General features: G+C 40.8%; 2 protein-coding genes across 5 annotated transcripts; one reads left to right on the plus strand and one right to left on the minus strand.

Annotated features, from left to right (window-relative positions):
- Nucleotides 1-13,106: 13,106 nt before the first annotated feature.
- On the minus strand, nt 13,107-19,872 carry LOC143298112 (ubiquitin-like FUBI-ribosomal protein eS30 fusion protein). Of its 4 annotated transcripts, none has more exons than XM_076610814.1 (5): nt 19,842-19,872; nt 18,639-18,724; nt 15,503-15,641; nt 14,658-14,713; nt 13,107-13,383 (listed from the first exon to the last, which is right to left on the minus strand). In XM_076610814.1, exons 2-5 carry the CDS (start codon nt 18,720-18,722, stop codon nt 13,258-13,260), a joined length of 405 nt encoding a protein of 134 aa, XP_076466929.1. In that variant the 5' UTR covers nt 18,723-18,724; nt 19,842-19,872; the 3' UTR covers nt 13,107-13,257. The 4 variants fall into 4 exon arrangements, with proteins under 4 accessions (XP_076466929.1, XP_076466926.1, XP_076466927.1 ...); XM_076610811.1 differs by lacking the exon at nt 19,842-19,872 and adding an exon at nt 19,583-19,654; XM_076610812.1 differs by lacking the exon at nt 19,842-19,872 and adding an exon at nt 19,587-19,653.
- Nucleotides 19,873-22,158: 2,286 nt separating this feature from the next.
- Nucleotides 22,159-54,773, plus strand: LOC143298111 (USP6 N-terminal-like protein). The gene is made up of 13 exons (XM_076610810.1): nt 22,159-22,218; nt 24,484-24,563; nt 28,347-28,432; nt 33,954-33,996; nt 38,291-38,371; nt 40,734-40,841; nt 41,193-41,302; nt 42,894-43,008; nt 44,713-44,767; nt 47,906-48,000; nt 50,258-50,323; nt 51,841-51,940; nt 53,845-54,773. Exons 1-13 carry the CDS (start codon nt 22,215-22,217, stop codon nt 54,642-54,644), a joined length of 1,743 nt encoding a protein of 580 aa, XP_076466925.1. The 5' UTR covers nt 22,159-22,214; the 3' UTR covers nt 54,645-54,773.
- Nucleotides 54,774-72,089: the final 17,316 nt, after the last annotated feature.

Consider the following 72,089-nt stretch of genomic DNA (forward strand, 5'->3'; position numbering starts at 1 on the left):
GTATGTACACATACACATGCATGTGTATAAATGTGTATTTGTGTGTGTGTTGATCGCATATGTGTGTGTGTTGTGTGTGAGCACGTACGTGTGGAGGGCAGCTGCTATGTACATATATGTTACTATTAAAATGTATGGATGAATTGTGCGTTTGTGCGTGTGTGTTTGCCAGTAGTTCGTTAGTAACATTTTGGTGTGTGTACGTAACATTGATGTAATGTGCTGTGTCGGATGTCATCAGTCATGAGAGCATTGCTGATGACACTCAACTTTATCAGTCGGCTTCCATGGCTGAATTTGATGCACTGGTGACTCAAACACGGGAGTGCATTGCTGGCCTAAAGGACTGGATGACTCTCAACAAGCTGCAACTAAATGATGATAAGACTGAATTTATGATAACCTGTCCAAAGAAGTTTCGTCAACATTCTTCCCTTCCTGATTCTGTTCTGATCAATAGCACACCTGTTTCACTTTCTCCTTCTGTTCGCAGTCTTGGTGTAATCCTAGACCAGTCTCTTTCCTTCCAACAGCACATTTCGAATATCTGTAAAGTTGTCTATTTGGAACTGCGTAGAATCAGATCTATCCGCCAATATCCCTCAACCGATGCAACCAAGACACTCTCTGGTTCTCTCAAGATTGGATTACTGCAACTCTATTTTGGCCGGCCTTCCCAAATATCTATTAGACAACGAATTCAGAATAACGCTGCCAGACTCATTTGCAGAGCTTCTAAATTTGACCATGTTTCTCCTCTCCTTCAGTCTCTCCACTGGTTGCCTGTTTCTGATCGAATAGACTATAAGCTGTCCACTCTGACCTTTTCTGCAGTCAACGGATCTGGCCCCAAGTATCTTTCTGAACTCCTCCATATCTATACCCCGTCTCGCCAGTTCCGTTATTCCTCTGATACTCAGTCGACTTCTCAAGATACCTCACGTCAGAAGTAAGACCTATGGACACAGATTGTTTTCTTTTCAATCGCCAAAGACGTGGAACAAGCTCCCTGATAACCTCCGCCATTCTGATTCCCTCGCATCGTCAGTTTAAATCTGGTCTCAAAACGACACCTTTTCCCTCAGCAATAAATTCAATTGTGGCAGGTTCACTTCCTTTGCGTTAGCTGTGCTTGACTATGTGTGTATACATATTTATATGTACATAACTACATGCATGTATATGAATGTGTATTGTGTGTGTGTGTGTTTATGTACGTTTGTGCCTGCCTATGTGCGTATGTGTTGAGAGTAGCTGTTATATACACATGTATGTTAAAATGTATGTATGCATTGTGTGTGTGTGTGTGTGTGCGTGCAGGTGTGTGTAGTCACATTTTGGTGTGTGTATGTAACATAGATGTAATGTTTTATGTTAACAAAAGCGTTTTTGTAAAGCACCTAGAGCAGATTTCTGGATAGTGTGCTATGTAAGTATCCATTATTATTATTATATGGTGTAATTAATGTTCAACAACCGGGAACTATCAATCAGTCAAACCAGTACATGTAACATTGATGTAATGTGTTAACAAAAGCGTTTTTGTAAAGCACCTAGAGCAGATTTCTGGATAGTGTGCTGATATAAGTATTCATTATTATTATTATGTTAAAAAAAAAGTGTTTTGTAATGGAAGCACCAAGAGCAGATTTGTGGATAGTGTGCTATATAAATACCCATGCATTAGTATTATTATCTTCATAACAAACTCTGTATCAGTCACTTCAGCCAGCTCAAACCACGAAACTGAAAATGTGACATGTAGCAAAATGCCTTTGAAGAGTGCTAAAGCCTACAGTATGTATGATAAAAGAGGTCTAAAACATTTACATGAAAAAACAACAACAAGAAGAAGAACACGTTTTTGTCTGTTTTAACACCAAGGGCTGCAACCCTCGGTGACAGCAACCAAAAGCACGTGACAGCCAAGACTGAGAACACACTCCGTCGGCACTGAGGAGATTTTATTCATTATTTTCTCTTCTGTCTAGTATTAGGACACGTCATTCTTGTTCCCCTTCCTACTTCTTTCAGGTCTTATGAAGAGCGTTCTCTGCTGCCTTTTTATGATGATCAGTCGTACAATCCGATCTTTGTGTTAAATCATGTACAAGATTTCCTCAAGTTTTTGTTGTTTTTTTGTTTTGTTTTTTGTTGTTGTTGTTGTTGTTTTGTTTTGTTTTTGTTGTTGTTTTTGTTTGTTTGGGGTTTGTTTTGTTTTGTTTTGTTTGTGGTTTTTTTTTGGGGGGGGGGGGGGGGAAGGGGGGGGGTAGTTCTTGTTTGTTTTTTCTTCTTTTTTTTCTTTTCTTTTTTTTTCTTTTTTTTTACGAGAGCATTGCAAATTTGAGAAATAAAGTTTCTTCAATAAGTGGATGGTAAAACTAAAAAGAGCACCCACAGTTTTAACCCCGTGACTCAGTGCTGAACCTTTATGAAATGAGATCAGTGTGGTATGAATTTCAAATGCAGTTACTATTTTTATTTTTCTCTACTTATGAATGATTTTGTGGAACAACAGCAAACTGATGCACTCGGGGGAAAAGTCCAGATACAGCAGAGTGGTGACTTCACATCCTGACCTGCAACTTAAGCTCCGGCATCTTGTCTCAGCGAGTCGACAGTCCTCAGTTCACTGTCGAGCATACTCGTCGATAGTCAACGGATTTAAAACAAGCCTTACAGTGAACACATTTACAATAATGTACTGAGTTGTGCTGCACTGTGAGGTGAGTATTAAAAGAAAAAAAAAAGGGGGGGAGGGAGGAGGCAACTTTGGGGGGCCTGAGGATGTGACACAAAATAAACTTTGCTGCGAGCACAGTGGTGGACTGATCTCCTCGTGCTCCATGACCCAAATACAGAGACTGAGGAAGGGGTGAAATGGCAACGTGAACACGTGGTATGTTTTAAGGTCACAGTAGTATATAGCTGCCAGGCTGAGGAAAGGCTGGGAGGGAAGGGTATGGGTGCAGGGAAAACGTGACAGCCAAGACTGAGAATGACTGAACACACTCCATCGGCACTGAGGAGATTTTATTCATTATTTTCTCTTCTGTCTAGTATCAGGACACGTCATTCTTGTTCCCCTTCCTAGTTCTTTCAGGTCTTGATTTATCACTTCTTATTAAGAATGTTCTCTGCTACCTTTTTATGATGATCACTGAGTCGTACAATCCGATCTTTGTGTTAAATCATGTACAAGATTTCCTCAAGTTTTTGTTGTTGTTTTGTTTTTGTTTTTGTTTTGTTGGGTTTTTTTTAGTTCTTGTTTGTTTTTTCTCTCTTTTTTTTTCTTTTTTTTTTACGAGAGCATTGCAAATTTGAGAAATAAAGTTTCTTCAATAAGTGAATGGTAAAACTAAAAAGAGCACCCACAGTTTTAACCCCGTGACTCAGTGCTGAACCTTTATGAAATGAGATCAGTGTGGTATGAATTTCAAATGCAGTTACTATTTTTCTTTTTCTCTACTTATGAATGATTTTGCGGAACAACAGCAAACTGATGCACTCGGGGGAAAAGTCCAGATACAGCAGAGTGGTGACTTCACATCCTGACCTGCAACTTAAGCTCCGGCATCTTGTCTCAGCGAGTCGACAGTCCTCAGTTCACTGTCGAGCATACTCGTCGACAATAGTCAACGGATTTAAAACAAGCCTTACAGTGAACACATTTACAATAATGTACTGAGTTGTGCTGCACTGTGAGGTGAGTATTAAAAGGAAAAAAAAAGGGGGGGGGAGGAGGCAACTTTGGGGGGCCAGGGGATGTGACACAAAATAAACTTTGCTGCGAGCACAGTGGTGGACTGATCTCCTCGTGCTCCATGACCCAAATACAGAGACTGAGGAAGGGGTGAAATGGCAACGTGAACACGTGGTATGTTTTAAGGTCACAGTAGTATATAGCTGCCAGGCTGAGGGAAAGGCTGGGAGGGAAGGGTATGGGTGCAGGGAAAACGTGACAGCCAAGACTGAGAATGACTGAACACACTCCGTCGGCACTGAGGAGATTTTATTAATTATTTTCTCTTCTGTCTAGTATCAGGACACGTCATTCTGGTTCCCCTTCCTAGTTCTTTCAGGTCTTGATTTATCACTTCTTATTAAGAACGTTCTCTGCTACCTTTTTATGATGATCACTGAGTCGTACAATCCGATCATTGTGTTAAATCATGTACAAGATTTCCTCATGTTTTTGTTGTTGTTGTTTTTTTGTTGTTGTGTGTTTTTTGTTTTGTTTTGTTTTGTTTTTGTTTTTTTTAGTTCTTGTTTGTTTTTTCTCCTTTTTCCCTTTTTTTCTTTTTTTTTACAAGAGCATTGCAAATTTGAGAAATAAAGTTTCTTCAATAAGTGGATGGTAAAACTAAAAAGAGCACCCACAGTTTTAACCCCGTGACTCAGTGCTGAACCTTTATGAAATGAGATCAGTGTGGTATGAATTTCAAATGCAGTTACTATTTTTCTTTTTCTCTACTTATGAATGATTTTGCGGAACAACAGTAAACTGATGCACTCGGGGGAAAAGTCCAGATACAGTAGAGTGGTGACTTCACATCCTGACCTGCAACTTAAGCTCCGGCATCTTGTCTCAGCGAGTTGACAGTCCTCAGTTCACTGTCGAGCATACTCGTTGATAGTCAACGGATTTAAAACAAGCCTTACAGTGAACACATTTACAATAATGTACTGAGTTGTGCTGCACTGTGAGGTGAGTATTAAAAGAAAAAAAAGGGGGGGGGAGGAGGCAACTTTGGGGGTCCGGGGGATGTGACACAAAATAAACTTTGCTGCGAGCACAGTGGTGGACTGATCTCCTCGTGCTCCATGACCCAAATACAGAGACTGAGGAAGGGGGGAAATGGCAACGTGAACACGTGGTATGTTTTAAGGTCACAGTAGTATATAGCTGCCAGGCTGAGGAAAGGCTGGGAGGGAAGGGTATGGGTGCAGGGAAAACGTGACAGCCAAGACTGAGAATGACTGAACACACTCCGTCGGCACTGAGGAGATTTTATTAATTATTTTCTCTTCTGTCTAGTATCAGGAATCGTCATTCTTGTTCCCCTTCCTAGTTCTTTCAGGTCTTGATTTATCACTTCTTATTAAGAACGTTCTCTGCTACCTTTTTATGATGATCACTGAGTCGTACAATCCGATCTTTGTGTTAAATCATGTACAAGATTTCCTCAAGTTTTTGTTGTTGTTTTTTTGTTTGTTTGTTGTTTTTTGTTTTGTTTTTGTTTTGTTTTTTAGTTCTTGTTTGTTTTTTCTCCTTTTTCCCTTTTTTTTCTTTTTTTTTACAAGAGCATTGCAAATTTGAGAAATAAAGTTTCTTCAATAAGTGGATGGTAAAACTAAAAAGAGCACCCACAGTTTTAACCCCGTGACTCAGTGCTGAACCTTTATGAAATGAGATCAGTGTGGTATGAATTTCAAATGCAGTTACTATTTTTCTTTTTCTCTACTTATGAATGATTTTGCGGAACAACAGTAAACTGATGCACTCGGGGGGAAAGTCCAGATACAGTAGAGTGGTGACTTCACATCCTGACCTGCAACTTAAGCTCCGGCATCTTGTCTCAGCGAGTGGACAGTCCTCAGTTCACTGTCGAGCATACTCGTCGACAATAGTCAACGGATTTAAAACAAGCCTTACAGTGAACACATTTACAATAATGTACTGAGTTGTGCTGCACTGTTAGGTGAGTATTAAAAGAAAAAAAAGGGGGGGGGGGGGGAGGAGGCAACTTTGGGGGTCCGGGGGATGTGACACAAAATAAACTTTGCTGCGAGCACAGTGGTGGACTGATCTCCTCGTGCTCCATGACCCAAATACAGAGACTGAGGAAGGGGTGAAATGGCAACGTGAACACGTGGTATGTTTTAAGGTCACAGTAGTATATAGCTGCCAGGCTGAGGGAAAGGCTGGGAGGGAAGGGTATGGGTGCAGGGAAAACGTGACAGCCAAGACTGAGAATGACTGAACACACTCCGTCGGCACTGAGGAGATTTTATTAATTATTTTCTCTTCTGTCTAGTATCAGGACACGTCATTCTTGTTCCCCTTCCTAGTTCTTTCAGGTCTTGATTTATCACTTCTTATTAAGAACGTTCTCTGCTACCTTTTTATGATGATCACTGAGTCGTACAATCCGATCTTTGTGTTAAATCATGTACAAGATTTCCTCAAGTTTTTGTTGTTGTTGTTTTTTTTTGTTTGTTTGTTGTTTTTTGTTTTGTTTTGTTTTTGTTTTTTTTTAGTTCTTGTTTGTTTTTTCTCCTTTTTCCCTTTTTTTTCTTTTTTTTTTTTTACAAGAGCATTGCAAATTTGAGAAATAAAGTTTCTTCAATAAGTGGATGGTAAAACTAAAAAGAGCACCCACAGTTTTAACCCCGTGACTCAGTGCTGAACCTTTATGAAATGAGATCAGTGTGGTATGAATTTCAAATGCAGTTACTATTTTTCTTTTTCTCTACTTATGAATGATTTTGCGGAACAACAGTAAACTGATGCACTCGGGGGAAAAGTCCAGATACAGTAGAGTGGTGACTTCACATCCTGACCTGCAACTTAAGCTCCGGTATCTTGTCTCAGCGAGTCGACAGTCCTCAGTTCACTGTCGAGCATACTCGTCGACAATAGTCAACGGATTTAAAACAAGCCTTACAGTGAACACATTTACAATAATGTACTGAGTTGTGCTGCACTGTGAGGTGAGTATTAAAAGAAAAAAGAAAAAAAAAAGGGGGGGGGGGGGGAGGAGGCAACTTTGGGGGGCCAGGGGATGTGACACAAAATAAACTTTGCTGCGAGCACTGTGGTGGACTGATCTCCTCGTGATCCATGACCCAAATACAGAGACTGAGGAAGGGGGGAAATGGCAACGTGAACACGTGGTATGTTTTAAGGTCACAGTAGTATATAGCTGCCAGGCTGAGGGAAAGGCTGGGAGGGGAGTGTCCGGGGGGGGGGGGGGGGGGGGGGGGGGGGGGGGAGAGAAAGAAAGTCCAGGGGCCGCTTAAGCCCCACATGACGCTGCAGCACTGAGGTCCCGTTGTTTAGCTCTGTGGTGGGGTGTAGCATAGACACTAATACCCCAAGGAATTCCCGGGAACTTGAGTGTCTATGGGTGCAGGGACAACGCCCTGCTGGGAAATCATGAGGGAGCAAAGCCCCAACCCCACCTGTTTTTGTTTGGGGTTTTGTTGTTGTTTTGTTTTTTGCTGTTTTGTTTGTTGTTGTTTTGTCAATTTGTAATGCATTATGCCTTTTCCTGGCTGGTGTTACTGATTTTGAAAAGCATCCTTTTGACAATAACGTAGTTTAGGTTAGGTTCAGCACATCATGAGTCAAGTGACGGCCAGCTCTACAAAATCGATGGGACATTTCTAGAATTAACGGGTAAGGAAAATATCCCTTTTTTCCTCCACCATGGCACTTCTCAGTGCCCCCTCCCCCCACCACACAACGTGTATTTTCATTTGTAGTTTGTCTATCAGTACTCTGTTGTAAACACACATGTGAAACGGTTTAAATGTATATATACGACAGGCGCAATAGCCGAGTGGTTAAAGCGTTGGACTCAGTTTCAATCTGAGGGCCCTGGGTTCGAATCCCGGTAACCGTGTACCTGGTGGGTAAAGGGTGGAGATTTTTCCGATCTCCCAGGTCAACATATGTGCAGACTTGCTCGTGCCTGAACCCTCTTCGTGTGTACTAGTATGCACGCGGAAGATCAAATACGCACGTTAAAGATCCTGTAATCCACTGATGCCAGCGTTCAGTGGTGTATGAAAACAAAAACATACCCAGCATGCACACCCCCGAAAGCAGAGTATGGCTGCCTTCATAGCGGGGTAAAAACGTAAAAGCCCACTCGTGTACATACGAGTGAACGTGGGAGTTGCAGCCCACGAACGAAGAAGAACTGAGAAATATATATAATGTACTCATCCGCAAAAGAAATGCGATTTTTCGTTTTCGTTTAATTCAATTGGTTTACTGAAATACATTCCTTTTTTTTTTCTTTTTCTTTTTTTTTTTTTTCTTTTTTTGTCATTAAAGCACAATGACATTCAAATACACTGCCACATAGTGGCACAATGGCAGACTTTCAGAAGGGACTGTCACCAACAACAGTTTCTTGGCAGCTGGCTACAGTGCAGATCACTAACGAGTGTGTCCGCTCAGTATTGGCATCGTCAATATCGGCCTGAACCCTGCGAGGCCATCGAGCGCACGGAATTGTTTTCTGCTGCTCTTGGAATGTTGTTCCAAGTGTAAACAATTGTTTGACTCAGATTTATGCTGTATCCATGTTGTTTTTGCTGATGTGTTGATGACTGCTGCAAGGAAATGTTTCCTGTTCAAACATGCGTGTGCGCACGTATGCACTATTCTGGATCAGGGAAAATCATCCTGAAACTGTCAACAATCACACGCCTAACATGTGCAACCATTCCTAAATTGCCTTCTTCCCGTGTGCAGACACAAATATACACATACCCATCACAGGATGTCATGTAATGCACATTAATTTTCTGTTCTGTGCAGACACAAATATACACATACCCATCACAGGATGTGATGTAATGCACATTAATTTTCTGTTCTGACAACCAGTATGCAGACAGATGTCAGGAAACTCACGTACTGTGAAAAACCGGAACGGATAATATAATAAGTGTTCTGGGAAGATCCTTGCTCTTGGTTATGGTAGACACTTGTGTGAGCCTTGTACGTGTTTCCTGTGAGCAAGCGGTAGATATGCAGAGATTTGCCACTTCTTTGTTGTGCATTCGTATGTATCATTGTGACAATGAGTGGGTCGTACATGTGTGTGTGTGTGTGTGTGTGTGTGTCCCTGTGTTGAAGAACAGAAGTAAATCTCTATATGTATTCAAAAGGTACATAACTTCAAGTCAATGCTGCTTTTGCTAACAACTGAATAATTTGAGCCATTTACATAGTCTAAATGTACGCACAAATACCCATTAATGTGGAGAACCCAGTAAGAGGAATAGGCAGGCAAAGCACCAGATTAAAAATTTCAGCTAATCCCAAGGGAAAATAATACGTCTAGTGTTCACACTTCACTCCATTCATAAATTTATTCTTCCCCCTTTCCCTCACAAAAATGCATAGTTAGATACAGTATCTTATTATACAATACTGATTTACAAGTCTGGTGGTGTTTTTTATTTTCTTATTTTGGGGGTAATGATCTTACTTGATAGATCGATATTATACCTGTGAAGAAATCATCGAGACAGGTAATCATATCTTTGTCACTAACAGCCTACTGTTCATTTATAATAGGAAGGCAAGAGCTAAGATGTGTGTGTGTGTGCAAAAGGAGAGAGATGGTAAGAGCTCATATGTGTGAGACTAGTATTGTGTGTGTGTGTGTGCCAATGAGAGCTAGAGGGCACAGAGAGAGATGGAGAGAGGTATGCAGTATAGTATGGGGCCATCGTCAACACACTTGATTTAGAACTAAAGTTCGTTAGACATCAGCGACCCCTCACCCCACACCGTCCTTCCAGTCCTTCAGCTCTTGACTACACACACACACACACAGAGTTTAAAGGATGAAAATCCCAATGAGTGACGTCATGGAAGACATACTGCCATGCTGCGATTGTGAAATATTCCGACGTCCAAATGAGACACGGCCCGCACGCGCGTTTGACAAAATATTTCATGCACACTATACTGCTGAATATTGGTTCTTCGGCTTCAGATTCCATATCTAAATAACGTATAAACTGCAGGCATGAAGTTCACTGCCGCATCAGTCGTCAGCTGACGTAATTTCAAAGCATTGACTTCAAATGCGACTTTGTTACAAATCGACGTGTCTATGCACGGACCTTGGGGTTGAACAAGGATGGACATCGTGTGTGTGTGTGTGTGTGCGGGGGGGTGGTTAGGTGGGTTGCATCTGTGTCAGTGTGTGTACATGCGAGCGACGGAAAAATGGGTGCGCACGCGCGCGTGTTCCCAGTCAAAATCAGTTTCTTTGAAAAGCATGGTATGCACACGCACCGGCACAGGCTGTGAGAACGTCAATAGTAGGTCTACTCTCCCGACACATGAAGTGAATCTTGTGGTGCTTGTAATGAGAATCCAAACTCTCCGTTTGATCTTATCACTCTCACAGTCTCACATCTAAATATAATACCGTTTCAGTTTGGCACACTAGTTCGTTAGAAATGGGCCTTTCGTTATCGCAGATAAGAATGCGGTGGTAATTTATTTTCTTGATTTTGTCCTCGGATACAAAAACATTGGCAGTGAAGTCACAACAACATTGTCTGCGACAACACATCCCCCCACCCCCCTGACCCCCCACCCCCAACCTTCTCCTCTCCCGCGATTTTCTTCTGCAGGGATCTCAAAACGGCTTTCTTTATTTTCCATTTTCACTTTAAATAAATATCACCGAGAACGGAAGGGTTGGCAAATTTGTAACCAGCATCCGAATCTCCTCGATCTGACTTTTTTTTTTTTTTTTTTTTTTTTTTACTACAAGTGAAGACATGACGGATGACGAAGCGACACACACCAGGTGCTCAATGCAGTGAAAACATAATTGTCGACCACAAAAAAATGAATGACAAGTGCCATCTGAGGAGAGAGAAGAACCGCATTCCCCCCCCCCCCCCCCCCCCCCCAGCGGATTTTTTTTTTTTTTTTTCCACAGGAAAATGAAATTTCAACCACAGAAAATCAGGGCTCAGCAAAATAAAATTCCCTAGCCTGGTTGTATATGCAGTGGAAGACCATGCACCCATATAGATCACTGATAGTGATATACATGTACAACTGCAGACCACCTAGCTGATACATCATGCGTTATTTCATGCTTGCTGTAAGATTGTATTGCATTGTATTTTATTTTGTCACAAAAGATCTCTCTGTGTGAAACTTGGGCCGCTCTCCCAGGGACGAGTGCGTCACCACAGTGCACCACCTTCCATGTTTGTTTGGGTTTTTTTCGTGTCCGCAAATGCTTCAGTTTCAGAGCAGATTTTTTTCCTACATAATTTTGCCAGGGCCAACCCTTTTGTTGCCCTAGGTTCTTTTATGTGACTGTGTACTAAGAGCATGCTGCCAACAGGATACCATTGCATCCTCTCATCACAGTGACTAGCACCCTGACCATCACTCAGTCATGGTTTAGTGGAGGGGGGAGAAATAATCACAGTCCTTACATTGGTCATTCTTCGGTGCTGGTTGTCAGTGCAGGTCACTCACTTCAGTGAATGAATCATATATTAATCATATATTATGTGTTGGAAAATAACATGTTCTGGTGTGATTATTCCGTGTGGTGCATGTGCTGAAAAATGTGTATATATGATGAACAATTATTTTAAAGAAAATGTTTGGGTAAGACAATTGCAAAATAAAATTCAAAACATCACGTAAAAATGGCGACAGAAAACAGGAAAATGAACACTGCTCAGTGCTGGTGTTGTGTCTCATTACAAAAAAAAACTAAAAGTTTCAATTAAATTAGTTTTAGCCAAACATCACCCTAACGTCTTTAACTCACTCCGGACAAAGGGCCCCGATTGAGGCCCTCTTGTTTATGACTGTTTCAAAGAAGCCTGATCAGGGCTTTAGACAGTTTTGAATTTTTGGAGTGGCACCTAATTTCCATCATGAAGTTATATGCAAAGAAATTAGAATATCTTAACTGACCTTTCCACTCTCCACTGTGACCAATAAATGCAGTGTGTTGCTGTGCTTGCGAGCACAAGTTTATTTTCATGGTGACTGGTTCACATAAACAGCGAGTGTCAACAATAGCGTCTGACCCAGTTTCTTCTCAATCACAAGGCAAACAACAGAATTAGACGAAGGGACCCTATGTGGCTATATAATGTTCTGAATTTAATCTGTTTCAAACTCTGTTTTCCTGGATTCATTAACAAGTCATCCGTGTGTGCAAATTTTAAACAAAAAATACGGATACTTTCATCATCTCACTGTCTAGCTGCATAAGAAGGGAGGAAGTTTTATATTTCGTTCCCAACTAACTCGTTATCATTATGTTACTGATCAGTTTGGAAGTTTTCGGTTCATAAATTCTAACATTTCTTTTATGGCAACTTTATTTCTTACCCACACAAATGGGTTATTTGTGGGGAATGTCAGGGGAGCTAACTGGCAGTACAAGTGAGTTAAAAGTCATTCTCACAATCATTATCTTTATCACACTGGACATTGATTAAAAATATTTTTTTGATATTGCTGGTGCTGCACTAGTCCAGGGCATTCTATAAGATTTTAATCAACCACAATGGAAGTTGGTATGGCTTCAAGTTTATCACTATCATACCCCTCTCTACATTTGTCAAACAAACTGCTGTAAATATCAAACAAAAAGAATCAGCATTTGCTTAAATTCTTTGTTGATTTCATTGACAGCCTAAAGGTGGACTTTTTCTTTTCATGATAAAATCAACACAACCACAACACAATTAAAGAAACAAGGCCGATTCCTTTTTTGTCAGCATCCAAAAACTACATGAGATGTTAGCAAACCACATTTTCCGGTCACTTAATTCCCTGAAGTCTTTTTGACAAGGAAGGTTTGATAAATGGCGGTAAGTCACAAGTGTTCACCACTGATCAAGATGTAAAAGAACTCGAGGCAACACAAGGGCTATCACTGTCAAAATTCTGTTGAAAAATCCACACTGACCATAAAACAAATATACTTCTATTACTTGCACACAGAAAAAAGAAGAAACCATATGGGTATTGCTGTATTGAGGTGACATGTTCTCCCTAGGTAGTGCAGTCACCATGTCATGCAGAGAAATCTGTTGTGACAACAGACAAGAGAAGTACAGTACAAATATGCTTATATGGCAAAAATAATATACAGATAACAAAAGAAGGCAGGCATTCAACAGGTTAAGGTCAGATTCAGCATCCTGACTTTAGTCTATCCATGGCCATGTAAGATGTTGCTATTGCAATACTACTGAACACCAGTCACAACCCTCCATGATTCAGTAATTTTTATTTTTCTTGTAAAAAGGAGACAGATACTCTCTCATTCACTCCACCACCCCATGAACACTATGCAGACTGACACACTCACATTTTATTTGTACAATCCTCAGCTGCAGGTCTTATTCCAGCATATAAAACACACAAACTCGATGTTCACCACTCTACATCTTTCCTGTGATGTCTTTTTTTTTATAATTTTTATCGTGCCATCTTTTGTCCACAGTCTATGAGCGGGCGTTGGGGCCCTTCTTGCGGCCAAATGTGGCCACCACATTGACGAAGCGCCGGTTGTACTGGATGCGCCTCTTGGCACGGCCGGTCTTCTTCTTCTTCTTTTCCTGAGCCTCCACCTGTGCGCAACAGAGAGAGGCATCATTTTCAATCTTTTACCATCAAAACCAACCCTTCAGCTAGTTCAAGCGTGATGTTATACTGGTCACTCTTTCATCTGAATCCAAAATGACTCAAAACAGACTTTTGACAACCGCATGATGCAAGCATTTGCAGAGTACAAGGGAGATAAAACATTAATAAATATCCCATAAGACTTTCAACAACCACATAATGCATTTCCAGAGTACAAGGGAAATAAAGTATCAACTCTATTGTGTCGCAGACACAACCATGCGCCACGATTCCCAGAAATATCATGTTTTTTCGAGATTTTTGAAAATCATAAATCAACCCAGATACTCAGACAAAGTAGTGATTAAAAGAAAGTGCAAGCATAAGTTTTATCAATATTCTTAACTTTACAATGTGGATGCAGATATCAGTATTCCACAGTCCACACAAAAAGGTATCCAAACAGTCCCAAGAAAAACAGATTTTGTGATGTAAATCACCGCACTATTCTAGTCATTATTCTATCACTAATTATACGTTGGGCTCCTTGGTATCCATTTGATTTTGAAACACTAAAAAACAATACTACAAAAGCTTCTTCTACTTTATCTTCTTCGTCAGAGCTTTGTTCAAACACTAATTCACCAGTTTTTTGCAGTCTAAAACGTCGAGTTGATTGACAAGCTGCCATCTTACCAAACGTGTCCAGTCTAAATTTAAACTTCAGTGAGTTCGTCTTTTAAACTCACACACACAAACGGACAGCGATGGAAATGGTCAAGAGAGGGAAGTCCATAAAATTAGAAACATCAAACTATCATTTGCAAACATTTGTGACTTCCCTTGAAGCATTACGGCCTCAGTAAAAATCGCAAGATTATTCTGCTTAGATGTAAGCGGAGCAGCTTCGATACTAAGCTGGCGCACCGTGTACACATACGAGGAACAGAGCGACTGGTTTAATTTAACATCCCATCCCTCACACATTTCTTTGAAGGGATGAAATGACAATATCAGTATCGCCTTTTTTTGCTGTCTTGATTAAAAAAAAAGAGATGCAGAAGTAAAGTCATCAGTGCACCTACCCACACAAAACTTTCTCCAACGCACACATTTCATGCAACTCTAAAAGTAAACTTGTACATCATTAAAAGTTTAGTGGCAAGTTTGACTTAACCCATGTTTAACTTTGAGGGGGAAAAAAACTTGCACAAAAATGTTACAATCATAATATTACAATTAAAAAAACTATAATTTGTATAAGCCTCAAATAGTTTACCTTGGGTGTCTGGCCTCTCACTTTGCCAGCACGTGCCAGAGAGCCGTGCACTTTTCCTGCAAAACATACACAGAAAGATGTGTAAATAGGCCTTTCCTGAGAACATTTTACTTACTGAGTTACTCTAATGGATTAAAATGTTCGTGGTATGTTACACTCATGCCAAATATTTCTCACATACACAAAAGCACTGGTAAAAAGATAACTTTGGCAGAATATCAAAGTTCAGGCTGAGTTATTCAAACAGGATGTTTAACATAAAAGTAATTATTTCTTTTTTTCTTTTTTTTTAATTATATAAAAAAAAAAATAAAAAAACCCAGGCCACAGCGCCCCTTCTCCTCTTTTCCCTTTTCACCCAAAGTAAATATTCTCAAGCACCAGGACCACTGCCATTCATTTCTGCAAGCCCTGTCATGAGTTGAAATCCTGAGGGATGATGGAAGACATGATAATGATTAAATAAAGATGGTGCCAACACTTGTTTGCAGGAAGTGCACAAAAACAGAACGAGCCGTTTAAGAATACCATAGATATATATATTTACAAAAACAGAACAAGCTGTTTAAGAATACCAACTGACAGTAAGATGGCACTGCATAAAAAAATTGCATCCATGGCTGACCGAGCCGAAATCACTGTCGGCGGTCCCCCAATCCTCTGAAATAAGCAGATCCGCAGACAATTCTGATGCCTGAAGAACCTTAATTACAATACATACACTCTAGTCTACTGCCACCACCTGCTTCTGTTCTTTCTCCCTCTCTCTGTCAGAGACAGGAGGATTTAAAACAACTCAGACAAGAGACAGACTAAAACAAAAAGAAAAAAGAAAAAAAGCTGACCTCCCACCATGCGGACCTGCACCTCCAGTGTGGCCAGGTTCTCCAAGGCTGCCAGGCTGGCGCCATCGTCCAGGGGCTTGCCACCACAGTACACTGCCAGCTCCTCCGCTGCTACACCCTCCTTCTGCTCCACAAGGGCCTGTCACACACAACACAGCAAGGCATGTCAGCATGTACGTGTGCACTGTATCCTATGATTGTTATGAATACTTTAACTGCTGCAAGACAAGTCAATGTGCTCGCACCTATGCTGTGAATACTTAAAGTGCTGCAAGACATGTGAGCATGCATATATGTATGCTGTGAATGTTTCAAATGCTGCTTCACAGGAACCAGCAATATGTAAAACAGCATGTTTATGATACTGTAGGGGAAAAAATGTATGCAAAACTGATGCATGGCATGCTGTGAATACTTTTGAATCTATTCAGCTTTGCTTTGTTCCAAATATTGTGATGATAATAATAATAATGATGATGATGATATTTATATAGCACTGAATCTTCGGCAGAGACAAATCAAAGCACTTTCACACCAGTCAATCACATGCATGTGTAACTCTAAAACTGGAAAAACTGAACACAAGGAAGAGGCAGAGAAGGGAGGCTATTTTGGGAAGAGGTGGGTTTTAAGGCCAGACTTGAAAGAGCTGAGTGCGGAGACCTGACGAAGCAAAAGAGGAAGTTCATTCCAACTGCAACTTGTGCAAGGTCCAGAGACAGAGAAAGAACAGCGGCCAACAGTCGAATGTTTGAATCTGGGTATGCATAAACTGATTGGATCCGAAGCCAATCGTAGAGAGGGAGATGGAGTGTAGAGGTGAAGACAGCCACAGAGATAGGAAGGGGCAGATTTGTGAATACATTTAAAACATAGGCAGCCACAGAGATAGGAAAGGGCAGATTTGTGAATACATTTATAACATAGAGTGCTGATCTTGTAGTTTATTCTGTATGAGACAAGGAGCCAGGGGAGATGCAAAAGAGGAGTGATATACTCAAATCTTTTCTTTCTGAGGACGAGTCGGGCAGCAGAGTTTTGTATGCGCTGAATGGACTGAATGGATGAAGCAGGCAAACCAGACAAAAGAGAGTTACAGTAGTCAAGGCAAGAGAAAATGAGAGAAACGACAAGTCTAGATGTTGCGTCAGTGGATGGATATTTTCGGACGGAACTGATGCGCTGCAACTGACAGTAGCAGGATTGACATATCTGACTGATAAATTTTTGCATGGTCAGTGTGTTGTCAAGGACAACGCCGATGTTCCTGGCTGAACTGGAAAGAGGGATGGATGACTGCCAAGTTTGACTGTGTGAGTTGTGATGGAAGAGAGTTTTTGTTTAGTTCAGATGATCACTGCTTCAGTTTTGTCCGCATTCAATTGTAACTTATTTAAAGTCATCCAGTTTTGTATGTCCAGGAAGCAGTTGGATGTTTCTTGCAAGAGCGACTACAATTTTTCAGGGGTATCACTCTTCTATAGTTGAGTGTCATCAGCATAAGAATGATGAATGACATTATGGCAGTTAATAATTTCAGCAAGAGGAGCAGTGTACAGTGTGAAGAGCACTGGGCTTAAAACAGATCCCTGTGGGACTCCATGTTCCATTTTAACGGGTTCGGACTGGAAATTATCAACAATGACAGACTGGAATTGATCAATGAGATTTGAAGCAGTTTAGAACAGTGAAATTGATACCAAATGTAAAATAAAGGCAGGAAAGAAGAATTGAATGGTCTGTCGTGTCAAAGGCGGCTGACAAGTCGAGAAGAATGAGAAGGGAAATTTGTCCCAAGTCAGACACTAGCAGTAGAACCGTAGATTATTCAGGGTGTGGAGAAGAGTTGTTTCAGTGCTGTGGTCAGCGCGATTGGCAGACTGAAATGGGTGGATGAGATTGTTGAAACAAAGGTGGTTGTTGAGCTGCTTCAGGACAGCTTTTTCAAGGAGTTTGGACAGGACTGGAAGATTAGAAACTGGTCGATAGTATGATAATAATCAAAATACACTGGCTTTATTAGTGTGACCTGCAAAATTACTTTGCATCACTGTAACTTATGAAAGGTTCACTCAAATGAAAACGGAACATAAGAAACATTGTCACTACCAGTAAAATGACTTAATGAGTATAGTATCTATCCTATTTAACTAGTCAGATTACAGAGTTGCATCGTTTGTCACATGCTTTGCATATGCTGTCATCGAAAGGATTCCAATTCAGTGATTTTTTTTTTAAAGCACAATGACATAAAACCAAGCTTTTTCACTATTTGTAATTAGACAGGGGTGTAAGAGGCTGTATCCAAGGCTGATGACATCTTACTGTTAGAGGAAACATGATGATTCAAATGGCAATGTCCAAACAGATTCATTTAGAACTACACAAATGTGAAGCTAACCAATATCTGTCCACTTCATAACACTTTTTAACAAAGTGAAAAAACAGTTAAGATGCATATTCTGAGTAAATCGCATGCCTGTTATGTGTTACACAATTCTGATGTGCACTACTCCTATCTGGTATAGATAAAAAGTCTTCTCTGATCGCTGCGAAATGTAATAAATATAGAATGAACCAATAAAAACATTCTGAATAAAAATATTACAAACATGAATTTAAAAAGCACATTGATACGAAGATATTGCCCCTTTAATACTTGTTCAGGGTGGTTTGGGATAGGGTTATCATTGGAATAGTTTAAATAGTTTAATTAATGTTTGAAATCTTGCTTCACAAAAAGTTTTGAAAGCAGTATATACGGTATCGTGTAAAACTGTCTCCTTCATCAAGCTCCATCTTAACAATGCATTGGCTAGAGAGAGTGTGTATGTATGTATGTATGTATATGGGGGTGGGGGTGGGGACTGAGCCTATCATGCTTGTGATTGGCCAAACAGAAACATGATCTATGATGGGCTAAGAGAGCCATCCATTAAAGGTTAACACAACCGTCAGTGGAATAGCCACTATACTGAATACAAGATATTCAAATATAGCATACTTCATTACTTGATACTGAGACAAAACATGAAAAGCAACTCAGCCACAAAAATACAAATTTTAAGTGACAAAAATAAAAACTAACATATGCATCTAATAATATTACCCCAAAAATTAACACAGCCACACTTACCTTCACATCCTCAACAGTCTCAGTGCCATGCACATCAAGTGTGTGCGTTTGCTGAGAATGGACGAACAATTGCATGGTTTCCATGTCTGTGGAAAACAAAAGAAACAAAGTACAATGCCTTTATCTGTATGGATGTTACAGTAACATTTCATAACAAGTACAGTAACAATGAAAATTGAAATTATCAATGCTTGCAAAATTATAAATGAGGCCACATCTGTGAAGATGAATATCACAATTTAAAAATGACACGAGGTGTGGGTGCCATGTTATTGATCATGTTTTATCAGGTGTTCAGTTTCAAAATCAGTCAATATGGCCACCAGGGCAGGTACCCTGTTGTCTACCCACATGCCATAACACAGAGTAACTGTGAACTTAGTATGGCTTGTGTATGTGTAACCTGCTACATTGTGCACATGCAACCACTGCATTACATTTACATATTGATGTTCCATCATTTACCTCTACCCTTAGAAAAGCAGACTGAAAATGGAACAAACAGAAAAGACAACCACGAGCGACAGTGAGACAACCGAAGCTGTGAAACTGGAAGACACTGACAGTATCAGTGGATATGATTTATCATTATGTTGTAAATCCTAATTTTTAATCAAATTGCAAGCTCTTTAAGTCTTTTGAATAATCACATATGAAAGGGTCAATGATATTACTTGACATGTTTATGATACTACTACTATCACACATGCAGACACATCTATTCCCCATCTTCATGACGCTCACTTGTGGTTCTTCAAATTCTTCAGCTGCTGTCACCGATGTCAGTACTGGTAGTAATCACAGTGTAATGTCTAGTTCGAGATTAATAAATCCCCTTTGAATTTCTTCTTTATATAACTTTCCAACACGCGATGCTGTCAGCTGATGGTGCAATAAATGAGGTTAACAATATAAAAACCGTATTATGTATAACCCACACTTACCCACCAGTTTCTTTGTAACACGTGAGAGTTGCACCACCATACGCAAAAGAAAGACGCCGGAAATAGCGGTGTTGGATAGACTACTACAACTTCCGGTTTGGTCTTGGGGATAATTTTGTGTCACTGATCCAAAAATGTTTTTAGATCAGTGTCCACGGTTTCAGGTTTAGTTTCAATATATGTTAAAATATGCGGACTGATCAATATACGCTACACCATATCTGCTTTAAAAATAAGAAAAATAAAAACGAGTAGATACCAGCGCGAGATGTACCCGGGAACTTAATCTTGCTTGGAGGCAAATCTGGTGTTTCACCTCGTCGGAGAAACCACCAAAGTTGTCTCCTCTGTCCACAAAAATGTGATCACGTGACACGCAAGTGTTTAGGTTCAGGGCAGACAGGTGGGGGCTTTGGGAGAGAATGTGTGCACGATTGCAAACGAAAAAAGTTAGGCAAGTTATAAAAAAAAACTAAAAAAACAACCAAATAAGTGAGAATGCTATATTTGTTGGTCTGCGCTGTTTTATTGTAGTAGCATTAGCTCACTTACTTGAACGAGGCATGGCGTGGGTTGAAGGTTGTACCGTTGTTTACTGATGCTTCGATCGACTTCCTGAAAACGAGAACTGTAAATATATAATAACTACTAAATAAGTCTCACTGGCTGGTTCATTAAGAATCAGAAAGGGTTGCATTTCGTCAATAATGCCAAAGGTACCAGCTCATAGAACACTCTCAATAGTAAATTGATTGACAACCTTACTCTCGTTCGCTTCCTTTCTTTTCACACTCCCTTTATTATATTTATTTTGTTTTTCTTTAAGGATACCATATTTTGGTTTTATTATTAGAACTTCTGTAAAGCGCAGACGACAGTTAGTTTTTTCCCGATTCAGCACAAGAAGTGTTAACGCTTACAAAATTTAGCGTTAAAATACATGAACCAATACATGCCCATTTACTCCACCCCCTTCCTCCCAAACCCCACAAGGACAGGAAATCATTCACCTCTCCTCCCACAATATTATTCACACAATATAGTACTATAGTCAACACATACTAGAAATTAAATGCACATACAATAACTTTATGCATGTGATGTATACATGATGATGTACACACATGCATGTACATATGCTAATTTGTATATTTTAAAAAATATATACAAACTGCTAGAAAACATTTACTGTTGCCAGATAAGAGGAAAATTGATTGTGCACTCTTTCTCTCCACTTATAAAATGAAACTAGCAATTATATGTGTGTTGTACATGTTCAAAATTTCTCTTCTTAGTGAAGAGTATTTTAAAAAAAAAAAGAAATAGTATTTTTTGTTATAGTTTTTATATATTATATGTATATTTATTTTCTTTTGTTCAAATAATCATTTAAAAAGGGACACACAAAAAAGAATGTAAACAGCTTACAAAGATTATACTGGGTTCTTTCTGTTTTGTTTTCTATAGAAATGAATTGTGTAATTTATCAGCCTTTTAAGAGTTTCCTATATATATGTATCATATATCTTGTTTGTTTGGTGGCATTCATTCACCTCCACCTCGCACATTGTGATTTTGTGGGATGCTGCCTCAGCTTTGTTAGTTCCCACTCTTCCTTCTCCAAGATCCACTCTCCTTTTAACATCAATATTGCTCTCCTCAGCTAGTTTGTATGAACACTCTTTGCAGTGCTTGGTTTGCTTGGCATTGATAATGTTCCAAAGTCTTTGCTAATTGAAGTAATTCCATAGACCTGAGAACATTCCCAACTCTGCGCAGAGTTAACACCGCAAAGATTGCTCATGCAACCCAGCCCTCATCAGTCACAGTGTGCAGTCAGAATGATGCTGTCAGCTCGTTGATAGTCACTGTATTTAATGGATGATATGACAGTGTTCCAGTTCTGTTGATTTAGGAGGAAGTTGGTGGAATGGTTAAGACACTCATCTGTCAGTACATTGTTAGGGTCTGGGTTAGATTCCTGCTCTCGCCCTTTCTCCCACAATTGACTGGAAAATCAAACTGAGCATCTGGTCTTTTGGATGAGATGAGGTCCTGTGTGCAACACTGACTCGGTGCACTGAACAAGAACCCATGACAACAGAAATGCTGTCCTCTGGCAAAATTCTGTAGAAGAAATCCACTCTGTTAGGTACACAAATACATACATGCATACACTCAAGGCCTGACTAGTGTGTTGGGTTATGCTGCTGGTTGGGTTTCTGGATATGGATTTGTCTGAATGCAGTGATGTCTCCTTGAGAAACTGAAACTGTTGTTCCTTCAATATTTACTGATTTTTGTGTTCATGATTTATTGACTGACTTACGTATGCTAGCAGGTTGTTTGGCTGTCAGAATACAGAATACTACCTCCATTAAAAGAAATTCATTTGTGGTGTATGTTACATAAACAAGTATGAGAATCAAATTCAATCAATGTTAATGTATACATAAAACTAAAAGACCAGGACGTACACCACAACGGATTGCCCCAAGTAAAGCTTCGAGTGCAGAATTATGAATACCACTGGCATCAGTTTGTCAGCTGTGGCGTCAAGTGTTCTTTATATTTTTCAGGTCAAAGCTGGGATGTTTGAAACATACGGAGAGAATGCTACTGTCAACTAACAATGAGTAAGTCAACGCTAACTTCACTATGTGTATACTACAAATACAATGTATAATTTGATCAATTTTTAATTATCCTTTTTTCATACTTAGAAGTAGAATATATATATATATATATATATATATATATATATATATATATATATATATATATATACACACACACATATATATATATATATATATATACATATATATATATATATATATATATATATGGTTTCACATTTGGGACTTTTCTTTTACTTTGGACAAATTCATGGTTTCGCTTTTGGGACCAAATCATGGGTTCAGGTTGCAAAAAAGTAGCAGTATGGATTAAAATTCAAATCTAAAATAGTCCTTTATTTGCATAAAGTTGGTACTACAATGGTTGTGAGTTTGTGTTTTTTTTAATTAAAGAATCTTCCTTTTTAGTGGAAGAAATCTGGAACCTAAGCTGGAAATTGGAAGTGAGTATTTATTGGCTATTTCTTAAACAAGCCTTCCTTTCAGTGGAAGAAATCTAAGACCTAAGTTAAATCATCTTTATTATGAAATGTGTATATATATGTATCACAACATGTTTAATAGTGTGCAATTTAGTTTTGTGTCATATATTAAACACATTTTTGCAGTATGAAATGGATTCATCTTATATAAAGAATTTTACACTAAATTATGATAAAGGTATGCATACTGAAAAAGATATCATTATATGAATATAAAATCTTACTCTAAAGATTCTGCAGCCAGTTATTCAGTAGTGAATGTTGTCTTGTAATACTAATATACATTTTATCAATGACTGCATTCACACAATTTAGCTTCCACATTGTGTTGTATAACTGTATGACCTTATTCACCCTATCATTTACAGCTGTCCTGTTTTCGGAGGCATAGATTTGATCTATCTAGTCTAGATATTTTGATGCATGGTTTTGACAACCAATGAAAATCTTTATAATCTGTCGTCATAGTATCTGCTACCGAAGCCAAGCAAAACATAAGGGAGTTTTGATGATTCAGAATAACAATGAAAATGTTTGTTGATGATTTAAAGTTTCAAACTTCTGCGAAGCTTCAGTTTTGCATTTCTTGTTATCCAAATGCATAGTTTGTGAGTTTTTACCCTTTTTTTTTTTTTTTTTTTTTTTTTTTTTTTTTTTTTTTTTTTTCAGTAAGCTAGGGAGATACTTTTCAGGAGAGAAGTTTCAATGTTTGTTTCCGGAAGTTTGTTGCTATCTTTTACTAGTCAGTATATTCAGAAATGAAGGAATATTTCAGTGCATGTATAGTGCCCATTGTGTGCGTGCGTGCATGTGTGTGTGTGTGTATGTGTATGCATGTGTGTACATGCACTTGTGAGTATATATTGAGCATGTGTTTTCTTTTGGAAGAAAACCATTCAATCGATTTTATCATTTTTGTGTATTGGATCTGCACAATTTACCATAAACAGAATGAAGAACTGTAGTATGTATCACTTCTTTGAAGCACATCTTTCTTGTCATTTCTACGCATATAAAAAATGATAGTAAAATTGTTGATTAAAACAGAAGTGGAGTTGTGTTTTTAAATTTGAAAATAAAGTAATTGTGCAGGACTGTACAGATAAATCATGCATTGAAAAAAAAAAGTGTTAATAGTGTTTGTCTTACTGCTTGCATGTACAGTAACCAGGTTATTGTGTGTGTGTGTGTGATTTCATGTGTACGCATTGGTGTGTGCATGTGTGTGTGCGTGTGTGTGTGTGTGTGTGCGCGCGCGCACATTCCTCTTTAACTCTTAACATTTTGATCATAATCATGTGCCTTGTTCATAATCATACCTCATGTGTTGTCCGCAAGGGTAAGTGCTATATATATAATAAAAATAATAATAATAATGGTATTTATATAGCGCTGAATCTTGTGCAGAGACAAATTAAAGCGCTTTCGCACCAGTCATTCTCACGCATGCATAACTCTAAAAATGGAGAAACTGAACACAAGGAAGAGGCAGGGAAGGGAGGCTATTTTGGGAAGTGGTGGGTTTTAAGGCCAGACTTGAAAGAGTTGAGTTTCGAGACTTGACAAAGCGAAAGAGGAAGTTCATTCCAGTTGCAAGGTCCAGAGACAGGGAAAGAATGGCGGCCACATTATTATCGTATGTATGTTGATACGCATGTGTTGCACTCCCTTAGGGACAGTTCATGCGCATGTTGTATGTACAAGTATACACATTCCAGTATGACCACTGCACAGCTATGTACGCGCGTGTACTTTGAGCATGTTCTGCACTGTCAATCAGCCAGCAGCAGAGAGAGAGAGCAAGAGGCCATTGTGCAGGCGGCCACAGAGAGAGCAGCCATCGTCGCTAAGTACGACAAGGTCAGCACGTGTCACCATCACTGTGTACTTGTGGCACTCAGTGTGCCATTGCCTGACACTGTTTGGATACTATGTTTGTCTTTGTTTTTGTTTTGTTTTTGTTGTTTTTTCACTTCACAACACACAAACAGCACAAAGCTAGCAGGTGTGAGTTTGTTGTCACACATGATTTGAGTGGGGCAATATTATATGTACTTCTCTTTTTTTTTTTCACTCAAACACACTGCAGCACAAAGCCAACAGATGTGAGTTTGTAGTTGCACACGATTCGATTGGCATGATGGTTTCTGTGATGAAACATGTTATGGTGTGTGAGTATAATCATATGGTGTGTGTGTGTGTGTTTGTATATCTCAGTTGTTTGTCACTGAAAGACACAACTTATGTGGTGAATCTGTGTGTGTGTGTGCGTGCATGCATGCGCGTGTGTGTGTGCTGTAATGTCAAAAATGGTTTCAAGTTTGAATAAACCTTTAAGTCCCATTGGATTACAGCATCATTTCACAAACAACATGTCAAACAAAATTAAACAACATTTCCCAGTTTTATAAACTTGCTAGAGTTCACCTTTACATTATCTATACCACCTTTGAGTAAATTGCAGAAATGGTAGATAATGCAACAGGGAATTTGTGGCATTGACCTTCATAGATGTCCGTACATCTATGAAAATGCCCCATATATTCAGAACTGAGAACCAGATTTCCAAAGAATTTGGTCAAAACTCCCTTGCATTTATTGCTCCAGGATGCAAATGTCCACCAGATGCAGAGTTTGTCCAGATATGTATTCCATTCAGTCAACAAAATAAATCAAAATCTCAGCCCAGTGTAATGATAATGTGGATCTCTTATTATTTATGACTAAGTCTTATCGGAGATTAGAAAAGAGAGATAAACCACTTGCAGAAATTGCTGAAGCCAGGCAGCCTGCGCCGCGAGACGCATTCATTATTCATGAGCTGCCTTTGCCCCGCCCAAACTAAGGGAAAGCGTCAGTCGAACGCAGTCTCCTGAGTGATTTTATAATTTGGATTACACCTTTTTTCCCTTTTCTGTTTGCTTCATCCCACGCAGATGTCAAACTCAATTTTGTTGTGAATAACATTCCTAAATATTTATATGTATTGGTTACTTTTATTTCCCTATCACCACAGCACCATTTTTCACGAGTCGAAAGATGACCTCCATTGCGGAAAACTATAATATTGGTCTTATCGAGATTCACTGTTTGTTGTAGTCTGTCTGTTTCTTGCTTAAGGGCATTTAATTGATTTTGTAACCCTATGGGTGTGTCAGACAAGAGAACAACATCATCAGCAAATAGCATTAAGAGCAAATCTGTTGCGCCAGGTATCATTTGTATTCCATGTCTCCCCTTCTTTGATAACTCCACTGCCAATTCACCGATGAAAAAGGAAAACAGCTGTGAGCTTAGCATACAACCTTGTTTAACCCCTCTTGGACACTGAAAAAAGTCTGAGTAAATACCTTTGTCACGAACACATACAAGTACAGAATCGTAGATGCTTTTAACAGCCATGTAAAACTCCCGAGAGAGAGAGACAGAGATAGAGACTTAGAGAGAGAGAAAGAGCACAATACAACGGTCTGCTCGGGCAACATGAAGCGTTCGTATATATATGAATTATATATATGATTATGTACATATAGATAGATTTAGATTTACATATTGATAGATCGATATGAAATTATGTATGTATGTATAGACAGATGTTAGAAGAGAGACAGAGCTGAATATGTGTTTTATGTTTTGATATATATATATATATTTGTTGAAGAAATGGTGATGTAAACCAGAAAGTGTGAAGAAAAAGTAGCGTTACGAAAACGCAGTTCAATAATTTACAACTGTCTCTCTCATGTGCAACATTGCGGTGGGGGGGGGGGGCAGGGGGGGGGGGAGTTGGTGGTGGGGGGAGCTGCTTTATTTTCTTTTTATATTATCTACATTCAAGCAGATGCAAACGTGCTAAAAACCAAGCAAAAATGAATCAGTTTTCATTGTATACAGCGAATCTTACTACACGTGGGAAATTCCAGGCATAACTTAACTTTCGCTTTACTGCAGCTGAACCGTCAGAACCGACTAGTTTCCTTCAGGTGGGGAAGGAGAGGGTGATTTACCCCCACCCTTCCGCACTGCGTGTGTGCCCCAAAACGGCTTCAGCACTGTTATAGACAGTAAGAAGGGGCCTGCCGCGAGTGGTTTATCTCTCTTTTCTAATCTCCGGTCTTATGAAGTCTCGTGTGACTAACCTTTTATAAGCATGATTACACATGGTCAACCTACTTTATGAGTAGTGAAACAGTTTACGTGTTGTATGTGATCATGTATTTTTAGATAAAAGACCAAAATCATCATTAATGTAAGTATCAAATGAGGTAATATTTGCATATGCATTACACTGTAATGTCAATTTATGTAATAACGATATTGCTTGGAATGCTTTTAAAAAGTGAATCGCAACTATACCATGTTGTCAACGACACTCCCTCCCTACCCTCACCCCATTGATATGCTTGTATTGTGGTCCAAGACTGATGTACATTAAAACGTTTGAGTTCAAGTTTGAGTACATCTATGAAAATATATACACACAGGCATTTAACCATCCAGTCATGACCATGAAAGGAAGACATTGGAGATTTGTGTGTATGAAAATAATGAATGTCAAAGTTCAGATATTTTAAAGTGTCATTCTAAAATGAATTCAGCCCCCAAAAAACAGTGCTCAATACACAAACAAGTGCATGTTCATGCAAACATGCAGGCACACTTGCCTGCATGCATGCGTCCACACATTCACACAAACACACCCACACACACACACAGGATCGAAAATCACATCGGATACTAGAATAATAAAATGGAAGTGATTAGTTTTGAGATACTTTTTTTTCTGAACTGAGGAAATGACATGATGGACTGAAAAGGGCAGTTTGTTCCATATAATTGGGCCAAGACAGAAGAGAGAGCATTGGCGATGTGATGATTATTTGATATATGTCTAGGGATTGTTAGTACTGGAATCAGCAGCTGAACATGAAGATCAGTGAGGAGTAAAGACAGAAAGTCAGTCACAGGGTGTGTGTAGGCACAGTATCACAAGGGGTTAAAATATGCCATCTCTGTTCATGGGGTTAAAGTATGCAGTATAAGTCTGTTGCTAAAGCAGACTATAATTTCATTTTGAATTGGAAAACATTTCAGTTGATAGCAAGTGTAAACACATCACCTTTTGCACTGTCCTTTTAACTGCAGGGGCGTACATATGTGGGATTCACTTTGTTCATCCTTGATCTGTCAGTCTCTGTGGGACTGCCACGTATATTTGCGTTTCATAACCAATCTTGCGCAAATTTTGCACACTAACCAGTTCTGATGTCATTCAAGTTTTTTATTTCCACCCCTTCCCAGGCCACCCCTGTCTGTTTGCGTCATGTTTGTTTCAAAATGCAAATCACAGTCAGCCATTACTTTTCACACTCGTGTGTATGTGTTAGCGTGTGTGTGCGTGTGTGTGTGTGTGCGTACGTGTGAATGCATGTCTGTGTTTGTGTGTGCATGTTCGTGCGCACATGAGTGTGTGAGTGTGTGCAGAAAAGTGAGGTCTGTAAATGAAACACAATCAATACCAGCAGCTCACCTTTGAGCCATTTGAGCATTTAATCATATGGTTGACCATGAATGGTCCACTGATATGTGCACATCAAGCAGTGTCTGCCTGCCGTTGAACACGTTCCGATTGACGTCTTTCAGGGGAGAGAAGAAGGAGCCCAGATAGACCCATGGGAGGACCCTGGCTTTGAGGTCTACCATGTGACTGATAGATATGGATTTATTCAGTAAGTTCTGTTGATTTCTTCTCCTTTAGCATTATATACAGGTAATTTTGAAGCTGACCAATAAGATTATGATAATAATTTCAATAGTGATAAAGCTGAAGATGGTCAGTAAAACAATACTATAGCAATATTCACAGAGTGAAGCTGTAGATTTGATTTGATTTGATATGCATACTTATATACCGCTTATCCTCAGTCAGAGACCAAGCTCTAAGCGCTTTACAAACTCAGGGTCATTTGCACAACAGGCTGCCTGCCTGGGTAGAGCCGACTGACGGCTGCCATTGGGTGCTCATCATCCATTTCCTGTGTCATTCAACCAGATTTCAGGCACGCACACTCAGACTCAGACAGACATGTGACATTTTATGTGTGTGATAGTTTTGCTTATTTTCCTCGCCATGTAGGTAGCCATACTCCATTTTCAGGGGTGTGCATGCTGGGTATGTTCTTGTTTCCATAACCCACTGAACACTGACATGGATTACAGGATTTTTAATATGCGTATTTGATCTTCTGCGTATTCGCACAAACAGGGTTCAGGCACAAGCAGGTCTGCACATATGCTGATCTTGGAGATTGGAAAAGAATCTCAGCTCTTTACCCACTGGGCGCCAATACCAAGATTCAAACCCGGGACCCACAGATTGAAAGTCCAACGCTTTAACCACTCAGCTGGATGTAGTGATAAAAATTTTTAAAAAGCAAACAAAAAAACAACAAAAACTTGAATTGTAATTGCATCTGGTTTGTTTCCAAAACATGAATAGAAAATATAATGCTAATACTAAGAAGTAAGGTGATAGAATGTTTATCCAGGAAAAATATTGGATATGGATGTATTTCTTAAGCACAAATAGGAAACAAAATTTTTAACACCCCAAACTATAATGGAAAAGTGTGCTTTTGTAAAAACATATAGGTAGCATGTGGGGGCTATCCAAAGGGTTCTTGATATAAACTTGTTGATGTAGGCCTCTGTGTGTGTGGTGTGTGTGTGTGTGTAGTCACTAAATTTGATACATAAATCTTTGTGAGTAACAAATGTGTAGGTCTATCCCCTGTTGTGGGGAGCTTCAAAAGAGACCATTTTTCATTCGAACAAATAATATGCTGAAGAAGGAATGATTTTCCTGTTGTTGTGTTTGGATTGAATTTTGCACTCAGATGACGGGGAACATCTTTCTTGCACTGAAGTGTGTTTGTGTGTGTGTCTTTGTGTGCATATGTGTAAATGCTTGTGTATGTGTGCTGGTGTGTGTGTTTGCTTGTGTGTGTATGTGTGTGTTAATGTCAGGTCAGGTCATTAGATCTGCTACTGGTAACCTGTAATCCAGTACAACCTGTTCAGGGTCGGGTTGCCGACGACTAAACCGGCACTTCCACCGCTCCCTTCTGGGACTGGTGAGGCGGGTGGCTAGACACCCTTATGGAGATCCATAAAAGGGCGTCGGCTCAGGAGAGCCACCGACGGCCATCTAGCTCCACTGTGCTGTGTGCATGCCACACGCAGTTGGTCCCCGGGGTGTGTCTACCCATGTATGCGAAATCTGGATCCGGCAGAATCTGCGGAAGAAACCTATCGGTTCAACGGAGAGGAAGGCGGTTACAGCAACGCACTGTGGAGTGCAGAGAGCAAGATGAGACACTGAAAGGATATCTTGGTCATCCACTGCATCCGTGCTCATCATCCAGTCGTCTCGACTTAGTCTTGCCACTGGAAATTGGTGGACCCGGACGAGAGAGTGAGGTCGACGTTGCGCAACTCCTCTTCACTTTAAACAAACTCATCGCGCAAGTCATCAGTCATCCAAAATGACCTTTCATCCTTCATCATTTCATCACCCCCAAGTCCTGTGGCGACAGGCGAGCGACGAAACGACAGGTGTGGGTACACTGGCAGTCGCAGCCGCAGACCTGCACGCAGGCGGCTCAGGCCATAGGGTCGTTCTTCGTCGACAGGAGCAGCGATGGAGCTCGGCAGCCGTCTGAGCGTCTGAGCAGCCCTCTTTAGGAATGCACTGCTCACCTCCCTGGCATGAGGAAGGGGCTAGAAAAGGTGCCCTAAAAATTGCCTGCTCCATATCACCCTGGCCAGCATACCGCGGCTGGCGGGGACCCTACATCAGCGGTCGAAACAAAGAGAAAGAAAAGAAAAAAACAAGGATCGTTCCTCTCACCATTGGTGCTTGGAACATAAGGACTCTCCTGGACAGAGATAACACGGACAGACCCCAAAGGAGAACAGCACTAGTTGCATCCGAACTCGCCAGATACAACATCGACATCGCAGCCTTGAGTGAGACTCGGCTTGCAGGCGAAGGCGAGCTCTGTGAACGGGGATCTGGTTACACCTTCTTCTGGAGTGGACGAGGAAGCGAAGAGCGACGTGAGGCTGGCGTTGGTTTTGCAGTAAAAACAGCACTTGTCAGCAAGCTAGCTGGAATCCCAAAGGGAGTCAACGATAGGCTTATGACCATGAAACTCCCACTGGCATCTGGCCAGAAGCACCTCACCATTGTCAGTGCCTACGCCCCAACCATGACCAACCCGGATGAAGTGAAGGCGAAGTTCTATGAGGACCTTCACTCTGTCATTGCTGCCATCCCTAAAGCAGACAAGCTCATCATTCTTGGGGACTTCAATGCTAGAGTTGGCTCTGACTACATCTCCTGGGATGGAGTGATTGGAAAGCACGGTGTGGGCCACTGCAACCCAAATGGATTGCTTTTGCTTCAGACCTGTGCAGAGCACGAACTGCTGATAACCAACACAGTTTTCTGCCTCCCTACCCGTAACAGGACGTCATGGATGCACCCTCGCTCAAAGCATTGGCATCTCATCGATTATGTCATCGTCAGGAAAAGGGATAGGCAAGATGTACGTGTAACAAAGACCATGTGCGGCGCCGAGTGTTGGACAGACCATCGCCTTGTAGTCTCGAAGCTGAATATTCGAATCCAACCCAAGAGACGCCCCCAAGGCCAGAAGGCTCCAAAACGGCTCAACATCGCTAAGCTGAAAAGCATCACCATCAAACAGTCATTTGTGGAGCTGCTGGAAGATCGTCTGGAATCCGCCTCTCTGGACAACCAGAATGTGGAGTCTGACTGGAGGACCCTGCGTGAGCTGATCTATAGTACAGCTTCAGAGACCCTGGGACCCATGACCAGAAAGCACAAAGACTGGTTTGATGAAAACTGTGATGAAATCAAGCAGCTTCTGGATGAGAAACGCCGTCTGCATCAAGCCCACCTGAGCAACCCAAAGTCCACATCAAAAAAGGATGCATACAATGACATCCGCAGGACTGTTCAGCAAAAGTTACGCCAGATGCAAGATAAGTGGCTGAGTGACAAAGCTGATGAGATCCAGGGATATGCTGACAGGCACGATATGAAGAGGTTCTATGATGCCTTAAAAGAAGTCTACGGCCCCACATCCTCAGGATCATCCCCCCTCCTCAGTGCAGATGGGAATACCTTGATCACCGAGAAGGAGAACATTCTTGAACGATGGGCTGAGCACTTCAACAGTGTCTTAAATCGCCCTTCCTCCATAAATGATGAAGCCATAGACCGTCTCCCACAAGTCCCCACCAACGAAGCACTGGATGATCCGCCAACACTTCTTGAGACCCAGAAAGCAATCCGTCTGCTATCCAGTGGCAAAGCACCTGGCTCAGACTCCATACCAGCAGAGGTCTACAAGGATGGAGGCACTGTGCTGACTGAGAAGCTTCATCAGCTGTACTCACTCATGTGGAAAGAAGAGACGATCCCCCAGGATTTCAAAGATGCATCTATCATTCACTTGTACAAGCGAAAGGGGAACCGGCAAGCCTGTGATAACCATCGGGGCATTTCCTTGCTCTCCATCGCAGGCAAGATACTTGCCAGGATCCTACTTAACCGCCTCACAGCACACCTTGACCAAGGTTATTTGCCTGAGAGCCAATGTGGATTCCGGAAAGAGCGCGGAACCACTGACATGGTGTTTGCTGCAAGGCAGCTGCAAGAGAAATGTCAGGAGCAAAATGCTGATCTGTTCTCCACCTATGTCGACCTCACTAAGGCCTTCGACACCGTGAGTAGAGAGGGACTGTGGAAGATCATGGCCAAGTACGGATGCCCTCGGAAATTTATTTCCTTGGTCAGCCAATTCCATGAAGGCATGCAGGCTCGAGTCCAGGACAATGGTGAAACATCTGCTCCTTTTGCTGTCACAAATGGTGTCAAGCAAGGCTGCGTCCTGGCTCCAACGCTGTTCAGCCTCATGTTCTCTGCAATGCTTACTGATGCCTTCAGAGATGGCGATGTTGGAATCGGCCTAAAGTACCGAACAGATGGCAAGCTGTTTAACCTCAGAAGGCTTCAAGCAAAAACGAAGGTCATGACAGACATCATCAGAGACTTTTTGTTTGCTGATGATTGTGCCCTCAACGCTGGATCTGAAGCTGACATGCAACTCAGCGTCGACAAGTTTGCCACTGCCAGCAGGAACTTCGGCCTTACCATCAGCACGAGGAAAACTGAAGTTCTCCATCAGCCAGCCCCAGGGAAACCCTACGTTGAGCCCAACATCACAGTCAACGGTCAGAGACTCAGTGCGGTGGAGCGGTTCACATACCTTGGCAGCACACTGTCACGAAATGTGACAATCGACGATGAAGTGAACGTCAGGATTGCAAGAGCAAGCGCAGCTTTTGGTAGACTCAATGCAAATGTCTGGAACAGAAGAGGCATTAGTCTTGAGACCAAGCTAAAGGTCTACAGAGCAGTAGTTCTCCCCACACTACTGTACGCCTGCGAAACTTGGACAGTGTACCAACGACATGCCAAGAAGCTGAACCACTTCCACACAACATGCCTCAGGAAGCTACTGAACATCAAGTGGCAAGACAAGACCCCTGACACAGAGGTGCTCGCAAAAGCCACCCTTCCCAGCATCTTCACCATCCTGATGCAGTCCCAGCTTCGCTGGGCTGGACACGTGGCGCGCATGCCAGACCATCGGCTGCCCAAAAGGCTCTTCTATGGCGAGCTGCAACAAGGGAAGAGATCACACGGAGGTCAGAAGAAGCGCTTCAGAGATACTCTGAAAGTCTCTCTGAAAGCGTTTGATATCAACCCTGACTCCTGGGAGGAATCTGCAGTGGACCGTGACAAATGGCGCGCTGCTGTGCACAAAGGCGCCAGGTTGTGCGAGGCCAACAGGACTGCTGCAGCTGTTGAGAAGAGGCAGGCCAGAAAGTCACGGGCAAACAAGCTCCCTGACAATGATATGCCTGTCTTTGTCTGCCCCAACTGTCAGCGAACATTTCGTGCGCAGATTGGACTATTCAGCCATCTGCGCACTCACAGATAGATTCATGAGCATCCTTCCCCCCACCCCACCACCACCCTCCCCCCATCCCCCATCCCCCATCTGGATGACAACGATGGTCATCATCGATCTCGATGGACACACCATACCATACATATGTGTGTGTGTGTGTGTGCTTGTGCACGTCTGTTTTTAGTGATCAGCCGTTGCCAGTGGAAACAGATGCTGTGGAGGCCAAGGTAAGATTGACAAGTTACTAAAAGATACAAACATGGCAATAAAATGTACACACACACACACACACACACATGCACATGCACATACACATGCACACACATATCCGCGCTCACACATTTACACATGTACGCGCACACACTCTTACACATGCATGCACTTGCACACACTCGGACACACTCACTCCCTCATTATCTCTCTCTGTCTCTGTCTCCCTCTCTCTCTCTCCATCTCTCTCTCTCTCTCACATCCATATGTGCATGCATCGTATCTTCTCTTATTTGCATGTTTTTGATTTTTTTAAACTATTTCTCACCTGGATTTTCTTCTTTTTTTCACTAGAATTATATTATGATCATCAGTGCAAAGGTAAGATTGATGAGGGCTGTAGATGTGGGATTATCTACCCCTCGTCCCATATGATAATGTATTTGTGGTGAAGATCCACTATTTGCTTTTGTTCAGTATTACCTTGAGGCAAACTTCCCTGGCATGTCACCTGCACAGAGCAAGTTTTGTTTGGATTTGTGTACAGTGTGTATGTGTGTGTGTCCATGTGTGTGTGTGTGTGTCCATGTGTGTGTGTGTGTGTGTCCATGTGTGTGTGTGTGTGTGTCCATGTGTGTGTGTATGTGTGTGTGTCCATGTGTGTGTGTCCATGTGTGTGTGTATGTGTGTGTGTCCATGTGTGTGTGTGTGTCCATGTGTGTGTGTGTGTGTGTGTGTATGTGTGTCCATGTGTGCGTGTGTGTGTGTGTGTCCATGTGTGTGTGTGTGTGTGTCCATGTGTGTGTGTGTGTCCATGTGTGTGTGTGTGTGTCAATGTGTGTGTGTGTGTCCGTGTGTGTGTGTGTCAATGTGTGTGTGTGTGTGTTAGTGTGTGTGTGTGTGTCCATGTGTGTGTGTGTGTGTGTCTGTGTGTGTGTGTGTGATAGAATGAGTGGGGGTCCTGGTCATGCTCTGAACAAAGTGGGGTTTTTGTGTGAAGTCATATTACATAGACGGAAATCTAAGACACTGGACTTTCTTTTTGCACAACTACTAGAAAAAACAAACAACAAACAAATATAAATAAAAACAACATCAACAAAACAAAATGCCAGTCTTGAGATGGCTTGATACTTCCTTATAGTTTAGAATTTAGACAGATTTTTTTTTTTAAGTTAAGATTTTTTTCATGGCCTTTTATAACTCAATCAAACAATATAAGTATTTAGCTGAAATAGTTTCATCTGTTAGTAGAAGACACACTTCCCTTCAGTCAATGCTGTGTTATATGGACCTAGTTTCAGAAACATACATCCATCAGTGAAGTATTCTGGGGTGGGTTTTTTGTTGTTGTTATTTTTTTTGTTTTGTTTTTTTTGTTTTGGTTTTTTTAAATACAAGATACAAGAATACTTGATTATCTGTAAAAGAGAAATTGTTGAATCGTTTGCTGATAAAAAGGCGACATATAAAAAAGTGCATACATTACACCCACACAACAAGTTTGGTCATGCTTCCATGTTTCAGAAAGAAACTAATTAAGAAAGAAAAAAAAAATATATATATATATATGTATATATATCATTTATATGTATGTTATGGTTAACAGTATATGCTCATATAACACATGCTCAGTGATGCAGAGTGTATAAATACCAAATAAACATTGGAAGAAAAAGATTTTGAAAAATTGAAACTAAAAGAAAATAAATGTGTGTAAACATAATGCACGTTGTTAATATAATGCGCGCATAATGAAATGCTTGATTTAATAATCACACACAGCTTCTTCGTTTCCTCCTCCTTCTTCTGCGTTCATGGGCTGCGACGCCCACATTCATTCATATGTGGGAATCCAGCGCTGTAACCGTTCACCACATTCATCATCGCATACAGCTGAGACATTATCTCCATATACACATCCATCTTGTTCATAAAATGCCGCACACTGAAGTAAGAACACTCGACGTAAATAGTGACATAAACTAAGACAAGCATTTCACACGGAGAAATCTGTTGTGAAAAAAAGAAATACAAATGCAAATTTTGTTTTTAGGTCTGTGTGTTCTGTGCTTGCGTGTTGAGTCACTGGGTTTGCTGGTTGGACTGGTTGGCCGTTGGGTTTGTTGTGCTACGTTTGCCTTAGCTTTGTACCACCGTTTCAGTTTTCATGACCAGTTTTTATTTGAATCATTGCTCATCAGGAGTTGCGTACCTGTAGAAAGTCAGGTGTTGCAAACACAGGATTCATTTCCTTGGTGCTGGGAATCGGCATGGGATAATATTTACAGCAGTAACAGTAACCACCATATAGCAGGACTGCAAAGCAGATGTGATAAAAATAGAAGGCAGGTTTAAATGTATTTAGTAGACTTTTATTGCATGCATATGCAAATGAAGAAGTTGGGGAAAAAGCACTATCATTTCTATTACGTGTGCTGTGAACAAGAAAGAAGAATAGATTTTGTATTTAAATAGGATTGAATAAGAATGCAGAAATAGTAGCAGAACCTATTTTTTACAATAACAAGTTCAAAATCAACATTAACTATTTTCACTGTAAAGCATGGACAGATAAAGATATATTTTTTGTTAATGATGTTCTAAATGAAAGGCCAATTCTTAAATTATGAAGAATTCTCAAGGAAGTATGGAATAAATGTAAATTTCTTGAACTTCATAAGCTGTACACAAGCAATTAAAGAATATGCAAGAAAAAGGAACATAAAATTTGAAAATAGCAAAAAGAACAAAGATAGCAAGGCATTACAAATATTATGTGGAATAAGCAAAGGAATAAAACCATACTATGAATTACTATTGCAAAAGATAGAAATATTTGACATAAAAGCCTTTATGAAATGGGAAAATAAGCTAAATACACAAACTGATTGGGATCCCGGGAGATTGTATTAAAAAAAGATAAAGAAAATTAAGGAAATAAAGTTTAAATGGTTTCAGATCAAAGTATGCCATAGAATCCTGGTGTCAAATAATATCCTAAAAGTAATGGGTGTGACTGATAATGACAACTGTAATTTTTGTGACACTGAAAAAGATGAAATACAGCATTGTTTATGGTTTTACCAAGTTATACAAACTTTTTGGCTTCAGTTTGAAAATAAACTTAAAGAAAAATGTGAAAACTGTGAAAGATTGTCCCTCAATTTTGAACTTATTTTGTTTGGCACTGATGAAAAAACTAAAACAGATGATGTTTTTGATGTGATAGTTTTATGGGCAAAATTCTTTATATACAAGTGTAGAATTAATAAGGTTAAACCAGGTTTACATGTATTCATTGCTGAACTCAAACGCAATTACTCAACAGAAAAACAGATACACCTAATGGAAAGGAATTATCAGGATTTCTCTATTAAAAGGCTACTTTATTTAGATTTAGTGATGGAACATGAACTCTAATCTTTTGTATAGAGTCAGAGGTATTTCCACAGGAGTGGAAACATTATATTGACCAATCTTGTATTGACTGGTTTGTTGTGACTCGTATGTACCCTGTGGTCCATGAGATTTGACTGTTAATGTGTGCTGTGAGCTGAGATTGGAAATGTCATGTTCTGGGATCTATGTCGGGTTGGTTTTGATTGTTGTTTGTGTGTGTGTGTGTGTGTGTGTGTTGTTATTGTTGTTTTTTGTTGTTGTTTTTTTTTTGTTATTGTTGTTGTCTGTGTATGTGTTTGTTGTTTATTTGTTTTCTCTATTCTTCATCCATTCTTTCTTGCTTGTTCGTCAGTTATTTGTTAACTAAAAAACACCCTTGTAAACAGTCACCATATTATACATGTGTGTGTATATTATATGTGTATATGTATATATATGTGTGTGTGTGTGTGCATATATGTACTACCTCTATTGCTAAAGGTGGTGTGAATTGTAATTTTGCTTTATTGGTGTCGAATTTCATGTGAAATTGTAATGGAGACAATGTTGAAAAGAAAATATAACCTTCTATGGGGGGGGGGGGGGGGGGGGGGAATGCTGCTGCAGCGTTTTGCGTTATATATATAGGTATATAAAAGAACAAATATATATACAATATTATATATATAATATGTATGTTATGTTTTGTTTATATGCATTATGTATAGATATCTAGATATATAGATATGTCATGAGAGCACAGAGATTACATCTTACCAGAAAGCTGTTGTGCATCAACGATGATGACATTCAAATATGAAAACCAATACTTTATTAAGCTGTCTATGATGACCATTGTGTGTGTGACAGAATATTAAATAAGACTTCCTCCCCCAAGACTTGCAGACAGTGGTGTGTGACTGATTCCAGCAAAAGGCGCAGGAGTTGGAGAGGACACAGAAATGGGTGAAGATGACCAAGAACTGGAACAAGTATTTCCCCGGGGAAAAGGTAATGATGATGATGCCAGCAGAACTTCTTCTTCTTTTTCTTCCTCCTCCTCCTCCTCGTCTTCATCATTTTCTTTGTTGTTTTCTTCTTCTTCTTCTTCTTCTTCTTCTTCTTCTTCTCGTTGTTTTCTACTTCTTCTTCTTCTCCTCCTCCTCCTCCCATAGTCTCAGGACCATAGGGGCACTTCTGATGACCTGGCCACCAGATCTCTCCGTCACCTTGTGTCCCACATGTCTCCCAGGGCGTCGCTCAGCCTCAGGCATGTCCATTGTGGGATATCATCCTCCCAACTCTTTTTTCTTTGTTTTGCGCCTTGCTGGAGTGTCTTGCGAGTCCTGCTCATAACGAGACTTGCCCAGCAGAAGTAGCTGTTGGGACGCACAAAAAAGTGACCAGTGCTGTGTGTGTGTGTGTGTGTGTGTTCTGTAGTTAAATACATAAATTTTGAAAATACTACTACTACTAATAATAATAATATTTATAAGGCGCAAAATCTTGATTAAGTCACATCTAAGTGCGTGCGGACGCACGCACACACACACACACACACACACACACACACACACACACACACACACACACACAAAGACAACAATGATGATAAATAAGCAGATAAGTGTAAAACATGCAGACACACGTTCACACATACACACACACACACACACACACACACATGCATAGCAGATATGCAGCAAACATTAAGTTTCACAGATATGAAAGCACAGTCAAATACACATAAACGTACATGAGCACCAACACACACATTTTTTTTGTTTGTTTGTTGGGTTTTTTTGTTTTGGGTTTGTTTGTTTTTTTGTTTTTGTTTTTGTTTTTTCTCAAGGCCTGACTAAACGCGTTGGGTTACGCTGCTGGTCAGGCATCTGCTTGGCAGATGTGGTGTAGCGTATATGGATTTGACCGAACGCAGTGACGGCTCCTTGAGCTACTGATACTGATACTGATCTGTAGTTAAACATCTTTTCACAATGAGTGGTATCAGGTGATTGTGTGTGTTTGAGTGTGTGTGTGTTTGTGTATGCGCGCATGTAATGAAGCCTGACTGAACGACACAGGAAAGGAATGATGAGCACCTAAAGGCAGCTGTCAGTCGTCACTACCCAGGTATGCAGCCTCTTACGCAGATGACTCTTTAACTCACTCAGTACAGCCAGTCCTCTCTTCTCCTCTACACAGACCCCTCGGATGTCCAGTGGGTGCCTGAATGACCCAACCTTTAGCTTCCATCGTCAGAATTGTGGTATTCTTTGTCAATATTCACCTCTTCAGTATAAGAGCCTTCCGCTTGCAATATTTTGATGATGATAATTGGGGTGAAACGCTGTTAACGTCATCTCTTTCGCCGTTCGTATGGAGAGAGTTAAAGCGCTTGGAGCTTGATCTCTGACCAAGGATAGGTGCACACCATACAGATATCAGTAAGAACAGTAATATCCAGTTTACTGTGCAAAATGACTCAATATTTGAAAGCACTTTGAGCTTGGTCTTTGACCGAATATAGGTACTATAGTGATTAGTGGAGTGATGGCCTAGAGGTAACGCGTCCGCCTAGGAAGCGAGAGAATCTGAGCGCGCTGGTTCGAATCACGGTTCAGCCGCCGATATTTTCTCCCCCTCCACTAGACCTTGAGTGGTGGTCTGGACGCTAGTCATTTGGATGAGACAATAAACCGAGGTCCCGTATGCAGCACGCACTTAGCGCACGTAAAAGAACCCACGGCAACAAAAGGGTTGTTCCTGGCAAAATTCTGTAGAAAAATCCACTTCGATAGGAAAAACAAATAAAACTGCACGCAGGAAAAATACCAAAAAAAAAAAGGGTGGCGCTGCAGTATAGCGACTCGCTGGGGAGAGCAGCCCGAATTTCACACAGAGAAATCTGTTGTGATTAAAAAAAATATATATATATATGTAATGATCAATAATCATATCAATGGTAATAATGATAGTAATATCCAGCATCACAGATTGACATAACCTTACAGTTGGGCCAACAGCAAAGTGAGAGCTGTATGATCAAATGGTTTTTCCATTGCAATGGGAAGTCGTTTACAGCTTAGTCTTTTGTGAAGGTCTGTGACTCTCAAACTAGGAGGCACGATTGCGCTGGCTCTTAGTGCTGCAGCCTTGGGGGCTAGCTGACCTTTGGGACCAATCCCAACGCCGAGAGAGAGTGGGGGTGGAACTTAGGCAAGACACTGTCCACTATAATCTAATTCTGGCCCAGGTCATTGGGGCAGCAATTGCCTCCTCTGATGTTCTGATGGTCATAGTCAGACACAACTAACTGTCATACACGATACAACATGAGTGAGTGAGTGGGCTTCACCCCTGTGTCTGTCAGCTGGTGCGCAGGGTGTACAAAGGGATTCCGGACAGACTGCGAGGAGAGGTGTGGTTACGTCTGCTGGACGTCGCCCGCGTGAAAGAGGAGCAGAAGGGGGTTTACTTGGTGAGTGGGTGCTGTCGGTAACGTCCATTGTGCATGGCTTTGTATAATTCGTTGTGATAGCCCAGCAGTTGCAGCTCTGGAAATACACACCAACACACACACACGCGCACATGCACACATGTACATGCACACACGTTTCGTCTAAAGTCTCAAAAGTGGACACATATTAAAGAACGAATGAAAACACATGCACTCACTCATACACACATACGCACATACACTAAAGCATGCACACACACTCTCACACACACACTCTCACACACACACATTCACACACACACTTGTGGTCATAACATTATGGGATCTTTGAACTAACCTTTTAAGCCTCTTTGCCGTGTGCTGATTTTTCAGAAAATGCGCAACAGGGCCCGTTTGCAGTCCACCTTCATCCATCAGATTGACCTGGACGTGAATCGAACCTTCCGTAACCACATCATGTTCAGGGAGCGATATGGCGTCAAGTGAGTGTCGGACAGACAGACGCTAGCTGCACTGGAGGTGCAGTTAGATAAATTTCTGTAGGTCCTAGTGGCGTAATTGATTTTGCTGGAACAAAATGGAGAATAGAGACCAACAACCTGACCTGTGCACTCCATTTTTTTTTTTTTTTTTATCTCTGTGAGGTGACAGCCCCTCACTGACAAGCATACTTGGCAGCAGCAGTTACAGGGTTAAGATAAGAAAAATTACAGTGGAAGCTTGTTACAATGAAACTTCGTGGAAAATGGAGTGTTGTCTTACATCTGTGTTTCACTTCAAATAGTTCAGTTGATGATTGTGAACTGCATTCAAATGCTAATGCACATTCTAATAAAAAAAATCTGCATTGCAACACAGTGGAAAAAAAAAAAGGCAGGTACACCCTCTACTTCTATCATAAACATCCTAGTTTTCTTGACTAAGGAGCGGTGAAGGAAAAAAAGCTCTTCTTCACAGCAGACAATCCCAGCGAAAGGTTAAAGTTCCCGAACAGGATTTTCACTCATTTTATATGAGTTTTCTAGAAATTGTTAGAACATTTCAGGATCTTTCGCAGTGAACATGCAGTAGGTCCTTTCCATTTTTAAGGCCAGGTATGCATGTTTGTGTCGAAGTGAAAGAACAGTGAGCCATGGGGAGTAAAGTGGAGTGATGGCCTAGAGGTAACGCGTCCGCCTAGGAAACGAGAGAATCTGAGTGCACTGGTTCGAATCGCAGCTCAGCCGCCGATAATTTCTCCCCCTCCACTAGACCTTGAGTGGTGGTCTGGACGCTGGTCATTCAGATGAGACGATAAACCGAGGTCCTATGTGCAACATGCACTTAGCGCACGTAAAAGAACCCACGGCAACAAGGGTTGTTCCTGGCAAAATCCTGTAGAAAAATCCACTTCGATAGGAAAAACAAATAAAAACTGCACGCAGGAAAAAATACAAAAAAAAATGGGTGGCACTGTAGTATAGTGACGCGCTCTCCCCGGGGAGAGCAGCCCGAATTTCATACAGAGAAATCTGTTGTAATAAAAAGAAATACAAATAAAAATACAAATAAAGGACTAAACAGTATAAAAGAGTGGTAACTCTTTCCATTTAGTGAAGAGAGTTACCACTCTGTTGTTGTTCAGTGCATATTTGTGTGTTATGAGAAGCCATGGTTTGTCCAGACATACTCTCCCATGACAGCTTGAATTTATATTATTTATATATTTGGTTATTTTGTTTGTTTTGTCTTTATTTGACGTACAACATTTGAGGCCCCTTCAGGTGGCCTGTTTGTTGTTCAGCCAAATGAACTACTTGCTTCACAGCATGCATGTTTGTTTTGTGTGTGTATGCTATGGGCAGTTGGGCCAGCTGGCTCTGTTCTGCGTAGTTGCTGCCCATTCTGCTGGACAAATAGATTATTTTGTGTGTGTGTGTGTGTGTGAGTATGTTTGTGTATGTGAGTGTGTGTGTGTGCGTGCGTGTGTGTGCATGCATGTGTGTGTGTGTCCGTGCACGTGTGTGTGTGTGTGTGTGTTTGCTTGTGTGTATGTATGTGTGTGTTTGTGTGTGTGTGTCCTGTGACCACCAGACAACAGGCGTTGTTCCACGTGCTGGCAGCATACTCTGTGTACAACACAGAGGTCGGGTACTGTCAGGGTATGAACGAGATCGCCGCCCTCATCCTCATGTACACCAATGAAGAGGTCAGACATGCTGCACACCCCTCTACAGTTCCACTTTTTCTTTCTTCTTTCTTTTTGATTGGGGAAAGGCGATAGTGGAGGGGAGGGGGTGGTGTGTAGCTCTAAATCATGCAAGAGGAATGTGGTGTAGAAAGGTTTCACTATTGTTATTATAAACTCTTTCACTGCCATAGGCAACTTTGGTTGACTGGACAGTGCACCACCACAGGCGACTTGTCAGCATCAAGGGGTCATGTTGATAGGACCGTTTTTCACATTGTAACAAAGTTTGACAGCTGCTGCCAGTTTCCTGCCAATCGAACAGTGACTAACCTTTGTCCCCAGACCCAGTTTGAAGTGAACAGGTCCATCGTGTTGTTTTGACATGAACCAAAGCCTGTGACTGAGGGCACCGTTTCTAAAATGTTTGGTGCTGGGGAGTGTTTTTATTTACACAGAAACTTGGTGGTGAAAATTTTGAAGCACAAATTGCTCATCACAAGAGGTGACACATCAAGGTTCAGACATTAAACCTGACCTCCTAGACACTGGTGATGAATTTTCTGATTATTTTTTTATGACAAAGACATGTAGTTTGTACCAGACAACGATTTTGAAAGTGACGCCAAAAGTTTTGTTGACTGACCATTACGACAGTGAGCACAGTACACATTTTTCTGTTTTTCAGTATCCAGTGACATACTTCGAAAGAGATATATATTTAAAGATATTCAGAAGCACCTAATGAAAAAAATGTTTTAAAAAGTTTAAAGAAGAGATGATAATCTTCCTAATTATGTTTTATTTGTATGTCTTTGTCATTATGTGAAAGTGTGTTGAATTTTTCAAATATGGCCAAAATATCCTGCTACGGCAAAACTACTTTGTTCATTAAACTGTGTCTCCATGAGTTAATGGATGACGAATGCGTGAGCATTCCTGTATAAAATCTATTTGGATTCGGATGACGGAATGGAATAGCATTTCCAAAAATAAAAATCGATCACGCGCTGCACATGTGATTTTGTGATTAGCCAAGTGGAGGTCGCTATTCTGGGTCACTCCACAACCGAATGGTATAATTGGCCAGCGTGTCATGTGTGGCCTGTCTCGCACACACACTGACAAAGTCACTGACCAGACGTCTGCTCCCGTGCCAGCCTGTTAGCAAAGCGGATTCTTCTCAATATGTTGTGGAGCAAACAAGGCAGCGACGGCAACGTTTTAGTGTTGCCGAAGTACTTGAAATGCTACAAACTGAAGGGTCAGACAAAAACAAAAAAAAACAAAAAAAAAAACACACATTGAAGAGGTGGATGATGATGAAGAAGAAAGTGAATTAAGTGCAGAAAGCAAGCATGGGTACGGTGATTCGGGGTGAAAAATTGGCATTGTTTTCTACACAATGGCAAAACTGTAAAAATAAGATGAGAAATTTGATTTTTTTTTTTTTTTTTATGTAATAGCCCAACACATAATAAACCAGTTCTACAAGTTCCATTTTCTTACTCTGCATTTTGTTGGGGTTTTTTGTTGTTGTTTTTTTCCAAACCCTTACAAATGGGCTGTCTGTTTTTATAAAAATTTTTCCAAACCCTTACAAATGGGCTGTCTGTGGAGAAAAGCAAGGGAGAAAACTTGTCATCCCGAGTGAGTTAACCTGAAAGAAACATAGAAGAGGTGAATTTCGTTGGTGATGGGGTTTTGTTTTGTTTTGTTTTTCAGGATGCCTTCTGGGGATTATCTCAGTTGTTTGTCACTGAAAGACACAACTTACATGGTGAGGCTGTGTGTGTGTGTGTGTGTGTGTGTGTGTGTGGGTGGTATTTGTGTGTGTGTATGTGTGTGTGTGGTATTTATGAGTATGTGTGTGTGTGATATTTGTGTTTGTGTGTGTGTGTGAATGTGTGTGTGTGGTATTTGTGTATGTGTGTGTGTTTGTATCTGTTTGTGTGTCTGTGTGTGCCTGTTTTTGTTTGTGTCTGTGTGTTCATATGAATGTATGTATGTGGGTTAAGAAAATTTTAATGTGTGTCTGTATGTGTTCGTGAGTGTGTCTGTGTTTGTGTTGGTCTCTGTGTATGTGTTCATATGTGTGTCTGTATGCAAGTTAAAATGTGTGTGAGTGTATGCATGTGTGTGTGTGAGCTGTGTGTGTGTGTGTTACCATCACATCTTTTTTAGCTCTTTTTCACCAGTGGAGAAAAGAAAACTGTCCATGAAAGATTCAGTTTTTTTCTCTAGTGTCATGCTTGGTCATTGTCCAGTGTTTGTGTGTAATGTGTTTTTTTATGTGGTTGAGTGTGTACTTGAACCATATTTACTTTCATGACAGGGGAGAAGAAAATTCAGCATGAACAAGGAAAGTTGGGTTATGGAAACAAAGCAACAGAACTAAAATCAACCAACCATAAAATCAGCTGAACCAGTAAAAACAGATATCGTCGAATGTGACTTTACATCACAATAAGTAATAAGCTATGGGACATTTGGATAAACTAACAAGAAAATCAGTATCATCAGTATCAGTAGCTCAAGAAGGCGTCACTGCATTCGGACAAATCCATATACGCTACACCACATCTGCCAAGCAGATGCCTGACCAGCAGCATAACCCAACGCGCTTCGTCAGGCCTTGAGAAAAAAATAAGATAACTAGAGAGGCAAGGCCTTCAAGACTCACTTGTGATACACTTAAAAAAAAAAAATCTAATCATTAAAATGTGTTCTGTATTTGTTATTATTAAGCTTCGGGTTAAAAGAAAAAGAAGAAAAAAGTCCTAACTGAAGATTTGAACCTCGCGTGTTCAGGTGAGAAGAAACTGTCTTACCCATTACACTATCGTGGCTCCTTACCTGACATCCAAAAATATATGTAAACCTGCTTTTTTAAAGGGCGATAAATCAATTACGGTATTCGCAGTGAGAATGCTGTTTAAATCATATTATTCTGGTGTATCTTGGGCATTCAAAAAATCTTTAAGGGCAATTAAAAATTCTTTTAAGTGTGCGGTAAAGGAGACGTGGCTATCGCCACAATCACACTGCAACATTTAGCCGTTTTCTCTGGATCTAGATAGATGTACAAGTTTAGTTACACCCGGTTGACACGGTTGATTCAATTTCTCTTTTATGTTCATTCTAGTTTTATAGTTTTAAAGTTAATATGAAAATTCAGTATTTTGTTAAGCTAATAACATGTAGAGCCAAGTACAAGCACTTCTAAACGTCGTATGAAGTGAAAAAGACTTCATTTTGAGAAAAGTCAAGACTGGAAATTTTTGCGTTTCATCAATTCAAGGGTATTAACTCTCATGGTTTATTGTTTTTAACTGTGAATTCCGACTGATTCTATGGATATTTTTATGGCAGTTTGGGGCATAATCCAGTAAGTGATGAGGCGTTCACAAATCTTTCTCTGAATAAATATTTAATGGTCTCCTTCTCCAACCTTCCATCACATGTTATCGTGTATTGTCGATTGAATATGGGATATGGGTCAACAACTTGAAACAAAATGGCGTCGTTCACGTTCGCAAAGAATATGAGCACGTGCTTTGAATATGTATAAATACGTGTACGCAATTGATTTTTGCCCATGACCGTCAGGGCTCAGCCAATAGATCTGTAAAGTCCACTTGTCATATTGATTTTAGTATTTTCCGAAAAAGACCACTTGGGCGAATGAACATAGTGAAAGCCCTGTACACTGAGAGTAAAACACACAAGCTTTCAATGTACTGAGTATACTTTCAAAATGTAATGTTTAAGATGAGAAAGATCAGTTTAAAACAAATTAAGTCCCCTAGCATTAATTACAGAGTAATTTCCCTTTTTTACTATCTGCAGCAAAGACATGCAGAATAAGTATAACTTCCATGCTAAGCAAAAGAAGTTCCTGTTTGAACAAAAAATGATAAAAATGACTGCTCTTGTTGTTGTGTCAGAATATCAGACCAAAGTGCCAAGTTTAGAGAATAAAAATATATAAATATAACAGTAAATTCAGTTTGCATATAATTTGGCTTCTTTTTTAATTTTTTTTGTGCCCATCCCAGAGGTGCAATATTGTTTTAAACAAGATGACTGGAAAGAACTGAATTTTTCCTATTTTTATGCCAAATTTGGTGTCAACTGACAAAGTATTTGCAGACAAAAGGCAATGTTAAAGTTTACCACGAACGGACACACACACACACACACACACACACAGACAACCGAACACCAGGTTAAAACATAGACTCACTTTGTTTACACAAGTGAGTCAAAAATGAAAATGAAAATATAAAAAATAAAAATAAAATAAACGGAAATAAATAAATGAATAAAATAAAATAACAAAACAAACAAACAAACAAAAAATGAATGAATAAAATAAAAAGAAATAGATAATAGATAAATACATTTTAAAATAAAATAATAATTATAAGGCGTAAAAACTTGATGAAGTCAACTGTAAGGGTAAAAAAAAAATAATAATAATAATAATAAAAAAGATAATAAATAATGATAATAATAATGATAAATAAATACATACATACATAAATAAAATAAAATAAGTAAATAAAAAAGACAACAAAGATGAAAAATAAGCAAATAAATGTAAAACATGCAGACACACATTCACACATACACACACATATGCATTACAGATATGCAACAAACATGCACTTTCACAGATATGAAAGCACAATCAAATACACATAAACGTACATGAGCCCCAACACACACACACACACACACACACACACACACATTACCCAGCACCCCCGCTACCCCCCCTCCTCCACACACTCATTTCTAGGCTACGTATGGCAGCTTCCACGGCACACACACACACACACACACACCAATCAGTGTATCATCAATCATGTTTAACTCAGGCTGCTGAAGAAAAGATGGTGCTGTGGTGTTCCAGGGTTCTTCATCGCTGGATTTCCAAAGCTGTTGAGGTTCCAGGAGCATCATGAGAACGTGTTGAAGAAATACCTGCCGAAGATGAGGCGACATTTTGTGAGTACACAGATGGATGTCTGCACAGGATTATTTCTGTGGTTAAATGCATGTTTAATTACACATACTTAACCGTGACCCAACTAGTGCAGACTCCGGCAGGGGTCTGACATTCCTGTCCTGTGCAAACTACTATCCGCCTATGCAGAGAAAATGAGAGTACTACGGCCGATAACCTCCCGGGAGTAGGTAACGTCCCCTTTGTCCCCCTGGCTAGCACCCTCTTTTTCCGGCAGCCATCTCGACACCTGTTCCTGTGCACTTCATACGGCTAAGTTTTTCGCATTTTCTATCTGTCTGTCGATTCTTTGGCATTTCTGTTTTGTGTCCAATTATGTCTTCAAACAGGTCGCACAGTTATGTAGCTTGATAGGGAGATCGGGCTATAGAAAATTTCCTTTTCACTTCTTAGTTTTTACATTTACAATGCAGCTGAGATTGTTTTACATGGCAAGGTGCTCTGGAAAAAAACATGGAAAGACGCTCCAGAAAAAAAACATAAAAAGGCGCTCTAGAAATTGGATTATTATTACTATTGATTTTATTATTATTGCTGTTGTTATTACACAGACATTATCACAATTGACATGTGTGAAGCAGAAAGATTGTGTGCACACATATTGCACGGTTTGTCTAAAACATACTTTCATCACTGTTTTTATGTTTGGGGTTTTTGGAATTTTTTCTGTTTTTGTTGTTGTTGTTACCATCTGTTATTCTTTTGGGTCTGTTTTATATACTTTTACTTGGAATTCATGACTTTCAATTATTGTAAATCACAAGTTTTTGATAGAAAAAAAGCCCATAAACATTCAGATTCATATGTGATGCTTAGTTTAACTCCCTTTGGACAAAGGACTCCGCGCCATTAATTTTGATTACAACCATTTCAGATGGAGGGAGCACCTGTCATTACTGGTGTCTGACCCAGTTTCTTTGCAATCCACATAGTGGAGTGATGGCCTAGAGGTAACGCGTCCGCCTAGGAAGCGAGAGAATCAGAGCGCGCTGGTTCGAATCACAGCTCAGCCACCGATATTTTCTCCCCCTCCACTAGACCTTGAGTGGTGGTCTGGACGCTAGTCATTTGGATGAGACGATAAACCGAGGTCCCGTGTGCAACACGCACTTAGCGCACGTAAAAGAACCCACGGCAACAAAAGGGTTGTTCCTGGCAAAATTCTGTAGAAAAATCCACGTCAATAGGAAAAACATATAAAACTGCAAGCAGGAAAAATACAAAAAAATGGGTGGCGCTGTAGTATAGCGACGCGCTCTCCCTGGGGAGAGCAGCCCGAATTTCACACAGAGAAATCTGTTGTGATAAAAAGAAATACAAAATACATGGCAGACAAACTAAGCAATGCATTGTTTTAGCGGCATTAGACATGCTTGAAATGCATCAGCCAAAAAAGGTTCTGATGTTGATGAGACAAGTGATGACAACAGTGAGGATCAGCAATTCAGAACAAGAAATATTGATACTTGCTTCCTCACTGGAAGATGGAATTTGAACATATGAAGTGACGGGCGCAATAGCTGAGTGGTTAAAGCGTTGGACTTTCAATCTGAGGGTCCCGGGTTCGAATCTCGGTGACGGGGCCTGGTGGGTAAAGGGTGGAGATTTTTCCGATCTCCCAAGTCAACATATGTGCAGACCTGCCAGTGCCTGAACCCCCTTCGTGTGTATACGCAAGCAGAAGATCAAATATGCACGTTAAAGATCCTGTAATCCATGTCAGCGTTCGGTGGGTTATGGAAACAAGAACATACCCAGCATACACCCCCCGAAAGCGGAGTATGGCTGCCTACATGGCGGGGTAAAAACGGTCATACACGTAAAAGCCCACTTGTGTACATACGAGTGAACATGGGAGTGGCAGCCCACGAACGCAGAAGAAGAAGAGAAGAATATATGGAGAATTACATGGTGATGACAGCGATGAGGATACGCTGTTCGGAACAAATATTGTATGTGTTTTTACGTCACTGGAAGATAGAATTGGAATGTAGGAAGTGTTAAAATCTGTCCCTAAATAACTCAGTGTGTTACTCATCAGTGCTGAAAATTTAATTTTCCTGACTTTTGATGACTTTTTTTGGTTGTTTTTTAAACTAACCTATATAAGGGGCTTCCTGTGGGTAAAATCAGGGGAGTGAACTGGCAGTATGAAGTAAGTTGTGTTTGAAAGGACAAATTAATATCATTCATGGTAAGTCACATGAAGTATTTTATTAATACTGATTTTGTTTTCAGGAGAAGAACGAAATCTTTGCCAGCTTTTACAACATCAAGTGGTTTCTTCAGTGTTTCCTGGACAGGGTAAGTGAGATCAGGTTTTACCAAATTATGTTTGAATAAGAAATTTTTAAAAATATAAGAGTTACCTCACTTTGGCTTCCTTTTTTGCTTTTATTTTGGCTTCTTTATAATTTTTTGTGCCTTTCACAGAAGTGCACTGTCATTACATTTAGAATGTTTGGAAAGAAGTCTTTTTTGTCTAATTGTAAAGCACATTTGTTGTTGACAGACTTAGTATTTCCAAAGAAAATGATTTTGTTAAAGTTTACCAGGCAAGCACATACGCATGCACGGGCATGCACACACACACACGCACACACACATGTACACAACATGCACACACACACACACACACATACATACAAACATACATGCACACGCAAAAACTGAAGCACAGGGTTATTACATAGATTCACATAGTGTTCGTTTGTTCATTCGTTGTTTTGCTCAACGTCTATGTACAGATTTGTTTTCAGATCCATCCCTTTCCCTACCCCAACCCACCCATGCCTCATGTTATCACTATGTTCTGTTCCTCTCTCCCCGATCTGAAATGTTCTTTTGTTGTATGTATCATAGATCTGTTATGTAGCGAACAAATACATGCTGCCGATGATCGTGCAACAAAGTCAAAGAACACAGAGGTAACTGTCTTGGTTGTTTACTGTGCCATGCTTGGGTACCAAGAGACACAGAGGTTATAAAGGGACATTATTCGTTTCAGCATTATATTGGATCCACGTTGAGTCAGCAGTAAAGTAACATCATATTACACAATCATATTTGTCTCAGCATTATATTGGATCCATGTTGAGTCAGCGGTAAAGTAACATCATATTACACAATCTTTTTTTTTTTTTTTTTTTTTTTTTTTTTTTTTTTTTTTTGCTGCCCCATCATCTGCACCGTTTCAGTGGCATTACTCCCACGCCGCTCATTTAGATTCCCCCATACGCGGCCACACCCGGGTTCGTCCGTCGTAGTCCCAGCGTCGGCAGTCCACAGGGAACCATCAATGTTAGGTCGCTAGGAGGCCACACACCAGAGGAGACCCTGAACTGCTGCGGAGTCACTTCGGTGGTGTTCAGTGGTGCCTGTTCTGTTTTAACATACTTAGGACACCACCTACTAAGCCCCCTACTAACGACAATAATGGCTTAGTCGCAGAACCAGACTGAGTGAGCGTCCCTCCCAGAGTGGAGACCGCCACCACGCCCCTCAAACAACAGCCCTCCATGAATCTGACGACATTGACAGAACTCACCCCAAGCACGGAAGTGGAGGGGTATCAAAACTGAGGTCACCATGAGGGCAGGGCATACACAATCATATTTGTCTCAGCATTATATTGGATCCACGTTGAGTCAGCGGTAAAGTAACATCATATTACACAATCATATTTGTCTCAGCATTATATTGGATCCACGTTGAGTCAGCGGTAAAGTAACATATTACACAATCATGTAGTATGTAAACCACACGTGTGAGCAAAAAACAAAAAAAAAAAACAAAAAAAAGTGCATGATGTTTGGCGACAGACCCCGTTCCACCTGACCTTGCGACTGTGGGACATCTACATGCTGGAGGGGGACCGTCTGCTGGTGGCCATGGCCTACTGCACCATGAAGATACACCGTCGTGAGTACTGACTGAACACCTGGTCACACACACAGCAGGTGTTCCTTCATTTCCTACCTTTAAGGCCAGACACTACAGTCAAATAACGACTTCTTTTTTTTTCTCCGACTATATCTCTCTTTTTTTTTTTGGCCACTAGGTGTATCATCACTTGTCGATCATAAAAAAAATGTTCTTAGATTTCTGTGAATACCCGTTGCTGTGGAAACAAATCAAAATGGCAGCCAAACAATGTATCAAAGAAATTAGGTTTGTGGTCCTTGTGGTGCATGCAGACACTTTTTGTTATGTGGACTTAATACACAATGACATTATCTTCATTTTCACACGAGATTTTGTTGATTCTTCAGTTATTGTACTTTTTATGAATTTTTGAAATTTTGGGTATTGCTAAATCCTCAAAATTTACAATAGTTAAAAAGATTGGAACTGCTATGAATTAATACCCAGAGAATATTTTCATACATACTCAAGACAAAACTTCAATAACATGTCATAAAACAATCATGCAAAGTCTCATGGTTGTAGGTTTACTCATCATTGAGCAAGTCCAAGGTATGTTGTCAAGGCCAGAAACTTGGCGACTTGCGTCAAAATTGAACAAAAAATTATTAATAAACACTTTCTTGTCTCAGCAAGCAATCTTTATTGGCAATTTTTTCATTGTTAAAGACATCCTTACAGTGGAAAAACATGCTTATGATAGAAGAGATGTTCAAGAATCAAAATCCATCAAAAACCCAAATCATGAAAAATCATCATTTTGGTCTCTTTTGCACTGCCTTAACCTGTTCAGTGCCGTTCTTGTTGCTTATCGTCCAGCTGACCGCACAGGGCCATATCAGGACTGCTGTTCAGTGCCAGAGAGTTTTGTACAAAAAAAAAAGGTGCCTTTCCCTTACAGGGGAATTTTTAGGATTCAGGGTAATTAAGAAATAAAAAAATTCCAATATAAAAAGTACAAGTGATACAGATTTTGATGTTGCAGGGTGCATTTTGATGTTGCAGGGTGAATGTTCTTGTTGATGTTACAGAACAGATGTTGGTTTTGTAGCGCAGTTGTTGATGTTGCAAAGTGAATGTTTTTGTTGATGTGGAATGGGGGATTCTGTTGTAGATGTTACAGGGCAGACATTGATATTGCAGGGCAGATGTTGTTGATGTTGCAAGGTGGATGTTGTTATTGCAGGGCTAGGGCTGATGTTGCAGGGCAAATGATGTTGTAGGGCGGATGTTAATGCTGCATAACAGCTGTTGTTGCAGGGTGGATGTTGATGTTGCAGGGCAGATGATCTGGATGTTGCACAGCGGATGTTCTTGATGTTTATGGTGGATGTTGTTGATGTTGCAAGGTGGATGTTGTTGATGATGTTGTCAGGGCGGATGTTGTTGATGTTCACGGTGGGTGTTTGATGTTGCAAGGTGGATGTTGTTGATGTTGCAGGGTGAATGTTGTTGCAGGGCGGATGTTAATGTCATGCAGGGCAGATATTGATGTTGCAGTGTGGATGTTGCAGGGCAGATGATGATGTTAGTGCAGAGTGGATGTTGACGTTGCAGGGCGGATGTTGTTGATGTTCATGGATGATGTTGTCAGGGCAGATGTTCATGGTGGATGTTCTTGATGTTCACTGTGGATGTTGTTGATGTTCACGGTGGATATGTTGACGACGTTGCAGGGCGGTGTTTATGATGCTCATGGTGGATGTTGTTGATGTTGCAGAGTGGATGTTGTTGATGTTCATGACAGATTTTGTTGATGACGCAGAACCAGTGTTGACATTGCAGAGCGGATACTCTTCATGTTCATGGTGGATGCTCTTGATGCTCATGGTGGATGATGTTCATGTTGTCAGGGCGGATGTTGTTATGTTCACAGCGAATGTTGATGATGATATTGTCAGGGCGGATGCTGAAGATGGGCATGGAGGACCTGCTGGAGTTCTTGCAGCGGTCCCTGGAGAAGGACTTCCACTATGAGGACGATGTGGTCATCGAGCAGCTGCAGGTCTGCAGGGAGGAGCTGCGCAAGTCCAAGATGGACCTGCCGCCCCGCCCCCAGGCCACCGAGCACCCCACCCTCCCCTTCGGCCTGGAGATCCAGCCCAGCCTCGAGCAGCTGATTGGTCGGCGGACCAGCCTCTCTGTGGACGAGCGTTTGAGACGGAGCCTGCAGGGAGGAGGAGGGAAGAGAAACGCAAACAGGATGTCCAACTACTCCGTCGAGGACCGATCATCGTCGCTGTACGGCACGGAGCCAAACTCACGCCACTCCGTTGCTGGAGGCAACCAGTCCAGGGAGTCCATGGCCAGCTCACATACCTCCATCGCAGACGCCCTGGAAGCAAACAGCATAACGGGGCTGGGGAGTTCTGGGCGTGGGTTTAGACTCCAGGACGGTATGCACAGAGGGGAGGTTCCGTTCCCCACCATCCCCATCCCCGATGATGTGAACGCCATGACGTCATCATCGTCCTTCCCTCGAGGGGGAGGGGTAGGTGGGGTGGTAGTGGGGAGATCTTCGGCGATGCAGGGGGTGGAGTCATCTGCGTCAATCCACTCGGAGTACGACAATGTGAACGGAGTTTACGATGAGTCGGTGGTCCCCACCACCAAGGCTCCAGTGCCTGCTCGCGGCTACATGTCGGACAGGGTGACTCTGGAGCGCTCAGAGATGATTGTGACCAATGGCTATCAGCTTTGATGTGTGGCCAACCGCAGCCCCTGGCATGGAGCCACACTATTGATGTGTGGCCCCACCCCCCTCACATGTCATAACACTGTTGATGTATAGCCCCGCCCAGCTCACATGCCATCACACTGTTGATGTGTGGTCCCGCCCCCCCCCCCCCCCCCCCCTCAAATGTCATCACACTGTTGATGTGTGGCCCCGCCCCCCTCACATGTCATCACACTGTTGATGTATAGCCCCACCCCCCTCACATGTCATAACACTGTTGATGTGTGGCCCCACCCCCTTCACATGTCATCACACTGTTGATGTGTGGCCACGCACCCCTCATATGTCATCAAACTGTTGATGTGTGGCCACGCCCTCCTCACATGTCATCACACTGTTGATGTGTGGCCCCACCCCCCTCACATGTCATCACACTTTTGATGTGTGGCCCCGCCCCCTTCACATGTCATCACACTGTTGATGTGTGGCCCCACCCCCCTCACATGTCATCACACTTTTGATGTGTGGCCCCACCCCCCTCACATGTCATCACACTTTTGATGTGTGGCCCCACCCCCTTCACATGTCATCACACTTTTGATGTGTGGCCCCACCCCCCTCACATGTCATCACACTTTTGATGTGTGGCCCCACCCCCCTCACATGTCATCACACTGTTGATGCATGCCCCCCCCCACCCCCCACCACATGTCATCACACTGTTGGTGTGTGGCCCCGCCCCCCCCCCCTCACATGTCATCACACTGTTGATGTGTAGCCCTGCCCCCCTCACATGTCATCACACTGTTGATGCGTGGCCCCACCCCCCCCTCACATGTCATCACACTTTTGATGTGTGGCCCCACCCCCTTCACATGTCATCACACTTTTGATGTGTGGCCCCACCCCCCTCACATGTCATCACACTTTTGATGTGTGGCCCCACCCCCTTCACATGTCATCACACTTTTGATGTGTGGCCCCACCCCCCTCACATGTCATCACACTTTTGATGTGTGGCCCCACCCCCCTCACATGTCATCACACTGTTGATGCATGCCCCCCACCCCCCCCCCCCCACCCCCCACCCCCACCACATGTCATCACACTGTTGATGTGTGGCCCCACCCCCCTCACATGTCATCACACTGTTGATGCATGCCCCCCACCCCCCCCCCCCACCCCCCACCCCCACCACATGTCATCACACTTTTGATGTGTGGCCCCACCCCCTTCACATGTCATCACACTTTTGATGTGTGGCCCCACCCCCCTCACATGTCATCACACTTTTGATGTGTGGCCCCACCCCCTTCACATGTCATCACACTTTTGATGTGTGGCCCCACCCCCCTCACATGTCATCACACTTTTGATGTGTGGCCCCACCCCCCTCACATGTCATCACACTGTTGATGCATGCCCCCCACCCCCCCCCCCCCACCCCCCACCCCCCTCACATGTCATCACACTGTTGATGCGTGGCCCCCCCCCCCCACCACATGTCATCACACTGTTGATGTGTGGCCCCGCCCCCCCTCTTCCCACATGTATCAGCTCTGTTGTTGAAAGCGCAGAGTGTTTTTATCACTGTTGTTGCGGTGTGAGAGCACCAAGTGGTTGTGATGGTCAGGGACCATGCAGATACACAGGGAACACACACACCTGAGGTGGATTCAGGTGATGTGGTATCTTACAGCAACACAACCCATAGTGAACTATTTTGTACCTCAAGCGACACAAGTATGTTATAACAACACAACACACAGCAAAAATACACTGTGCAATTCAAGTCATGTGGTGTCTTACAGCAACACAACACTTAGTGAAATTGTACTGTACGTTAGGTAAGACGTTTTGATATAACAACACAACACATAACGAAAATACATTGTGTAATTCAAATCATTGGTATTTTACAATACATATGAAAAAAAAAAAGTAGCATAGAAATGTAGAATGTTGCAGCTGATACACCATAATGGAAAAACGAATTATACCACCATGATGCTGTGAAAAACAAAATTATACCACGTATGATGCTGTGAAAGACAAAGTATTATAAAAAAAAAATAATAATAATAAAAAAAAAGTATTATAACTCAAATAATGCAGTGGAATACAAAACAACAACAACAACAAATTTTTAATTCCATTCAATTCAGAATACTTTGCTGTTTTCATAGCATGGTGAAAAATTGCATTTCATTTCTGTAATGTATTGGGGGGGAAAAAAGCATTACTTTTGTATAATATAATGGGAAAAAGCATTACTTTACTTTTCTACAACATAATATAGAAAAGAAACCAGTTGTTTGATTTTCTCCTACATCACAATGAAAACCACATTAATTCACTTTTCAACAACATGATTAAAAAAATATTTTAAAAAAAGGATTACTTTACATCTTCTACAATTTAATGGGGAAAAACCCAGTGTTAGTGGCCAAAGCTGTTTTCTCCTTTGCACACTGTCTGACCAATTTATGCAAGGTTTTTTTGTTTGTTTGTTTTTTGTGACCAGCTGCTTGGAATGTTAGTTTGGTGTTTGCTCCTTGCGTCTCTGAGTGTGGGTGAAACAGTTTCATTGAAAATTTGTGTGGATCAAAGTGAAGGCATACCCCCGAAAACGGAGTATGGCTGCCTACATGGCGGGGTAAAAACGGTCATACACGTTAAAGCCCACTAGTGTGCATACGAGTGAACGTGGGAGTTGCAGCCCAAGAACGCAGAAGAAGAAGAAGGAGAAGAAAGTGAAGGCGACGTTCACATCCATGTGAATGGAGTCTCACAGCAAGTCACGTCACTTGCTGGAAAGGGAATGAAAGTGAATGTGTTACTACATGTGTGGTGGCATCACATACGTGCATGAACGCATGCTTTGTTGAATACTTTCAGATATAAGTGAGCATCAACACTCGGCTGGTTGAAAATAATTCGCCTTTGGTTGTTGATCTTTATTGGAAATCATAACCAGCCAGTAGGTTGACTCTAAATGATGCCTTAAACTTTCTCCGTATTGCCAGTGACCAGTTCAACAGAGTTCAGATTCATTGGTGCAGAACTGTGAGCATGTGTGGCATTCTTCAGTGATGGTCAAGACGGACCAGCTGCATTAAACACACCTCCTACATGTTGAGAGAGGAGTTGACCCCTGGACGCTGAGAAAAGGCACAACATACCACTGTAGCAAGTATGCTATGGTGTGTTTTGAATGCAGTTTTTGTTTTCTGTTTCACAACACATATTTTTGCAGCTTTCCAGACACTCATGCCTTCATTGTTGTCTGTGCCTGGTTATGGATAAAGCAGATATTTATATATGGTGTATCCTGCTCTCACCAGTGGAGCAGTGTGCCTCTGTTCAGGCTCTGGTAATCTTGTTGCCTCTTCTCTCTGCTCCTTTGTGGTATCATTCCGTCATTCCGTAATGTCTCCAGGATCCAGGTCACTTTTTTTTGACAGTTTATGATTGTGTCTGTGATAAAGTACTGTTTTAGACGATTGCAATGAAATGCTTTGGATATGCCTCATGCTTTCAGATCTGCGTATTGAAGCGCACGGAATTATAGATATATATATATATATATAATATATTTCTTTTTTGCAAGATCAAAAGTGGCCTTATTGAAGTTATTCTAGTCCGACATTGTGTCACCTCTGTGGCATTGTGAAAACCTGCCCTCTCCCCTTCACTCCCTCTCTCCCACCCCAACTTCTGAACAGCCCAAGAAACTCAACAGTGGAAAAAAAAAAACAAGATGAGATCGTTTCTTCAGCTGTTAATGAAATGAAGTGGCTGTCACATTTGGAACAGGTCAATCAAGAAAGGAACAATATCTGCTGTAATATATCAATGCTAAATGACCAAGCGATGTCCACCTAAGGCAAGTTATTTTTGTTTGCTCAGTTCAATTCAGTTTGATTCAGTTCAAATACTTGATTGTCTGCTCCAAGCAACCCAAACAGAAAATTTTCTTTTGGCTCATTCAAATGCTTGTCAACAAGTATCAAAGCGAAATATAACATAATGAGTAACTGGGATGCTCTTCACTGATCACCACTCACACATCAGTTATCATTTAAAAAGAAAGCATTTGGGTAACAAAATATTACATTTTATGATAAAGTGAAACAACACTTTTTTAAGTACATTTCAGTCAACATATACAAGGACAATATTCAATAAGACGTAACATTTTCAGAAACAAATCAAATAAAGATAAACAAATAACCTTACCACTATGCAGGCATCAGTGATCATACGAATGGAAAATAAAGACAAATTTAACTTTTAAGACATGAATTCACAGTTGAAAGGTCTAAAACTTCCACCAAGACCACAAGCATGCAATGATCCAACAAAAGCGTCCCTTGGGTAGGCCCTCTGCTGAGCTATGTCTTCTTTGGCACCCAAGCTGGCTTTAAGTTGAAGTTTTGAGGCATGAAGACTGTCCAGACGACAGTAATTAATGTTACTTATCAGCTGAAGACCCACTGCGCCAGTGCAAATACATGTGATAAAACTTATGTGGGAGTTCACACTCTGATGTCTTTTTCTCATGCGATGAGGGTGGACGGTGGCAGAATAGTTCAGATGCTCTTTTGCCAATAAAATGTCAGCGAGGGTCTGGGTTTGGTTCCCTCTATTGTCTTTGTCTCAAACATGGCTGGAAAATTCAAACAGCATGTAGTCATTCGGATGAGATGATAAACTGAGGTCCCGTGTGCAGCACGCACTTGGCACACTGAAAAAGAACCCATGGCAACAAAAAGGTTGCCCTCTGGCAAAATTCTGTTGAAGAAGTCTGACAATATAAATGCACAGAAAGTCTGACTGAGCGCATTGGGCTATGCTACGTGTCAGGCATCTGCCTAGCAGATGTGGTGCAGCGTATATGGATTTGTCTGAACACAGTGATGCCTCCTTTAGAAACTGAAACTGAGGATGGAAGATTTGAGAAGTTCGACTTATCATGTGAAGCTGGGTACAAATGCCAGTAAAAACTTAATGGGTTAAGGTAGAGGGTTGCAATAGAATATCCCAACGCCAACAATGATCATGTTGATTCTACAGATGCAGCAACGTCAAATTGAATGGCACTGTCAGATACCAGTCAGTGCTGAACAAAAATGCTGCTACCCATACAAAGGACATTACATCATGTGAAGATACCATCATTACACCAGTGAGTGATGCCTTTTGGTTTAGACATGATTTTATTCTCAAAAGCAAACCAAGGCACTTCAAGCACACAAAGCAGCAATAAGCCGAAGCTGACTCCTGTTCCGTTGGTGATGACAGTGGCTGTCGTCACTGCAGAATTGAAAACCTGTGTGACCTGATGCAGAGGTTGTGGGTGGGTGGTCCTCCCCTTTCCACTGTCCCTGTCCAGTCTGTCTCCCCGCTTGTGGCAACATTTTATAAACATAGTTTGCAGGTGCCATTTCTGTGGAAAATGTAGAGTTGATGAATTTTATAAGTTACAAATAGGAGCCATTTATGTGCTAATGTATTTTTTATCTTATGTATAGGTCCTATTTATGTGGCAGGTATAGAGTTAATGTATTATCTATGTTGATTATAGTTCCTATTTCTGTGTCAAGTCTAGAGTCAGTGTTATGTGCAGGTGCCATTTCTGTCTAACCATTGTACACCAAAGTGCATTGTCGAAGAAAGCAACCAGCAAAACATGAGAACTACTGGGCAGTATGTTACAGTCATCTTGTTCTTTGAGGTCACATACATGTGTACTGTACCAGAATGTTGGAAATACAGTATGCTCAGAGAAATGTATTAACTTTTATCAGTCTGCAGTGAGGGTGTTTTACTGACGTTCATATTGACACCAGTGACTGAGCGATTGTGTGTACATCTTGAAATCAGTGACAGACAGAATGTGTATACATGTTAAACATTTGTGACAGTGAATGCATGTGCATGTTATCAGTATCAGTAGCTCAAGGAGGCGTCACTGCGTTCAGTCAAATCCATATACGCTACACCACATCTGCCAAGCAGATGCCTGACCAGCAGTGTGCAGGTTAAAGATTAGTGACAGAGCCAATGTATGAACATGTTAAACATTACTGACACAATGAATGTTTGTATATATGTTAAACGTTAGTGTCAGGGCGAATATATGTCTAAGGTAAACATTAGTGACCAAGCAACTGTATACATCTGCATGTTAAGTATTAGTGACAGAGGCAATGTAAGTGCATGTTGAACATAAGTGACAAAATGAATGTGTGTGTATGTCAAACATTAGTGACAGAGCACACTGTTTATGTATATGTCAAACATTAGTGACAGAGCGAATGTATGTTCATGTTAAACATGAGTAACAGTGAATGTACACATGTACATGTCAAACATTAGTGACAGAGGGAATGTATGTTCATGTCACACATTAGTGACAGTGAATGTATGTTCATGTCAAACATTGGTGACAGTGAATGTGTGTTCATGTCAAACATTAGTGACAGTGAATGTATGTTTATGTCAAATATTAGTGACAGTGAATGTATGTTCATGTTAAACATTAGTGACAGTGAATGTATGTTCATGTCAAACATTGGTGACAGTGAATGTATGTTCATGTTAAACATTAGTGACAGTGAATGTATGTTCATGTTAAACATTAGTGACAGTGAATGTGTGTTCATGTCAAACATTAGTGACAGTGAATGTGTGTTTATGTCAAACATTAGTGACAGTGAATGTATGTTTATGTCAAACATTAGTGACAGTGAATGTATGTTCATGTTAAACATCAGTGACAGTGAATGTATGTTCATGTTAAACATTAGTGACAGTGAATGTATGTTCATGTTAAACATTAGTGACAGTGAATGTATGTTCACGTTAAACATTAGTGACAGTGAATGTATGTTCATGTCAAACATTAGTGACAGAGGGAATGTATGTTCATGTTAAACATTAGTGACAGTGAATGTATGTTCACGTTAAACATTAGTGACAGTGAATGTATGTTCATGTCAAACATTAGTGACAGAGGGAATATATGTGCATGTTAAAACTAATTACAGAGCAGTTGTATGTACCAGCTAGAACATGTCGTTAATATCTACTGGATATGCATGGATAGTGTTATTGGTGTTTTGTTTTTTGTTTTTTAAGATAGGTTTAAAAAATATATATACTTATAGCTGACTCTTGTAAGAGGATAGATGTATCTACCAGCTGGAGAAATTAAAATGGTGCTGAAATACATTTCATGTTGTAACATAACACATTGTCTGTAAATTGATAATGACAACTGTGCAAATGTATCTGCTGTAACATCTGCGTGTATGCGTATGTTATCTCAGTATATTATTTACAGCTGTAAGTGACCTTAATACAGTATATATGCACACATTATATCAGTATATTATTTACAGATATAATTACAGTATGTAAGCATACATTATATCAGTATACTATATACAGATGTAATCACCTGTATTGGTTATCTCAGTATATTGTTCACTTATTTTTTCATTCTTATTACAGTATGTATGCAGAGGTTATCTCAGTATATTATTTCCATTATATCATCCATACTGTAATTATATAGTATGTTTTAACGATAGTTCATAAGATCAAGAGGACAAGTGCAAAATCTCAGTTGATTGTAATATTTGACCTGCACATTTTGTTTCAAAGTTGTTGTTAACTGGTTTTAAGTCTTTTCACTCAGAGTTGTATGAAATGGGGGTGGGGGTGGGGGGGGGGGGGAGATGGGGATGGTGTTGGGGTATAGGGAGTGGTGGGGGCGAAGTTGTGTTTGTGTTTATGTTGGTGTTAACTTGAAAACGTCTAAGTGTACAGCATTCTGAATAGCCAACTGTTTTTAACGTTTTATTTTATCATTATGATTATGTTGATTTGTTGATAGTTTTTTTTGTTTTATTGTTGTTGTTGTTTTTGTTGGTTTTTTTTGTTTTTGTTTTTTGTTGTTTTTTTTTTATGATGATTATATGACGGAATGAGGCTGGAAGGTGCCGTTTTACCATGACATAGACAATAATGTGTGAGGTACACAATAATCATTCCTGTGATTTTGCTCTGTTTTGATTATGAAAAAGAATCATTGAGATTGTTGGATGTATTCTTCATGAAACGTATTCTTCACTTTGTGTCTTTGTGAAATCAAATTGTAAAGTGCGAATATATGGGTGCACATGTGTTTGCAGAGAGTGTGTGAAGGGGTGATATGGTTTTCAGAGAGTGTGTGTAGGGGTGATATGGTTTTCAGAGAGTGTGTGAAGGGGTGATATGGTTTTCAGAGAGTGTGTAGGGGTGATATGGTTTTCAGAGAGTGTGTGAAGGGGTGATATGGTTTTCAGAGAGTGTGTGAAGGGGTGATATGGTTTTCAGAGAGTGTGTGAAGGGGTGATATGGTTTTCAGAGTGTGTGAAAGGGTGATATGGTTTTCAGAGAGTGTGTGTAGGGGTGATATGGTTTTCAGAGAGTGTGTGAAAGGGTGATATGGTTTTCAGAGAGTGTGTGAAGGGGTGATATGGTTTTCAGAGAGTGTGGAGGGGTGATATGGTTTTCAGAGAGTGTGTGAAGGGGTGATATGGTTTTCAGAGAGTGTGTGAAGGGGTGATATGGTTTTCAGAGAGTGTGGAGGGGTGATATGGTTTTCAGAGAGTGTGTAGGGGTGATATGGTTTTCAGAGTGTGTGAAGGGGTGATATGGTTTTCAGAGTGTGTGAAGGGGTGATATGGTTTTCAGAGAGTGTGTGGAGGGGTGATATGGTTTTCAGAGAGTGTGTGAAGAGGTAGTGTGGTTTCCAGAGAGTGTGGAGGGGTGATATGGTTTTCAGAGAGTGTGTGAAGAGGTAGTGTGGTTTTTAGAGTTTGTGTGAAAGGGGTGGGAGGGGGCTGGGGAGGGGGGGGGGGGTTCAGAGGGAGTGTGAAGGGGTGGGGGGGTTTTCAGAGAGTTTGTGTGTGTGTGTGTGTGTGAAGGGGGATATGGTTTCCAGAGTGTGTGTGTGTGTGAAGGGGTGGTGTGGTTTTCAGAGTGTGTGTGTGTGTGTGAAGGGGTGGTGTGGTTTTCAGAGTGTGTGTGTGTGAAGGGGTGGTGTGGTTTTCAGAGAGTGTGTGTGTGTGTGAAGGGGGATATAGTTTCCAGAGTGTGTGAAGGGGTGGTGTGGTTTCCCAGTGTGTTCTACCTCTCTTTTTCCAGTGTGTCAGGAATGGAGAAATGAAATTTCTCCTCCCTGCTACAGTTGTTGAAATTAAAAAAGTAAAAAGAACATTATTTTCTGACCCCACTAAGTTGACCCCTTGACTGCTAAAATTAGATATAATGAGATACAGAATATCGTCTCCACAGAGAAATTAGAGTGTGGCGTGGGTTTGAAGTGCAGTTAGTGCAGTTTGTGTTATTCTTAGGTGGTACGGTAGATTTTGTCGGAACAAAAGTAATGCAATCCCATGAAAAAGAAGTTTAAATACAGTATGGTGACAGACAACCTGACCTGTAAGCTCTGTCTTACCTCAGTGATGTGACAGCCCGTCACTGACGTTGATACTTGTCAGCAGCAGTCAAAGAGTTGAATAAGTTCAACATTTCCAAGTGTTAAATCAGAGTTCACTTGGCAAGTATAGGTCCAGTTTTCAGCTCAGGTCTGGGTATTCAGTTGACAAGGTAGTATAGAGAAATATTTTTTGTGGGGAACAGTTGAACAGATGAAGAATAAAGCCAGCTTTTTTTCTCTTTTTTTTTTCTTTAAGAAAAACAAGTATTGAATTGTCAAGAAAAGTAATCACCTTCAAAATAGATCCATAGTAACCAGATGTTTTGGGCACAGATTGGATGAGAGTTGCAAGGATACTCTGGGGAAAAAAAAGATAGTTTTTTTGGTAAGTGAACATTTTGTGTGTGGCGATTCGGCTACATTTACACTAAGCCCAGCTAGCTGCTGACAGCAGCTGACCGAGAGTTGTGAGCACGTCATTTTGCGCTTTTTTGCCAAGTATGTCAGTGGTGAGTGTTCACACTGGTGATCAGCCATCTCCATTTCCATTGTGTGTGTGTGAGCACACAGATGAGGTGGAAGGCTGGTCCAAGGTAAGGAACTCTTCAAGGATGTTAACAGCGTGAATCCCAGTAATATTCATTTCTTTCATCTGGTGAGCGCTGTAGCTGACAGCAACTGGCTGTGTGTGACTGAAGTGTGTTGCTGTGTCAGGCTGACGGCAACTGGCTGTGTGTGACTGAAGTGTGTTGCTGTGTCAGGCTGACAGCAACTGGCTGTGTGTGACTGAAGTGTGTTGCTGTGTCAGGCTGACGGCAACTGGCTGTGTGTGACTGAAGTGTGTTGCTGTGTCAGGCTGACGGCAACTGGCTGTGCATGACTGAAGTGTGTTACTGTGTCAGGTTGATGGCAACTGGCTGTGTATGACTGAAGTGTGTTGCTGTGTCAGGTTGATGGCAACTGGCTGTGTGTGACTGAAGTGTGTTGCTGTGTCAGGTTGATGGCAACTGGCTGTCAGCAACTGGCTGGTCTTAGTATGGATGTAGTTTTGCCTGCACATGTCTTTTTGTGTGACTTTGTTTGGGTTTTTTTTATATTTGTGTGATGCTGTGTACACCATTTTAGTGGGTGTTTTTTTGTTGTTTTTTTTCTGTCTGTTGATGGTGCTGTGAAGACACAAATTGTGTTAAAAGTATTTCAACACACTGTGAGCCAGATCTGATTTGTTTGTTCTTTCCTTCATGCTTCCATTCATTTTTTTTATTTATAAATACATGAATTCAAAAGTGTATTATGATGTGTAGGTGCTGTGGCAGAATAGGGCTTCTGATCCACCGCTCACCAGTGATCAGAGTTCGAACCCCACTTGAGCATGGTGTTGTGTACTTGGGGAAAGGATCTTTGCTCCATTTTTTCTCACTCCAGCCACGAGTGAATGGGTGGCACCCGACTTTGGTCGGGGGAAGGTTAACTCTCTCCATACGAACGGCGAAAGAGACGACGCTAACAGCGTTTCATCCCAATTACCATCATCAAAATATTGCAAGCGGAACGCTCTTATACTGAAGAGGTGAATGTTGACAAAGAATACCACAGTTCTGACGACGGAAGCTAAAGGTTGGGTCATTCAGACACCCACTGGACATCCGAGGGGTCTGTGTAGAGGAGAAGAGAGGACTGGCCGTACTGAATGAGTTAAAACGGCAGGAGAAGAGGAATGGCCCCCGCCTTCCTGTGTTGAGCCCTGGGCGCGGTGGACATGGGTCCGCTGCCCTGATGGCCAGGAAAGGATATGGGCCCTTTCATCTTTCATCTTTTTTTTTTTTTTCTTTTTTTTTTTCATTGTGACTGAGAATTGTGACAAGTCTCACTGAGTAGGTATCATCAGGGGCGTGTCGCATGGTGTGTGTGTGTGTGTGTCCATGAAAAGTGTCTGCTTGTCTGACCCTTTCTTGCTTTCCCCCCACCCCCACTTCTGCCTCTCTCTCTCTCTCTCTCTCTCTCTCTCTCTCTCTCTCTCTCTTTAACTCTCTCCATACGAACGGCGAAAAAGAGACGACGTTAACAGCGTTTCAGCTCAATTACCATCATCGAAATATTGCAAGCGGAAGACTCTTATACTGAAGAGGTGAATGTTGACAAAGAATACCACAATTCTGACGACGGAAGCTAAAGGTTGGGTCATTCAGACACCCACTGAACATCCGAGGGGTCTGTGTAGAGGAGAAGAGAGGACTGGCCGTACTGAGTGAGTTAATTGGATTTCAGTAAGCCACTTTTTTTTTTCTTTCTTTTTTTTTTTTCTTTTTTTTTTTTTTTGACATTAGGATGTTTATGCACTTTAATCCACTACTTTAAAAAAAAAAGTTCTTGCATCAATGTTTATATTTATTTATGATAGACTTATTCGTAAATATTTTTGTCCATTCACACATCATTCTTTTTTTTTTCTTTCTTTTCCTTTTCAGTCATATCGCATGATGTATTCCTGCGCTTGGTATCTTTTTACACTTTGGGGAAAAAATTGAACAGGTACAGAGTGTTCACCAGTATGCAATCATTTCAAGAGAGAAAAAAAATGCCTTGCTTGCCTTTTGGAAAATTCTAATCCAGAATTTTCCTTTTGTCTGTCTGGCTCTGCTGTCCTGTTCTTGTGTCATCTGATCTTCTGTCCAGTGTATGTTGTTGGGGTTTTGTGTATGTGTGTGTGTGTGTTTTTTGTTGTTGTTGTGTTGTTGTTTTTTTTGGTGGGGGGAGGGTTCGGGGGGGGGGGGGGGGGGGGGGAAGGTGTTGGGTTGTTTATTTTAATAGTCTCAGCCTAGGATTAATATTGCCCTGATCTTGTCTTTTTCTGTGCGTAGGACTAGGAGGTAAGCATTTGCTTTTTGATTTATTCTGCCTGTCATTCATGGTTTTTGATTGGGGTCATCGTAAATCAACTTTCTGCGCAATAACCGCATGGAAGGGATTTCACAATCCAAGAAATCTCTCAGGCTTGTTTTGGTAGTTCACTTTTTCAGTTGTAATGAACAGGTTTCTGACTTTGAAAAAAAAAAAGAGGTGTGTGTTTGTTAAACTGCAAATTTCAGTTGTATAGAATTGTTTTTGTTTGTTGAATTGATCGAGATTGAGTGAGAAATGAATGGAACTCAACTGTGATTGACTAAAGATAACATAAGTATAAAAAAAATTTAAAAAATTAAGAAATAGCCTATGTCTAGTGTACATTTTTATGTATGTACTGAGTTTCATTGCAGTTGTTGGCCAATGGTATTGTATTGTTTCTCACTGTTGCCTTTTTTTTTTTTAAAGGTGTTGTACAATTTTTATTCTTGTTGTGAAAGGTCACAGATAGTTGTCTGGGCTGTGAAACAACATGATTCCTCTGTTACATGGATTTGTTTTCCTTTTTTTTTCTTCTTCTTCTTCTTTTTTTATACCTGAGATATGATTTACCTGTTTGTGTATTCAGGGAACAGTTATTTTGTTGATTTAACCCTTTGAACTGTAGTGACAGGCCAGCCTGGCAGTGAAGGGTTATGACTTCAGCATGATGAATGAAGCACACAGACATGCAGATGTTAATCTCCATCATTAGTCATCTCTTCTTTAGCAGACAGACAGCATTTATACCTTATGCAATTAAAACCATCACACCTCAGTCATCAAGTTGTTTATTTTTGGCAGTTCAGTTTCTCGTTCAGACCACTGTCATTGTGTTCAGCAGTGAACTTATTCCACTCTGCACCTGAGCAATGCTGGGGACGCCAGTGTACATATTTTCCTGCCTGCGATCAGGCATTGAATCCCAGTTGATCAAACTGGTTTTTCACACATCCAAATAAGTAAGAACTGTTACGGAAATGTCAAGACCTGATAGACTTCCAGCAGATTAACTGACAAAGTTTTGAGCTTTTTTTTTTTTTCTTCTTTTTTTAACAAATTCTTTTGTCACTGCAAGTTTCGTTTGAGATCATAGCTAGGCATCAAAGTTGTGTTTCACAACATGGCAAGTCTTAAACTGTCCTGGGGTGGGTTGCATGAGTGAACTTAGCAGCACAAAGTTTGCTTAGAATTAAGAATGTTCCCAGGTATATGGAATTTACCGCGGAGTTGGGAACATTCTCAAGGATAAGCAGACTTGTTATACAGTTCTTTAGATCCTGACAATGATTTATAGAACTTTGATGCAGACTCTGACAGTGGAGGCAGTGTGTATTGTATTGTGTTGTGTTGTATTATATTTTGTCACAACAGATATCTCTCAGTGAAATTCAGGACACTCTCCAAGGGAAGAGCTTGTTGCTGTTCTCCTCGCAGCACCAAAATGTTTAGATAATATAAGCAGAAAAAAAAAAGCAAAGAAAAAAACATTGAGCAGCAGTAATAATGATATTTGAAATAAGCTTGTGGCCCACGTTCCGGGCCTCATTCACTGGCTACAGCTGATGTTCTGTGAACCATTGTAAAGATATTATTTAAAATAGCAGTTCTTAGATTGTGCAGTTTTTCAGTATTGATAGGAATGTAGAGGCACAACTTTATTCGCTTTTTCTTTGAGTAGCAGTTGTAACGACACATAACTCCGTTATTTCACACAAAAGTGTATCTTGTTCTGCATTGTATGATATTTTTCTTATGTGTTCACAAAGTATCTTTTCAGACAGTTTCATTACATTTTTACTTGAATAATTGGAACGAAGTAGGTCGCCTTTTTTTTTTCTTCTTTTTTTTTTTCTTTTTTTTTTCTTTTTTCTTTTTTTGTCACATATTCCTCAAAGTAAATTGGGCTGGTGACTTTAGGAGCAACATTTTAAACTGTAGCAGTGAACGTGAAAAGTGTGTATTATTTGGAAGAATACCAGGAACAAAACTATACTGATGTAATGTGTAAGTGTTAACAGTCTTAAACTGGTAAAATTGTTCCTGTGCCATGTCCTCACAATTCGATTTTGTCTGCTTCCATGAAGCGTGTCATGATCCTTTTAAAGGTCAGTAACTGTGAAACATGTGGTCAGGAATGATGATGATTTTCTTCCAATATAGAACACAAAGAAAAAAAAATAGGGATTCACATTATTTTTCACTGAAATAGATGCCAGTTGTTCGAACCAGTGTTCACAGAATGAGTGTGATAGGTTGTTGGACAAAGGGGGTTTGTTGGAAAGATTTGATGAAACATTAAAAAAGCGAACAAGTGAAAGAGGTGACCTGGTGTTTGTTTTTCTGTCTGATGATGTTGCAGACTCACGTATGTGTGTGCGTAGTTTTATATTCATGTATGCACACATGCATGTGTGAACACACACACACACACACACACACAATCTCAAAGCAGACTGTTATTCTAATCTCTCTCCCATTTTCTCTTCCACTCGTTCCATTTGGTTTTCCAGCCATTGCCTTTGCTGTCTTCCAAATTACCACACCCCACTTCCCTCACCCATGAGCTATATCTTTTGATTGCTATGTAAAATTGTTCTCCTTCTTCGATCAAAGCAACTCTGTTCTTGTTCGCCCCATCACTGTCTTGCCCACATCACCCTCCACACCCCTCAGCGGAACACTTCAAAGCGGAGTGTTGACCATGTGACAACGTGTCCGCCTAGGAAACGAGAGAATCCGAGCGCACGGGATAAATTATCACACCAGTATTTTCTCCCCCTTCCGTAGAGTGGTGGTCTGGGCGCTTGTCATTCAGGTGAGATAATAAACCGAGCTCATGTCTGGAGCATGTACTTAGCGCACGTGAATGAACCCAAGGCATCAAACCGGTGGTCCCTGGCAAAAATCTGTAGGATAAATATTCTCAGGTGGAAAAAAAGGTGACGCTGCACTTAAGTGACGCGCGCTCCCAAAGGAGAGCAGCCCAGATTTCACACAAATATGTTGTGACAGAGTATTGCAATGCAGTGTAATGTGATGCAATGCAAAATCGCAAATAGCAAATCCCCAAATACCAAATCAAAACACCCACACTTCCAATCATACATCAGCCGATTCCAGTACTCCACAAAACACCCGCCACATTCCATTTCATGAACTGCTGGTCATGCATGTTCGCACGATTCTTTCCTATAATTTTCCTACATTCCAGTGTATTCTACCACAGACAGGTATTGGAAGGCCGGGGTATGGGCGCACCACTTCCTATACACACCTAAAACTTTTTTAAATTGCTCAGATTCCACCTCCAGCCAAATTGTGTGGGACCAGCAGTTGGGATATTACATTTCATCTTGTCATTTGTCTGATGCCAATAATCCGCATTTCACAAAAATATCATAGTTTTCAGGCTTCTTTTATTCTAGATTCCTTTACGATAGCCTTATTTGCCATATAGTTCTGTTTAACAATCACCCCAAAGACCGTTTACAGGTAAAAGTAACTTCTGTTATATTTGTTAGACCAAAACAAGGCAGTTTCAACTTTTCTCCCTATCACCTTTCCCATCCCACCTCCTGTCACACTTTCAATCAATTCTCATCCACTATTCCATTCATAACTTGCCGATTCTATTGCTCTACAGTTTACACCCTTTACCTTTCACAAGACCATCACCCACTTCTTTTACTCTCGGTATTTCCCTGTTCCTCTGCATCATCTGTCATTGTGTTGCAGCCAGTTTCTTCCATCTCCTGTCTAACAGCGCCTCGGTTTTCATTCAAGTCCTGTTCATTTGTCATCCCATCTCTGCCCATTTCCACGCACCATTTCCAACCATTTCTACACCCACCTCTTCCTCTGTTCCATCTCGACGTTTTCTTTCTTTCCCATGTTTCTTTCCGATGTTTAAAATTTTCCACGGTTATGATGATGTTGATTTGCACTCTTTGTTTTCCTATGCACCTGTAAATGTCACTAGAAACTCTGCAGGAAAATTGTTTGTAATGCATGCCAGAACTAATAAGCGCAAATTCTCATTTTCTTTCAGAGTCGTTAACCCCTGGAATGCACTACCTCAATCAGTTAAATTTGCAAAATCTGTGAATGAGTTCAAGAACCTGATTGACAAACTGCCCCAGCTAGAAGAACTATTTTATGGCTATGATGAGTAGAAACCCCATTAGGCATGACCGACCTACACAAAAACAATCAATACCAAAACCAAGAGGGGGCAAATATTAGACCTCGCGGTCTAGGTGTAACCAGACACCGTCCCTACTACTACTACTACTACATTCCCACATGAAATTTTTGTTTCTTAACATTGTCATATCACTCGACTGGGGTCAGCCCGATACTCCCCCATGTTGATACTTCCCCGGCTCGTTAATCCCTCTCAAAAAGATTTTTTTAAATAATAATAATAATAAAACAGGAAAATACACATGAATGTACACAGTTGGGACTGATAATGCTTTCTGCTTGATCAAAGATGTGTTGTAGAATGATGAATGTGTTCTCATGTGTTCTTACAACCGTCCGCCATCAGAGTTGAGCAGCAGTGCGCGACTTGTCACAACTGTATACATTCATGTGTGTGTGTGTGTGTGTGTGTGGAGAGAGAGAGTTCCATCTCGAGTTCATGTAAGGGAGACTACCGAAAAAAATCCCTCTGCTGTTGTCACTACCCTTGTTTGTTCCCTTTTCCGGGAACAGTGGGAAATCCATGTCCCCATGTATCATCTTTTTCTGTGGATATCTTCTTCTTCTTTTTTTTTTTTTTTTTTTTTTTCTTTTTTTTTTTTTTATCTGATTTCATATCATTGTACTTATGGGGCTCTTTGACCTTCCACAGAATTTTTCTCAAGCATTTCCAAAACAGATTTCATCAGCATGCACCAACTCGTAAAAACGCACGAACTCTGTCGCATGCAACCGGAGAGTTATTTATCTCATTTCTTTGATTGCTTCTCTCATTATTTTGTTTGTTTGCTATTTTCCTTCTATCTTTCCTTCTTCTTTTCTATCATTTTAAAGAAACTTTTCAGTCATGACCTGCCTCTCCAGCTGTTTTTTTATTTCAAGTTGTT

This window comes from Babylonia areolata, chromosome 23, assembly GCF_041734735.1.
Source record: "Babylonia areolata isolate BAREFJ2019XMU chromosome 23, ASM4173473v1, whole genome shotgun sequence".
NCBI classification, from domain to species: domain Eukaryota; kingdom Metazoa; phylum Mollusca; class Gastropoda; order Neogastropoda; family Buccinidae; genus Babylonia; species Babylonia areolata.

Excerpts from the sequence above, each read along its gene's own strand:
- LOC143298112 (XM_076610811.1), bottom strand. The coding sequence starts at position 19,622 with ATGGTGGTGCAACTCTCACGTGTTACAAAGAAACTGGTGG. Across the intron at positions 18,725-19,582 it reads TGTTACAAAGAAACTGGTGG|ACATGGAAACCATGCAATTG; the intron begins GTAAGTGTGGGT and ends TGTTTTCCACAG. Across the intron at positions 15,642-18,638 it reads AGACTGTTGAGGATGTGAAG|GCCCTTGTGGAGCAGAAGGA; the intron begins GTAAGTGTGGCT and ends TGTGTGTGACAG.
- LOC143298111 (XM_076610810.1), top strand. Across the intron at positions 28,433-33,953 it reads GATAGATATGGATTTATTCA|TGATCAGCCGTTGCCAGTGG; the intron begins GTAAGTTCTGTT and ends GTCTGTTTTTAG. Across the intron at positions 48,001-50,257 it reads CGAAGATGAGGCGACATTTT|GAGAAGAACGAAATCTTTGC; the intron begins GTGAGTACACAG and ends TTTTGTTTTCAG.